The sequence below is a fragment of the Erythrolamprus reginae genome, chromosome Z, assembly GCF_031021105.1.
Source record: "Erythrolamprus reginae isolate rEryReg1 chromosome Z, rEryReg1.hap1, whole genome shotgun sequence".
In the NCBI taxonomy this organism is placed as follows: Eukaryota; Metazoa; Chordata; class Lepidosauria; order Squamata; family Dipsadidae; genus Erythrolamprus; species Erythrolamprus reginae.
The window spans coordinates 115,152,505-115,224,593 of NC_091963.1; the positions used below are offsets into that span (position 1 = coordinate 115,152,505).

At 39.3% G+C, this 72,089-nt stretch overlaps 1 protein-coding gene across 7 annotated transcripts; it reads left to right on the top strand.

Moving 5' to 3' along the window:
- Positions 1 to 1,435: 1,435 nt before the first annotated feature.
- KAT7 (lysine acetyltransferase 7) lies at positions 1,436 to 50,650 on the top strand. Of its 7 annotated transcripts, XR_011556958.1 has the most exons (16): positions 1,436 to 1,680; positions 5,056 to 5,203; positions 8,453 to 8,629; positions 9,102 to 9,341; positions 9,456 to 9,538; positions 10,079 to 10,168; positions 10,485 to 10,583; positions 11,250 to 11,360; positions 17,688 to 17,879; positions 21,141 to 21,230; positions 22,261 to 22,401; positions 25,529 to 25,622; positions 27,969 to 28,115; positions 29,316 to 29,422; positions 32,760 to 32,920; positions 49,592 to 50,650. XR_011556958.1 is itself a non-coding variant. In XM_070729557.1 (15 exons), exons 1-15 carry the CDS (start codon positions 1,666 to 1,668, stop codon positions 32,859 to 32,861), a joined length of 1,836 nt encoding a protein of 611 aa, XP_070585658.1. In that variant the 5' UTR covers positions 1,436 to 1,665; the 3' UTR covers positions 32,862 to 36,051. The 7 variants fall into 7 exon arrangements, 5 of the variants coding, with proteins under 5 accessions (XP_070585658.1, XP_070585660.1, XP_070585659.1 ...); XR_011556959.1 differs by lacking the exon at positions 11,250 to 11,360; XM_070729557.1 differs by lacking the exon at positions 49,592 to 50,650 and having other exon boundaries at positions 32,760 to 36,051.
- The last annotated feature ends 21,439 nt before the right edge of the window (positions 50,651 to 72,089 follow it).

Genomic DNA, 72,089 nt, shown 5'->3' on the forward strand with positions numbered 1-72,089 from the left:
CAGTGGGGGCCGGCGAAGGCGATTTTCAGTGTCGGGCGCGTGGCCCGGCGCGCGCTCTCCCCATCGCCCTGCCAGCTCACCAGGAACATTCAAAGTAAGAAAAACCTTCGCTCTTACTTTGAATGTTCTGGGCGGGCTGGCAGGGCGATGGGGAGAGCGCGCGCCGGCCCGCATGCCCGACATTGAAAATCACTTTCGCCAGCCTCCGGAGAACGAAAGAGAGTGAGAGCAACAGAGCAAGATAGAGAGAGTGAGAAAGAGAGAGGGGGGGAGAGAAAGAGATAGCAAGAGAGAGAGAATGAGAGAGAGTGAGAGAAAGAAAATGAGAGAAAGAGTGTGAGAGAAAGCAAGAGAGAGAAAGAAAACAAGAGAGGGAAAGTGAGAAAAAGAGAGGGAGAGCAAGAGGGGGAAAGATAGAGAGAGAAAGAAAGAAAGAGAGGAGAGAGGAAGGAAGAGAGTGAGAGAGATAGTAAGAAAGAAAGAGATGAAAGGAAGGGAGTGAGAGAGGAAGAAAGCAAGATAGAGAAAGAGAGAGGGAGAAAGAAAGAAAGAGATGAGAGAGGAAGGAAGAGAGTGAGAGAGAGGAAGAAAGCAAGAGAAAGAGAGAGAGATGAGAGAGGAAGGAAGAGAGTGTGAGAGAGGAAGGAAGCAAGATAGAGAAAGAGAGAGAGAGAAAGAAAGAAAGATGAGAGAGGAAGGAAGAGAGTGAGAGAGAGTGAGAGTGTTTTTTTTCTCAAGGTGACACACCACCCGAATTATGCTCGGTTTTTTGGCGAATTTTGACACACCAAGCTCAAAAGGTTGCCCATCACTGCTCTAGAATCTACCATAATAAATGATGGAAAAAGTTAAAAACAATGGTTTTGCACAGAAGGAAAAACCACTGGCAATTCTTTAAATGCTTATCTTTTTTTTTTTTAAACCACCACTAATATTATTCAGCTAGTCAAGGCTATTTTTCTAATAAAAAATAAGTTGTTCTTCATTGATTTGACTTTCATTACTTTTAATTTAGGTACATAAATAATTCTCGATTGTTCGCTAACGGAACTGTTTTTCGTATTGGATTATTAGAAGAAAATAAGATAGTCTTTCGATAAAAGTCGGTAAGATTGCGATATTCTCTCTCTCTCGCTCGCTCACTTACAGAACGCCTCTTTGATTACAAAAACCCGCCAAGTTCCAAAACAAAGATGGTGAATCAAGACGTCAATGAGAAACACCTTACGGCAGTAGCCACACTGCACCAGCGATTCCAATTGCGGACGATCAGTTGCCCAACCCCAAAATGGCCGCCTCCTCTATTCGGAGATAGGGCTGTAGCCCATAGTGAAAATGGCCAATACGCTTTATTGCCTGGAGATTCACGAGGCGCTCGACCCGATTCTAAGATGGCGGAAGGCCGTAGCCGTGAGGTGAGGGTTCCCTGCATCACGTGACAGGCAAGACGGGGGTGTGTGTATCCCCGTCGTGTGTCCCGGCGGAAGATTGAAGGGAGTCGTCTGATCGCCAACATCTTACAGCAAAGGGAAAATAAGACGGCGCGATTAGCGCTGGAGAACCGGAGACACGCCAGTCACCACGGATTCATCCGTAGCCAGCGCGGCGGCCGGTGCGCAGCCACCTTCGCTGCCGCCGCCGCCGCCTCCGCCGCCTCCGTTGAGGATGTCGCGCAGAAAGGTGAGCAAGTGCAGGCCGAACCGATCTCCTTTTTCTCCTTTTCCTTTTAATCTGCTTAAGATCGTTGGGCTCGAAAACCAGTTAAAAACGTAGGCCTTCAAGCCCCTGTTTCATCTCGCGATACGATTGGCTAGTCCTGCCTCTCGCCGTATCTTCAATGGCCACCTTCGCCATCAGTCAAGCGCAACATCTTCCCTCAACGGTTATTTGTTTCCCTCCACCCGTTCGACGACTGTTGTAGCCCACCTCCTTTCATTCCTAATTGGTTCGCGTCTGAACCATCATTGGTTGATCATTTTCTACTGGTGCGTTTCCCACCCCCCTCGTCCGGCTCTCCTGTATCTATTCTTGGCTTCGTGCTTCGGGAGTGGATGTTGAGGGGGGCATTGATTGGCTAGGATTCAGAATCGGCGTCCCTGAAATCCCACCCCTCTACCGTTTCTCAGTTTCTCATTGGGAAGGAGAGTGATACAAAAGTCCAACCCCCACACTGGTAGCGATAGCAGGCGAGGGAAATGAATCCAAGTATGGTAGACAGGATTAAATGGGCAGTAGATTTTTTTTTAGATCATAATTTTATTTCTTTATTTGCTAGAATTTAATTGACTCTGTCTGTAAGTTAAATCTGTTTATAATGGAACTGCATTTTTAACATGCCAAACATTTTAATGAGTTTTAAAACCAGTTTTTTTGTAACAAATTTATTTCTAGTTCTTTTCTACTGAAGAGCAGGGAAATTGAATAGGGGATTATTTTGGCAGTTAGTCCATCAATGGTACCGTAATTTAAGGCTATCAAATTTATCGTGCCTTTAAACGTTTTGAAAAATATTGCTAGCTTTGCCAGGTCTGTGAAAAGATAATTCATAGTTATAGAGATTGTGTGTGTGTGTGTGTGTGTGTGTATGTAATATATAATATACAGTAATACCTTCTACCTTTATGATGACCATGCAGTACCAAATAAGTGAAAAATAATGTACTCTCTGTAACTCACTTGAATTGTGTATATGTTAATTATGCCAAAACTAGATTTAGGAGATGGTAATTCCTTATAAAAATAATTCAAAAAGCTTATGTAGAAGAATTAATGGAAGTTTTTTAAAAAAACACAGACCCATTACACTTGACAAAGATGCATAAATGTAACCCTTTCATTCCTCTGATATATTGTGATCCTTTCAAAACTCAGCAGTAGATACAAATATTCAGCATGTTCTCCTATCATGTTCAAGTACTAGAATAAATGCACTGTATAAACATATTGGTAGTACCTGACTGTTAAATTAACACAGTGCACTGAACGTAATGAATATTATTTGTCTTTATGTGTAGTAACTCAGTCACTGGGTTGTAAGCTGTGCATAGTGCAGTGATTGCAAACTTTTTTCCTCCTCAAATGCCGAAAGAACGTGCATGCGTGAGTACCCACACCCATAATTCAATGCCTGGGGAAAGTGAAAACTGCTTCCCCTAACCTGTGGAGGCTCTCTGGATGCTGGAAATGGCCTGTTTCCCAGCTTCTGATGGACCCAGTAGGCTCGGATTTCACCCTCCCCAGGCTCCAAAAGCTTCCCTGAAGCTGGGGAAGGGTAAAAAACACTCTCCCCCATCTCTTGGAGGCTCTGTGGAAGCCAAAAATGCCCTCCCAGAACCTCTGTGCAAACCAAAAATCAGCTGGCTGGCACAAACATGCACATTGTAACTGAGCTTGGGCAATGGCTCGCATGTCACCTATGGCACCCTTGCCATAGATTCACCATCACTGGCATAGTGTAATATATGACATAGTATATTAAGACAGTTTGTGAATATAGGAAAGTGTGCTGTTGCATCACTGCTCTCATCAGTAAAATGCCTACGTAAACATATCCATCCTAAGATAAAATATAGGAAATAGTATAAGGGCAGACTAGATGGACCCTAAGGTCTTTTTCTGCTGTCAATCTTCTATATTTCTGTTTCTAAAATGCTTATTTATAGCAGGGATGTTTTGTATTACTGCAAAAAAAAAATTAAGCCTGGGCCTTTGGAAAAATTTATTATAACAATTTCCTCTAAATGCTACAGCTTGCTTAGAATGTAGTGGCATGGTACACCCATGTAGCATTTGTGCTGTGTGTGTTCCATTGTCTCCCATAAGTTTTCAAATACAATTCAGGGTGCTGATTGATAAAGCTCTTGATGGCATGGATCGGGTTATTTGAGGGTCTGTCTCCAGTGGTTTCTAGGTATCCCACCATATCTGACATAGTGGGTGTACTCCTGGTATCTTCAGAGTATCTTCCTGATGAATCACATGAAGAATGCCTGTCATGGTTCTGTTCCAAGTGGAACAGCTTCACATATACCTCTACTACCACAAGATTCGGATGGCCTCTATTAGTCTTCTGAAAGGCCGTGAAGATCTGCCCCCCCTCCCCCAAGACATTAGGGTCAGAATGGGAACTCTGACTTGGGTGTTTGTGATTGGTGATTACATTGAACCCTGATTTGCTTTATTTTCATTTAGGTTTTTTTTTAGTACATTATATAGTACTAGGCACCTGTCTCATAGAATTTATAATAAGTTACTTATAAAGTAATCAAGGCAAGAGAAACAAGTCTAACAAATAAACAAGTAAAATAAATAAAGTTTAGGGCCACCAGTTTTGATAGTTGTCCTTTTCCAATAAAAACATTAATTCCATGTTGTTACTGTTATTTCATTGTAAGAACCTGCTGATTAATTTTTTTAAAAAGTCATGGGCATCCAGAGAGCCTCTGGGAGGTGGGGGAAGCTGTACATTGATGTTTCTTTTAATAAGATGGTTTATATCACCTGCCAGTGTTTATTAGGAGGAACTAAATTTTATATATAATATCTATGACAAATTGACTTAGGACTTCCTTTATGATATATCATTGTAGTCTTCCATAATTAAATGGATGGTTGGATCCAAGAGGACGAAGAGGGAATTCTGAAATTTACTGAGGGTTTAGGCAGAACTAAATGTCTCTTAGGAACATGAGCAATATTTTAAATTTAACAGTGCGTACTAATTTCTGAAGAAGGCCCCATTTGTTTATTTAAGACTTCAGATTCCAAACCAGGAGACTGGGAGTTCTGATCCTACTTTAGGCGCAACATCAAGTGAATGACATTGTCTCTCCCTAGGAAGAAGCCAGTGGCAAACCATTTCTAAAAAAACTTGTCAAAAATACCGCAGAAATTGATTCGGGCAATTATAGGAGTCAAAAGCTGACTCAGAATTATCCTTCGCCTTCCAGAATTGACAAATTCTGGATTAAAATATTTGTCTTATGTGCTGTTTGTTTATTTAAAATATGTATATAAGCTATTCATCTTTCAATCAACTAAATATTGGCTTTTCAGAGAAATGCAGGAAGCAGTTCAGATGGAACAGAAGACTCAGATTTCTCTACAGACCCAGAGCATACAGACAGTTCAGAAAGCGATGGTACATTACGCCAGTCTGCCCGTGTGACACGATCTTCTGCTAGGCTCAGCCAGAGTTCTCAAGGTATATCTAGATCTTTTAAAATTCTTTATTTTGGGTCTTGAAAGTTCTGCTTTGGAAGGAAGGATGCTTGCAATGATTAAATGTTGTCTCCTAAACTTTGTATAAATGTGAGGAACTGTATGTTATATCAATGAACCTTTACTTACTCTTCATGAACATAAAGGTGAAATTATCATGAACCATCTTCAAGTTTTGTTCTCACTCATCCTGTGACAAATTGTTTCAAACTCTGTTCTTTGGGGGAGAGGGGTAGTGTATAACAGAACATCCTCTGAATTATACCATCTCTGCACCATGTTTGATCATTATTTAAACCTAATGTTGTATGTCAACATTTCAGAAAACGAAAATTCAGGTTATCAAAACAATGAACATATATGTATTTTGGAGTGGATATAGCTTTAGATACAAAATCATTTAGGCAATACTAATACAGTAGTCCCTCACCTATCGCTGGTGTTACGTTCCAGACCTGGCCGCAATAGGTGAAATCCGCGATGGGGAATTTATCGACTGATAGTACTTATTTAAGTATTTATATTGTAATTGTTTGGTAGTTTTCATTGTTTTAAGTGTTTATAAACCCTTCCCACACAGTATTTATTTTAGATACAGTATTTAAATAAAGTATTTACACTTTTAGATATATATATATATTTTTAAACCTGCCGATCGAGTTCGGCGGGATGTTTAAATCTGCCGATCGGCTTCCTCAGAAACCCGCGATGAAGTGAAGCCGCAGTAGGTGAAGCGCGGTATAGCGAGGGACTACTGTACAGCACAATAAGGAACTGTATTCAATCTATACTCTATATTCCAGGCACTTGTATCCCAGTACCATTATGAACGGAAAATTTACATCATGAACTGTTTGTGATTTTCAGTTTCCTTTACATTTAATTTACCGTATTTTTCGGAGTATAAGATACACCTTCCCTCCCCCTCCAAAAGAGGGAGAAAATCTGGGTGTGACTTATACTTCGAACATAGCCCCACCCACGTGCTTGCATGTTGCATTTTTGGATGGTTCCAGCCAGTGGGGACCCTCACTTCCACATAGAGCCCTGGGAACTGCGTTGAGAACGTCTTTAACTTGAAGGAAAAGGGGTGAAAGTTCGGGAGGAAGAAAAAGGACCCGCCACACTGGGTTTGTCCCAGCTGCCAAAACACAGAACCCGATTGCTAACAAAGCAAAGAGGAGGGAGGGAGAAGCGGGAGGAGGCAGCAGCAGCCGGGAATTGGAAGTGGGATGCAGACGTTGGGGGTAACTTGGGTCCCTGGGAGAACTGCAAGGGGGCTCATTTCCCTTGTAACTGTGACAGGTCTGGATCTGAGAGACAGAGGAGTTCTCAAAGGTGAAGAGCATTCCAATAAGATCGTTTTAAACAAGAGGCAAAAAACACTGCCACCTTGTACAGGCCGCTTACCTGAACGCCTAACTAAGCAAGCGCTTGGGATCTCCAGCCTTGGTTTTGATCCCAAGTAACCCGCAGAAAGAGAGCAAAGGATTGAATATGAAGTTTTCAGGTGGCAGATCCCCTTCCATTTGGGGGGAGGGGAAGCCTCACTTGGTTTCTCTTTCATTCAGATCTTCATGTTTCAGGCCCCCTTTTTGCAATCGGGGAGGGGGGATCTGCCACTTGAAAACTTCATATTAAATCCTTTGATCTCAAGTCGCCCGCAGAGAGCAAAGGATGAAACGTGAAGTTTTCAAGTGGCAAATCTCCCTCCCTGATTGCAAAAAGGGTGCCTGAAATGTGAAGATCTGGAGGAAAGAGATACCAAGTGGCAGGTTCCCCCTCCCCAAAAATGGAGCGGGATCTGCAACATGAAAACTTCATATTCAATCCTTTGCTCTCTTTCTGTGGGCGACTTGGGATCAAAACCAAGGCTGGAGATCCCAAACGCTTACTTAGTTAGGCATTCGAATTAGCGGTCTGTCCCAGGCGGCGGTGTTTTTTGCCTCTTGTTTAAAATAATCTTATTGGAAAGCTCTTCATCTTTGAGAACTCCCACGTCTCTCAAATCCAGACCTGCCACAGTTACAAGGAAAACTAGCCCCCTTGCAGTTCTCTCAGGGACCCGAGTTACCCCCAACTTCTGCATCCCACTTCCAATCCCGGACACTGCTGCCTCCTCCCGCCTCTCCCTCCCTCCTCCCTCTTCACTTTTGTTAGGAATCGGGCTCTGTGTTTTGGCAGTTGGGACGATCCCAATGCGGCGTCTCCTTTTTCCTCCTCCCGAACTTTCACCCCTTTTCCTCCGAGTTAGGAATGCTCTCAACGCAGTTCCCTGGGCTACTTCAGGAATCCAACCGAGACAGCAAAGGCACAGGGGTTGCTGGGAAGCCTGGTAACACGTTTACGAAATGGCAGGTCCAGGAGGAACGATGTGCTACGTCTCTATTGGGCTTTGCTGAGTGAAAACCGGCTTTCAATGTCTATGTCTATAGGGCATTTTGGGAATGGAGCCAAGTCTGTCTTCTGCCCCCATGAAAATCATACCCCACCCCACCCACTCCAGTTAAATTTCTTCCCAATTTCTGCAGAAAAATTGTCAAGACATGCATAATAAAACAGAAAGTCTTATTAAAGATTTGAAGAATACATGCTTTAAAGAAATCTCCCTAGTCTTCTTTCTTAGTATCACCTGAGGAGGCTTTTCTTGGATAATTTATACAAGTAAACTGACTACTTCCATAGCAAAAATTTGAGATTTACCGCATGCAGCAAAAGTAGATTCTGAAAAATCCAGGAACATCTGCTACTAATATGTTTTATTAATAACACAAAAATACAGAAGATCATACAATCATATATGACTACTTGTCATTTCTTATTCACTTCACATTTTTGCAATATTAGAAAGAAAAATTCATTTTTTATTGTTAGAACAGATAAAAAGATCTGTGCTGCTTGTTATCAAAATCCCAGTGGAAGTGAGGACCCCACTAATCCTGATGTTAATAGGCAGAGGCAGAATTCTTTTTTCTTGCCCCCCCCCCCAAAAAATAATTAAGGTGCTCCCCCCCTCGGAAAATTACCGAAAAATACAGTACATATGCAGTAATACGAAGAGGTAGATATCATTACCTGGAAATTGTATAAAACTTGCCTATTTTATAGTTCGTAAAAGAATAACCATTTTGGTCTACTAGAGTAAGAACCACAATGAATATAGTTAACATGTAATGTAGACTCTGCAAGATACTACATTTCTCCTTTAACAATCCCTTTCGATCCTTCATAGATTCCAGTCCAGTTCGCAATCCACCATCATTTGCAGTGGAAGAGCCTGTTTATTCTACTCGAAGAATAACCCGCAGTCAGCAACAGCCTACTCCTGTAACTCCAAAGAAATATCCTCTGCGACAAACACGTTCATCTGGTTCCGAAACAGAACAAGTGGTTGATTTTTCTGATAGAGGTTTGTATATGGGAATGGTTATAGAGGACGTACCTAATAAATGTTACCATATGGGAAAATGGAGAATTTATTCTTAAACTAGTATTTGCTCAATTTCCTTTGTAGATTTTTTCAGTAGTAACATACTAGATTAAAAAGTAATATCTTTGCTAAGACTGCTTAATATCCTAGGTATTGCTTGATTTCATATTATGCATTAAAGGGATAGAGACCACCCTCTCCGCCCCCCCATCCCCAGTGTGAGGGTGTCTGTTACTTTTGATTACCACAATTTTGGTTTACTGATTTTCTTGTTTATCCCCAGATTATTCTCAGTCATTGGCTAGAAAGGAAACAAGATTTTTCTGGCACTGTGATCCATTTTTTTATGTAGTGCTGACACAGAAATGACCCAGGAAGCATTTTTTCTTTGTATATTTTCTAATTTGGCAACATCTTGGTATGCTGTCCTAATTTTCTCTCTTCTCAACAGACACAAAAAATGCAGCTGACCATGATGAGTCCCCACCCCGCACTCCAACTGGGAATGCTCCTTCTTCAGAATCTGATATTGATATCTCTAGTCCCAACATGTCACATGATGAAAGTATTGCCAAGGATATGTCCATGAAAGATTCAGGGAGTGATTTATCCCATCGTCCCAAAAGACGACGTTTCCACGAAAGCTATAATTTTAACATGAAATGTCCCACCCCTGGCTGCAATTCCTTAGGTACAGTGGAATGTTTTCTGATCTGAGTTTTAATTATTAGGATTTCCCATTGCCCAAGCTTTCTATGTGTTCTTTTTAGTAAGCCGTAAACTATACTTCTTTGGTTTTCAACAGGACACCTGACTGGAAAACATGAGCGACATTTTTCTATATCTGGATGCCCTCTGTATCATAATCTTTCAGCAGATGAATGCAAGGTAACTTATTCTCAGGACATATGTAATAAAGAAAATCAGGTGGAAAGTAATGATTGTAGCAGGAACATAGCAAGAATTCATATGCTTTAACATATCTTTGCAATTTGCAGTTTCTGGAAGATAATTTGTTTATAATTTGTACCAAGATACTGGCTATTTTAGCCATAACTTGGGGTTTGGTGGTCCCATGAAATCAATTCCAGCAATTTCTAGGTTCAATGTCCATTTTGTGACAGATTCATATTATGTCTTTAAATTATATGATGTAGAAAGGAGATTTATATACACTGCTCAAAAAAATAAAGGGAACACTCAAAGAAAACATCCCAGATCTGAATGAATGAAATATTCTCATTGAATACTTTGTTCTGTACAAAGTTGAATGTGCTGACAACATGTGAAATTTATTGTCAATCAGTGTTGCTTCCTAAGTGGACAGTTTGATTTCACAGAAGTTTGATTTACTTGGAGTTATATTGTGTTCTTTAAGTGTTCCCTTTATTTTTTTGAGTAGTATATAATATTTCTTTCGATTTCAAGGTCAGAGCTCAAAGCCGAGACAAACAAGTGGAAGACCGGATGCTTTCTCATCGACAGGATGACAACAATAGACATGCTACTAGGCATCAGGTAATTTCTACTAATTTTATATATTATTCAAGTCTGTCCTGGCTTAAAGAACCTCACCGGGGACTTATTCAAGTTATTTTTTTTTAAGAATTGCCACACTGCACATACAATAGTTATGCTCATATGAATAATCAGCTCATAATTAGATGCAGTCATGCATTATCAAAAGCTATCCGATTCTAAACACAGGGGGGATGCATAAAACAAATTCATGAAATACTGGAGAACCCATGGAATATTACCGAAGCCAGATACTCATCTGTCTGTCTGTCTGTCTGTCTCCCAATCAAATATTTTATTTCCTACTCCCTACAAGGCACCAACTGAAAGACAATTGAGATATAAGGAGAAAGTTGCAGAGATGAGAAAGAAGAGGAATGCAAGCTTAACTAAGGAACAAAAGGAAAAATACATGGTATAGAAAACTCATTTATTTTCCTTAGAGAATAAGCCATGTTTTAACACATCCTTTTTAGTTTGGTCTCTCCAAATGTGTTTTTACTGTGCTTAACTAGTGTATATTAAGTCAGGAAAGTGATAATTAAAATATAAGGCATCTGAATCAATACTTTTCATGCCATGGATTTGCAAAGAAGAATTATTTTGTTTGAAACAAGTTATGACATGGATAATAGTAGCTGAAATGGATTAGTGCTCTATGGAACATTAAGTTGTGTTAATCCTATTGTTTGGAATCCATATGTGAATTCTAGCTTTACAATTATAGCTCATCTTTCCATAGCACAGGAAAAGGAATGAGTAGGGTTGTAATAGTCTTTTTTTCAACTAACCATGTCAGTATTCCTATTTTTTCCCATTATCCAAGCAGCTGAATTTTCTCTTGAGCACATTTTAATTAATTTACATTTTTTGACATGAATGTCTTTCATAAAAGTCTTTCAATTCTTTCAGGGAATATAGTGATACCACTGAAAGGAAATTTTAGATCTTTTCTTCAACTGTTTATCCATCCATGCCCATCCTCTAAACAAATAGGAGGTGGCTATCAGGAGTTGCTTCCCCAAATGCAGGAGACATTTTTATTTGTGTTTATGAGATATTTCTTCTGTTGTTGCTTCAGGAGCATAGACAAATCTATGGCAACACAAGAGAGCCCCTTTTAGAGAATCTGACCAGTGAGTATGACCTAGAACTATTCCGACGAGCGCAAGCAAGAGCTTCTGAAGATCTAGTAAGTAGGGCTGAGCTCATTCCATTTCATGTCCCAGCTGTGAATAAGCCAGTTATACTTAGTTCACTGCGATGCATGCAAATTTGCTGTAAATGGATAGAACCAAACCAAGCTAATGAAAGGAAACAAAACTAAAAGGTTGATTGCACACTTCGTAGCAGAGCTCAATATTTTGAAAGTTAAAAATTGGTCTTGGCCCATTACATATTGGGGGTACACACCAAAAGTTGACAAGTCTAAATAATTTAGAACGTGTTTTAAATTTTATTACATTCAATTCAATTCAATAACTTCATATTACTTTCAGGGTATTTCACTACTTAACTCTTTGGTTATTTAAAATATATGCAACACTCTTAATTTATAGGCTTATCGCTAATTCAAATTAAAAATGCAATAGAAAAACCATTAAGAGCAGATGAGTGAATCAGTGAATCACTTCATAAAACAGTGAATGTTTTTGACTTTATGGCTATAATAAATGGTAATCCTATCTAGACAACATTTTCACTAGTCAGACTACATTTTCTGGTGCTTGACATTTTTGGATTAATATGGAGACACATTAACTGAAAGCATAAACTAAATGTCTTAAAAGTGTAGTCAGTAAATAAAGCGAACAAAAGAGTACATAGCAATAAATGAGGTAAAATAAGATGTGGGGACAGTTACCTTAGCAAAATAGAACAGCCATTCATCTCTGTATTGTTTATTCTTCAGTGAGGGTATTTTATAATTTGCTCCATATCTAAAACACAGATCAAATTCACTGATCTGGAAAAAAGTGCATTTGATATGATCGGTTCAAAGTGGCTCTCCTTGATGATCACAAATTACATTTACTACTGATTTTGTTTTTCAAAAAACCCTCTAACTTTCTGAAATATAAATTGATTCAATTTTTCTTGCATAGATGAAGGAGCCATCTGGGAAACACAGCTCTGAACTGAAATAAACCCATCAATTCTGGTTTATTTTCAGACATGGCATTATTTTCAGATGAGGCATTTCTTTCTTTGAGGATTGAAAGGTCCCCCCCCCCTGCTGTTTACACCTATGTAATTATAAAGGGCAAAGAAATACCTTTTTAAAAAATGTGCCCTGGTTCCAGAAAAAGAATCTCTGATGCACAGTTTTCTTAAGAAAATCTCCAAAATCAGAGTACTAAATTTGACATTTGACCCTAAATTGGACCCTGATAGAAGGATTGAACCCAATCCATTTGGAAACAAAGGCTTTGTGTTGAGAAATCTGCAAAGTATCTTCATACCACTGTTAATCAGAAAAATGGAATCCTTACCCATCTTCTTTGGTTAGGCTTTGAGTAAGGTTTTTGACCTTCTAGATTTCCTATCTCCAATGGCTAATTGTAAACAGAGCTACACAGTTGTTCAGGTTAATTATTGTTATACTAGAAAACTAAAACTGTAATTGTTTTGTTTCCTACTTTCGGAGAAAAAGGAGAAAGAGTAGCTATTATGCCACTTTGCCAACCAGAGGCACTCTCTTCCTATTTTTTCAATATTATCTGGAAGTATATTGGGAACATATTTTTTTTCATAAGGAAAGAGAAATTGTGACAGCTTTGAAATGAAAAGCAGTTGTGCAATATCTCGTATTTGTTTGACAGTTTTACAATGCTTGCATACGATAAACCTGCAACTACTGAGTGGCAGGACCTGGATATCTCCTAAAACTAATAGATTTTTTTATATAGCCTTCTAAAGTGCAAAGATCCATGAGAGGGTTTGAACTCCACAGAACAGCATCAGGCAACCGATTTCTAATGAGTCCCCAATAGGGCAAAACCATTCACATAGTATCTGCTTCTTATATTTAACTGCATATAATCAGTGAAGCCTAGGAATATTAGCATAATATACTGCTTTAATTGTGTATTAATTGTATATATGCCAGAACTTGGACCAATTAAAGTTTTTTTTCAAATACAGAAATCATTTTCAAATTTTGCTGCTCTGTTTTTTAATTACTGTTGCTGTTTTTGCAATTAAATATTATTTTCTTCTGTGCTTAATATGACAAGTGGGCTTATCTGCAAACTTGCATACCACATTTAACTTAAAGGAGTATGTTAACCTATTAATCATGTAACTTTAAGCCAAAATATAGGTTTTTTGGTTTTTGCAAATTTTGTGAATCTAGATATAGTTTAAGGCTTAATATGTTGTGTAAAACCAATGAGTTATGATTAATTCAGTCATTTATGCCAGGTGTTTCAGGAACAAAGTTTCCCATAGGATAGGGAAGGAAAATAATTCTGTCAGCAGACATTTTGGATATAAATTTTTCATTTTTCTCCACCATAAAATAAAATAATATATAATTACAAACACTAAAGCAATACTTATAATCAAACATATATAAAACTTTTCTTTTCCATGTTAAACCTTCAATGGAGGCTCCTATCTCTCATTACTTTTCTAGACAAAACATCTGTAAAATTAGTACATTATCAATTATTAAACCTTTAATTAAAAATCTTTTACTCCACCTTACAATAAAAACGTACATTGCATCAATATGAACATTAACAAAATCTCTTCTAACTAAATCTTAATAAAATATCTTAACATATAAATAATAGAGATTCTATATATGTGTAAAATGAAAACCTCTCTTAATACATCATTTACTCCATTATATAAAGTTCCATATATTTAAACCAAAAACATTACCTAAGAATTGTGTTAAATCATTATTTAGTGCTACCACCATTTCTTATCTTTGCCTTCTGGTTAACAATATTTAAATTAATTATCTTGTTTCAATTTTTCAGCATTAGCTAATTAAAATGCATACATATCTCTTAACTCTCTATCTAATCATAATATCCCCCAAATATTATAATAATCAGAATCTTGCTTATCTTTAAATTTCAACTTGAATTTACTCATCTCTGCACAGTCCACAATTTTTCTCAAAACTTCCCTTTCAGTTGGTACCTTACTTAATTCCCAGTTCTGAGCATAAACAATCCTAGCTGCTGTAACTATGTGTATGATTAAATATGTTTCATCCTTATCGAAGTATCTGGTAAAATATCCAGAAGGTATATTTCCAGTTTAAGTTCGATAGTCTTTCTTAAAATCTTCTGAATATAGTATTGAATTTGTATCCAATATTTATGTGCTTCTGTACAAGTCCACCACATATGATAAAAGGAGCCAGGCATTTGATTACATTTCCAACAGTTTATCGGCAAATTCTTATACATTTTTGCTAACTTCTCAGGTGATATGTGCCATCTATAAAACATCTTATACATATTTTCCTAAAAAGCAGTTGACATTGTCATTTTATAATTTCTCTCCCATAATTGCTGCCATATATCAATATCTATTGTATAACCTATATTTCTCATCCATTTTATCATTGTGTCTTTCACCTGCTCAAATTCTAATTCAATAGATAAATGTATTTGTAAATTTTTTAAATCAAGTTCTCATCTTGACCCAGTAAAATTTGATCTAGTTCTCTTTTTTGCAAATCAATACCTTCTGTTTTAACATCTTTCTCCAAACTTGATTGTAACTGTAAGTACATAAACCAATCCAATGTTATTCTTTTCCCCCCTAGTTCCTGAAGTGATTTTAACTTCATTGACTGTGAGATTATATCCTAATATCTTGGAATATTAGTCCAATCTACTCTATGGGGGTGCATAAATACTTCTATTGTTAAGATCCAGAATGGTACTTTTATGTAGAGTTTAGTTTCATCTTGTCCCACATCGCCAATAACGAACTCCTTATAATATGTTTCTGAAAGTAATTGTGTATTTTCTTCTTCTCATACCACATAAATGCCTGCCAACCTGTAAATCATGTAAATCATGTCCTTCTAATACCAATAGTCTTTTATTTCTAAGTAAAATCCATTCGTTTATCCATGTCATTGCCGCTTCTTGATAGTAGAGCTTCCAATGTGGAACCCCAAAACCACTTCTTTCTCTAGCATCCTGTAAATTTTTAAAACTAATCCTCGGTCTTTTCCCTTGCTATATAAATTTCATAGTCATTTTATTTAGTTCATTTAAAAAAGTCTTATCAATCTTAATTGGAATAGTAGAAAATAGAAACAGTAGTCTTGGTAGTATGTTCATCTTAATTAAAGCTATTCTGCCCATCAGTGATAACTGAAGAGTCTTCCATTTTTTCTAAGTCCTCAATCTGATTTTGTCTTCTTTAGGAGATGAACATCTAGCTGTTAGGAAAATTCCCAAATACTTTACTTCTTTTACTATTTGAACATCCAACTATTTAATTGTAATTTCTGCTTTCCAGTCATATTCTTTGTAATCAATTTGGTTTTATCTTTATTAATCATTAATCCTGCTACTTCTCTATGTCTTACAATCTGTGATAAAAGTTTCGAGCTTGAAATTAATGGATTTTCAAGTATAAAAACCAAATCATCAGCAAAAGCTTGTAGCTTATGTTCTTGATCTCTTATTTTAAATCCTGAAATCTGAGGATCAAATCTAATATTTCTGATTAAAACTTCAATGACAAAATAAATAGCAGTGGTGGCAAAGGACATCCTTGCCTCGCACCTTTATAATTTCAACATTTTGTGTCATATCTTCATCAACCAATATCCTGGCCGATTGTTTCTTGTATATTGCCTCAATAACATGAAGAAATCTTGTGCCAAAGTGACATACTGTAATTGTCTATTCAAAAATTGCCAATTCAGATTATCAAATGCTTTTTGGGCATTTAAAAACATCAACGCCATCTGTTTCGCTGGATGTTGTTAATAATATTCAATAGTATTTAAAATTATGCGCATATTGTCTTTTATTTGTCTTTTAGGAAGAAATCCATTTTGATCTGTATGAATAAATTCAGACAGAAATCTTTTAAGTCTATTCACTATTATAGATATATTTTATAATCCACATTTAAAAGTGATATTGGTCTATAATTTTTTACGTTCAAGGTATCCATCCCTTCTTTTGGTTTCAATGAAATAAAGGTGTCTGTCCAAGAGTCAGGTATTTTAGCATCAAGCATAACGTCATTAAATATTTCCAACATTAAAAGCCTGAAGTCTTCCTCAAAAGTTTTATGAACTTCAGCTGGTAATCCATCTGGTTCCGGAGCCTTTTGATTCTTTTATTTCTTTATGGCTTCCATTAAATCCATCATTGTTATTCTAGCATCAAGACTTTCCCTATAAGTTTCTGGCATTTAAATAAATTTGCTTCTTCTAAATATTGACAATTTTTTCTATTATCTGTTATCTCTTGTTTGTATTGGTCTCTGTAATATCTCCAAACAATTGTTTTTTCTCTTCCTCTTAATATTACATTTCACCCTAAAGACCTCTAAAGTAAGCTTTGGATGTATCCCAAAGTATTTGCAAAAGATATATGTTCTCTTTTATTTTATTGAAAAAGAAGGCCATTTCTTTTTTAATGAATAATTAGAACCTTATTCTTGTAGTATTTCTCGCCTCATTGTCCATCTAAATGTTTTACTTTTTCCTTTCCATTTCATAACAATAGGATTATGATCTGCCCAAACGTTAGAATCAATATAAACTTTTGAACATAGTTAAGCAAGTCCAGTGTATTCCATATCATATAAATTCTTGACCAGGAACCGTGTCTCGCAGAGTAGAAAGTATATTGCTTTTCTTTCAAATGCCTACCTCTCCAAACATCCGCCATACTCCATTCATCTACCATATTAAAAAAAGATTTAGGCAAAGTAATCTTTTTAGATCTATTCCCCGCATTTGTTTTATAATCCAAGTCTGGTTTTACTATCGCATTAAAATCTTCCAATAAGCAAATATTCTGGTAATTTAGTTCGTTAATTTTCTTATGTAGCTTTGATGTCAGCAGACATTTTAATACAAATTTTGCAAATGTTGATTTTGGAGGCAGTCTTATTATAGTCTTATTCCTATTTTCTTGGAAATAATCAGTGAATTTGATGGGACTTGAAGAACAATTTTGTTTTTGTTTGATAGGAATGTATGTTAATATTGTATTACTTCAATCCTGTTAATTTAACTTAGAAAATTTTTGGAGCAAGTTCAGCAATGATGAAAGACAAACTTTACCAGATGGAGAATTCTGTTGAGTTCACTTTTCTGTTGATTAGTAAATAGGAAGTTTGTATACCTATTGGCAATGTAAAATAAGATGTGATTTATTTTACTACAGATTTTCTGAGGTTGGATTCAATGTGAACTGCAAAAAATTTTTTTTTTAAATCTATTATAAAATTTTATAGTGCCTTAAATAATTTTCTCCATTTTCCTCTTCAATAAATGAGTCATTATTTCTGTGAATAGGAAAAGCTGCGACTTCAGGGCCAAATCACTGAAGGTAGTAACATGATCAAAACCATTGCTTTTGGTCGCTATGAACTGGACACGTGGTACCATTCTCCCTACCCAGAGGAGTATGCCCGGCTTGGGCGACTCTATATGTGTGAATTCTGCCTCAAGTATATGAAGAGTCAGACAATACTTCGCAGACACATGGTAAGTTTTTCATTTAAGGGTATGCAGTGGAAAATTATTCAAATTTGTTATAGGCAGCCAAACACTAATACAGTCTGGACAGTATACAAAATGAAATTTAAAAAATCTAAAAACAGGTAAAATAGAAAAGCACACGGACAGCCCAGATTAAGACAATGTTAAAAAACCACATTTTTAAAAATCATTAATACTTTTGGTATTGTTTTATTTGTATTAGTGTAACTATGTATGTTAACGTACTTTAAATCATCTTAAGCATAAAACAAACAACAACTCTGATCATTGATGAGCCTGATTTATGCAGCCCAAATCTGATAACTTTAACCGTAGCTCCTCTTGCATTTATAATTTCTTTTTGCTTTGGTGACATGTTCTAATTTCAGGAAGGTGTTTTAATCATGTTTTATTGCAGTGATTTTCAACCTTTTTTGAGCTGCGGCACATTTTTTACATTTATGAAACCCTGGGGCACATTGAGGGGGGGGGGAAGAGGGCTAAAAAAAGTTTGGATAAAATAATTCTCTCTCTTCCTCCCCTTCGCTCTATTTCTTTCTCCTTCCCTCTTTCTCTCCCTTCCTTCCTTCTTCTTTCTCTCTTTCTCTCTCCATCCCTCTTTCTCTTTTTTGCTCTCTTTCTCCCTCCCTATGTCCCTCTATATCTTTCTCTCTCTCTCCTTCCCTCCCTCCCTCTCTTTCTCTCTCTCTCTCTTGCTTTCTTTCTCTCTCTTGCTCTCTCTCTCTCTCTTTCTCTTGTTCTCTTTCCCTCTCTCTTGCTTTCTCTCTCTCTCTCTTGCTTTCTTTCTCTCTGAGCTTCGCGGCACACCTGACCATGTCTCACGGCACACTAGTGTGCCACGGCACACTGGTTGAAAAACACTGTTTTATTGTATATTTATTCTAAATCTTTCGTTTTCTCTGTTTAAACATATGATAAAGAATATGCTATTGCCTTCTACAGCTTTAGAAATTTAATCTTGTAAAAAATGCAGTTTGTGCCTCCCTGTGAATTTTCTGAGAAAAGATGGGAAATGCTGTAGTGAAATCAGTTCTGAAGAATGCCACCATGAATAATCATCCCCAGCAGCAGAGAATCTAGTTTCTGCCTTCAATCTCTTTTTTTCCAATGCTTATTTGTGACTACCTTATTGTTTTAGAAGAGAACACTTTTCTCCTTCTAAACAGCTTCACATTCGACTTCCAATATGGATGACAATGGTTCCTTTAGCTATCAGTCATAGGTGGGGTAGAACATGTACAGTAGAACCCCGACTTACGAGACTAATTGGTTCCGGAAGGAGGCTCGTAAGTCGGAACGCTCGTATGACGAAACATTGTTTCCCATAGGAAACAATGTAAAGTCAATTAATCCGTGCAACAACAAAAAAACCCGCTGCCGCCGAACGCGGAAGTTAGCGTTCGGCTTCAGGAGACAGCTGCGAAGCGGTGCGGGTGTTTTAAAACGTCGCTGCCGGCCTGGGGGGTTCGGGGGCTTCCCCCGAGCCCCCCAGGCCGGCTGCCACGTTTTAAAACACCCGCGCCGCTTCGCAGCTGTCTCCTGAAGCCGAACGCTAACTTCCGCGTTCGGCTTCAGGAGACAGCTGCGAAGCGGCGCGGGTGTTTTAAAACGTGGCAGCCGGCCTGGGGGGTTTGGGGGCTTCCCCCCGAGCCCCCCAGGCCGGCTGCCACGTTTTAAAACACCCGCGCCGCTTCGCAGCTGTCTCCTGAAGCCGAATGCGGAAGTTAGCGTTCGGCTTCAGGAGACACCTGCGAAGCGGCGCACGTGTTTTAAAAGGTTGCAGCCGGCCTCGGGGGCTTGCCAGCACCCCCCCGAGCCCCCTAGGCCGGCTGCAACCTTTTAAAACACGCGGGATACGAGCGCCAAGGAGCTGTCTCCTGAAGCCGAACGCGGAAGACAGCTCCTTGGCGCTCGTATCCCGAATGTGAGCTCGGGAGGCGAACAAAAATGTCGCTCCCCTCTCAGCTCTTATCTCGAGTAGCTCGTAAGTAGAGCTGCTCGTATGTCGAGGTTCCACTGTAATGTTTATGAAAAAGGAGAAGGAGGCCAAATCACTTGTTATACAAGCTTAGAAGCACTATCTATTTACCATCACCTTAAAGTCAGGTGCAGTCATTGATTGATTATGTGTATGAAGTTGGTGTTGACACATAGTTTTTCTCCATGACAATTAGTTTCTAACTTGGTCTTTCAAAATCAGTTATTATAATCCAAATATTAGAGACCTCTGTAATTTTCTTTTTCCAATTCTGCCCATTCTGAGTTAGGCATAGTATTTTTTTTTACTTATAAGTCATATAAGTTATTTCTTGTTGAGCATAAAGAATATTCTCTTCCTGTAAATGTATATATGAACATTGTTAGAATGTTCTGCTCATATTAAAATGAGTTTTATTGTGGAGATTTTTAGCAGACCTGTTTTGTCTGATTAAAAGTAAGGGAGGAAACATTTTTCAAAGGGCCTATGTAATATAAATTAAAAGCCTTTTGTAGAATGAACAGAACCTTAAAAAGCCAGGATTATTATCTAGTGAAAGATTTGAATTTACAATGTACTATTGTTATGAGAGATATGTAAATACTGTATACCTTTTATGTTTGTTTGTTTGTTTGTTTATTGATTGATTGATTGATTGATTGGATTTGTATGCCGTCCCTCTCTGTGGACTCGGAGCGGCTCACAACAAACAAAGAATACATAATAAAATAATTTGATCCAATTAATAGTAGTTAAAAGACTTTTAAAAAATCCTAAAAATTAAAACATTCCATTATCATTCACTCAATCAATAATTTATTCTAAACATATTTGTTGGTCGGGGGGAGGGGAGAATATCTAATGACCCCGGGCCTGGCGGCAAAGATGAGTCTTCAAACTTTTTCAGAAAGCAAGGAGGGTGGGGGGAGTGCGAATCTCTGGGGGAAGCTGGTTCCAGTGGGCCGGGCCCCCCACAGAGAAGGCTCTTCCCCTAGTTTTATTACATGTAATATAATATTGTTTACATAGTTGTAGCTATGCATCCATTCTTTTAACTCATTTCATATGATGAAATACTCTTAAACAGTTTAAACACCTATTCTTAATCAGAGCTCATTGATCAGTAGCTATACCAAATATTAGGTTCATTTTGTTTTCTGAATAGAATATGCCTCATTGCTTCTGAATTCAAAACAATTATTTTTCCTTTTCAGTGGTATATTTAAAAACCAATTATGACAGTAATGCTTGTTTATCACTCTCTATAGGCAAAATGTGTCTGGAAGCATCCTCCAGGTGATGAAATTTACCGCAAAGGTTCAATCTCAGTATTTGAAGTAGATGGGAAAAAGAACAAGGTAACTCTGTTAATGGAATGAATTTCGGGAAGGAAGAGAGTTTTTGCACAGAATATATTTGTATGCCATACGGGTGGCTTTGCTAGAAATTTTTCATCACTGTTGCTAATCACTCTGAAACATCTCACTTCATGCTGATCCCAAAAGTGCCTTTTTGAGAGATAATTGGACTTGGTTGTTTTTCTTAGAAGTTATTTCGTTTTTCTTCCAAGAAGATTCTTCAGCTCTGACTAGATGGTGAGGAATGGAAAATTATATTTCTTGCACACATCTATGTTGTAGACTGGAGATTGATGATGTTGTATCCCTCCCCCTCTGTTGAGAGAGGGCTGTTCAGTTTTGACATAGAAGGTTTCTGATCCTTCTTCCAAATGACCAGTTGTCTCTAGGGAATATAAATTCTTCCATTCAGAGCGGAATAAGTTTCTTGAATGAGAACCGAAACATCTTCAATAAAAAGCCAGAAAGTTGCCTTTTGAAAAAGTATTTTTGTGACAACCAGGACCCAGATGACTGAGAATCTCCATAGTCACTCCATGGTGCTTCTTATAAAGATTTGGAGCAGAATTAGATATGGAGATAAGGTGATGGCAATCCTGGATTATACCAATTCATTGCAGATATGGGTTCATGTCTTTGTTTATTGTTTCAAAGCTAAAAAGGAACTTCTGTACCTTTGGGAACATTCACACAACACCTGAGCAAATCCTTAAACCACCTACATCTTTTTTCAGGGTACTCTCTACTGTTAACAGCACAATCCTGGGATAATTACTGCCTGAGCGCTTTCTATTGCTGCTTTTTTTATTTCTCTAAATTCTCCCATCGCATTACTTTTTACTAGTACTGCCATTTCCTTAGTGATTGTCCATTGTATATTTAACATTCTATTGATATCCTCTTTCACTTTTTGCCAAAATTCCTGCACTACTATAGACTATATTGTTATAAGATACTGGGAGGGTAGATCACTTCCTGCCAGTCAATTTTGTATTAATATCTTTATTCTCTTTTTGATTGTTTTTCTCAGATATATTGCCAAAATTTGTGCCTCCTGGCAAAACTCTTCTTGGACCATAAGACTTTGTATTATGATGTCGAACCATTTCTTTTCTATGTCATGACAGAAGCTGATAACACAGGATGCCACCTAATAGGCTATTTTTCCAAGGTCAGTATTACTGCACATGGGATCTAATCCACCAGCAGGGCTTTTGTGCATCAAAACAGTGTGATGATGCCTACATTGCCCTAGCTCCACATTTGGAAACAAGGACGTTTAGGGGTAGAGGGGTCTGTAATATGGTAAATGATTTAGCTTTACTAGATAAATGGTCAAAGCAATGGAAACTGCAGTTTAATGTTTCCAAATGTAAAATAATGCACTTGGGGAAAAGGAATCCTCAATCTGAATATTGCATAGGCAGTTCTGTGTTAGCAAAAAGAGGAGAAGGATTTAGGGGTAGTGATTTCTGACAGTCTCAAAATGGGTGAGCAGTGTGGTCAGGCGGTAGGAAAGGCAAGTAGGATGCTTGGCTGCATAGCTAGAGGTGTAACAAGCAGGAAGAGGGAGATTGTGATCCCCTTATACAGAGCGCTGGTGAGACCACATTTGGAGTACTGTGTTCAGTTCTGGAGACCTCACCTACAAAAAGATATTGACAAAATTGAACGGGTCCAAAGACGGGCTATAAGAATGGTGGAAGGTCTTAAGTATAAAACGTATCAGGAAAGACTGAATGAACTCAATCTGTATAGTCTGGAAGACAGAAGGAAAAGTGGGGACATGATCGAAACATTTAAATATGTTAAAGGGTTAAATAGGGTTCAGGAGGGAAGTGTTTTTAATAGGAAAGTGAGCACAAGAACAAGCGGACATAATCTGAAGTTAGTTGGGGGAAAGATCAAAGGCAACATGAGAAAATATTATTTTACTGAAAGAGTAGTAGATCCTTGGAACAAACTTCCAGCAGACGTGGTTGGTAAATCCACAGTAACTGAATTTAAACATGCCTGGGATAAACATATATCCATTGTAAGATAAAATACAGGAAATAGTATAAGGGCAGACTAGATGGACCATGGGGTCTTTTTCTGCCGTCAGTTTTCTATGTTTCTATGTTTCTAGAATACTTGCTAAAGGAAAAATTGGCTCAAGCTAGGACTGGCATTTCCAGGCTATTAAGGAGAAGGGAGGTGTATAATTTTTCAAATGTAGAATCCCTTTTATTACATCATTATTACAAGTAGTCCTTGATTTATAACTACAGTTGGGGCCAGAATTTAAATTGCTCAGGATATGGCCATTGAGTAATGTCATTGGACCTGATTTTATGACCATTTCACATTTTACCAATTCACTCTACTTCTCAGAATCTGGCTGGGAAAGTTGAAAAACCATGATCATATTGTTGTAAATGTGAGTCAGTTGCCAAATACCCAAATTGCTGTCACAAAACTGGGGAGGGGGGGATGGGATCATGTGACAGCTGTAATTTTGAAGAAGGGTCATAAATCAATTTTTCTGACTTAGCTTTGTAGCTTTGAACTTACAACTCTAGTTAAACAGTGTATGTATATGCAACTTGGTTTGAAAAGTAATTTATTTAGACAATGATAAATATGTTGATTAAAATATGTTCTTGAAAATATTTTTAACGTTTATTACAAATGGGATGAAAAGCTGCTGAATTATAAAAGATGTAGTTTCATTAATTTGTATCTTTTTATTGTTTTGCCTACTACTTATAATCCTGAAAACAGAAAGTAACAAAAATAACGTGAAAGAAAACAAAATCATCCAGTCTCAAATAGAAAATATGGAGCAAAACCTAAATCTTAATATACATATTTTTACAACATGAAATGTTATCCATTCAATATTATGAATAGTTTCTTCTTCATTAGACCCTTTGATTATTTTTGAAAATTAATCAAACTTCTCTGTCCCTTTACATGGTAATTGCTTGAGTTTTGCCTCTTTTTAAATTGACTAGTTTGTTCTGTGTCTGACCTTTTTAATGTATCAACAAAAATCTACAGCCATTAGGTAATACTTCAGAAATTCCAAATTTGGAAACAAACTAATAGCCTAGTTATAACAATTAAGAAAAAAACCTTGCTAAGTTTTTACAGTGTAGTTTAGCCATCATGATATACAAAGAAAAATCCAGGGAAAAATAGTTTTGGGGTCTATGTAATTTAGACTCATGTGCAATTTTATTTTCAATGCACGTTAAAGTTTATATATGTGCTTGTATATGGAATTGAAAGCAACGTTTGTATTATTTTTTAAAAGTCTGTTACTACATTATATACCGTATTTTATAATTATAAATTGCATACACTTTAATTGCAGACTCAAGTCACATACTTTAATTGCAGGCTCAAGTCACAAAACTTAAATTGCAAAATTAAATCTGCAATTTTATATATTAGATATAGATATACATACATACATACATGGCTTCCAAATATATACTGGCCCAGTGATAAAATGGAGAAAAGGTATTGCCATCAAGTCCATTAATGAATATACTGGTGCTAAATAGATGGGGTCAAAGGATCACTGTTAAAGAGTAGTGTAGCAAGGGCAGTGTCAACTCTGAACCCTGACTGAACCCAGTTTGAGACTTCAGTACTGACACACTGGACCTGAGGGATGGAGTGGGGTGGGAATAGATAGTTGGGGTAGTATAGTCAAAACATTATTTTGGGAATGAAGGACATTTCTGCAAGTGTTCAGAAGGGGATTGATGTCACCTAGCAACTGGACTGTATCCTGATTGGGCCATGTGACTGGTTGTTTTGGGAAAGGGACAAAGTTTTACATTTAATGAAGTGAAACTGCAGAAATATTCAGTTGGTTTTCACCAGCCTTTGCCAATATGACATATCCAATAAACTTATTCTTTGAGGAATCTACTTGCCTCAGAGTTTTGTTTGCTATGGGTTTGTTACTTGGAACCCTGGCAGGCAGAATAATAAATTGAGAAAGTAGATTCTACTGAAAATAAGGATATTTTTGGGAATGGTTATTCAAACAAAACCAAAACCAAACCAAAAAAAAGTTTGATTTGTCTCACTATACGCTGAGATTCCAGAAAACCTTTGGCATACCAAGACAGAATGCAAATGAAGACTTAATCACTCTTGGATAGACAGAACAAATTTGCTTCAATGGAAAAATATTTGTTTATTTATTATTTTTTTCAACTTTGAACCAGTCTGTTATTAACTATACGCTTATGTAATTCTTATGAAAAGCTAGCCTAAAATACTACTTTGTTCAATTTTAGGAGAAGAACTCATTTCTCAACTATAATGTTTCTTGCATTTTGACAATGCCTCAGTACATGAGGCAGGGGTATGGCAAAATGCTTATTGATTTCAGTAAGTATATTTACTTATATATGTGTGACAGTACTGTATTAGCCATTGACAGCTAATAATAAACATATCCTCTATGCAGTATAAAGTTATGATTGGTCCTTGGAATTCCAGCCATCCCAGCAGTCACATGATAATAATCTGAACCCTTTCAGTCCATTCATGCTTAAGTTTGCAACCTTCCCAGCTGGCATTCCAGAAAGTCAACAGGGAAAGCCGCAGGTTGCTGCCTGCCCCCCGTCCACTTCTCCATCTCCTCTGCACTCACATCGTCCACTTGTGCACCTATCCCAAAGAGCATCTTTCCTAACCCACCTAGTCCTGCTCATACACTTCAGCGCATTCTCTCTTTTTGTTTCAAACTCCAAATAAAAGTGCTGCACTTGGATAATGAGGAAGTTGGGAAGGAACTTAGGCCGGTTCTGGAGTCTGGGGAAGATGCTGATGGATGCTCTGTGTCAGATGTAGAGATAGAGCCAGGACCGTCCAACATTTCCCAGCCACTGGAGAGACCAGTTGCCTTTGGAGGTTGAGATAAGTGAGGAGGAATAACAGCTGGGGCCTGTTCTAGATGCACGTAATGTGTAGAGTAGTTAGGAGAGGTGAACCACAGAGGACAAGGATTCGACTCGGGAAGCAAAGCACACATGGATGCTGACGGCAGAGGTGGGTTTTAAGGAGTTTACGAAAGGCAAGGAGGGTGGGGGCAATTCTAATCTCCGGGGGGAGCTGGTTCCAGAGTCATGCTAGCTCAGAAATGGGAGTTGAAGTCCGCAAGCCTTAAACTTGCCAGGTTTGAAGATCCTTTTATAATCAAAATAAACCAATATGCATAATTTTGTTCAGTTCAGTTATCATTCTGTGCAGAAATGTTCAGACTATTTTCCAAGTGAAAAAAGTTTTCAAATTGACCAAACATAAGCATTTGAAATGAAGAATTTTCGGTCCGGGTCAGGGTGACCCGGGAACAGACCTCTAGGGACTATTTTTTTTTCAGCAAGAAAGAAATCCCCCACCCCACAAAAAAAATTCTCATAGAGAGAACCCCTGAAATGATGTAAAGTCATGAAATTTCAAGTTTCAGATATGCAGAGAAATTTTTTTACAGGGTCTCAAACTTTGATTCGGGTCTCACAGGCCCGAACAGAACAGCAGGGTTAAATGACAGCTCTGAGTTACTGAGCCAAAATAGAAGATACAGGTATCTAGTTGCTTACATTAGACATTGAAGGAAGCTGTTGCATTACTCTCTAGTAGCTAAAAATTAGGAGTATCAGTTTTTCTAATGAACAAATATTCATTGAAAGCTCTTAAGCTTTTAAGAACTATTGCTTTGTTGGTTGCATACTTATTCCTGTTAGTGCAATTTGTTGATCTGAAAGGTACTATCAGGTTCCCCCAATTTTTATTGTTCACACTTTTTTACCCATTTACACCTATGGGATTTAATAGATTCTTAATACTTTGTCCTACCATTTTCAACTCAGAACTCAAATATTTTGCACATCCCTGGTAAGTACCAGAAAATATGAGTAATTGCTGGACTAGACTATTATTTGCTGTAACAACAAACCAAGACAGCACTCAGTTTTTAAAGGTCATATCTTTTGTATCCTGAAGAATTTCCTAGAACTATCTAAACTTTCTAAAGCAATAAATAAATAAGCCAGAAATAATTTAGCTAATAGAATCTTATACAATGCTACCTGTAATGGAGGTCTAAAGCTACTGTTTAGAAATTTTAGCAACAATATATTAATGCAGAAAAGTATGGTTTAAAGAAATCTAGTCAGGCAGGTTGCATCAATTCCTAATCATATCAGAGATTCAGAGCTGTTTTGAGGTATAACAATTAGATTTGTCAAAAGATTTACAAAGAATTCTTACCTCTTTTTAGAGTATACTACCATATTTGTGTTGCCGATTCTGCATTAGAGTTCTAATTTGCTGCTAAGCATTTATAGCAGTAATAATATGATGAATATTCTAGTGCAGTCTTCAATATTTACTCCCATCTTGTTAGGTTGGATAGCAATTTCTGTACAGTCTGGGATCGTGGGCAGGTGGTTTGGCTCAATGGGGGAATTTTAGATAAGAGGTTGCTAACTTGTCTCAGACAATCTTACGTTTTGAACCAGTTTAAAATTTGCCTTGTTCAGTTGCCTTTGATTTCATTTGTGCACTAAATTCAAGAAATTTGAGTTTTGGATAAGTTTGTCCACCACAAAGTATTTGAGCTCTCCAATAATTGGTTTAGAAATCCATGTATAGAACTGTGGTGGAAATAGTCTAAAAATAGTCTATCTTTTAAGAATAATTTGCAAAAGTGTACGTGTGTTCTCTAAACAGGCTATTTACTTTCCAAAGTGGAAGAGAAAGTTGGCTCTCCAGAAAGGCCCCTGTCAGACTTGGGACTTATCAGCTACCGTAGTTACTGGAAAGAGGTTCTTCTCCGTTATCTGCATAATTTCCAAGGCAAAGAAATCTCCATCAAAGGTAGGTTTTACTTTTCTCCACTCTCTTTCCTTACATTCTAACTCTTACTTCACTGTGGCCACATGGAACAGTTTTTCTCAATTTACTTTTACTGTGAATGTCTTTCTTGCTATGTGGCAAAAAAGGGGGTACAGTGGTACCTCAAGATACGAACCTAATTGGTTCCAGGGGGAGGTTCATAAGACGAAAGGTTCGTAAGATGAAACATTGGTTCCCATAGGAAACAATGTAAAGTCAATTAATCCGTGCAACAACAAAAAACCCCCCGCAAAAAACCCGCTGTCGCCCGGCTGTCACCTTTTAAAACAGCCGGGGGGGGGGGGGCTTCCCAGCGGCCTCCCGAACCCGAACTTTTGCCGAACTTCCGGGTTCGGCGTTTGGGAGGCCGCTGGGAAGCCGCCCCGCCCGGCTGTCACCTTTTAAAACAACCGGAGGGCTTCCTAGCAGCCTCCCGAACGCCGAACCCGGAAGTTCGGGTTTGGCATTCGTAACACGAAAAAAGTTCGTAAGAAGAGGCAAAAATTTTAAGAACCCCGGGTTCGTATCTCGGGTTGTTCGTAAGACGAGGGGTTCGTATCTTGAGGTACCACTGTATTTTTAAATGAATAAAATTAAAGAACCTATTGAGGAATAGGTCAGGGTTCCAGATATTTAAAAGTCTGATAACCTCTTATCTTTCACTGCTGCTTTACCTTAGATGCTTGCTCTCCTATTCCCTATTTTTTATGAATTCCAAAATAATCTGGAATTTAAACGGAAAATAAATAAATTCATGCTTCAAAACACAAATGTTTTCCTGTAGGAAGAAAAGAATGTGAGATGCCTGCAAACTATAGAAGCTTAAAATTCTTCTCTATTCTGCTTCTAGTCCTAGAGAAGATATAGTATCTCATAACTGCTAAATTTGTTTCATTTTGCTTTTGTGGTTCATCTGGATGAGCAAAGGGTTATGGAAAGCAGTTAATCATTGACTGGAGAAAATCACATCCAGTCTTTCCCCCCTCTCTTCTGAAGGACATGCTTTCAGTCTACCTTTATAAATTCTGAGAATGATATGATGATGTTCTTTTACAAAGACACAGGAACTTGTCTTCTGGCTTCCAGTCTTTGTGTGACAGGGCAGGAAACAGCATTTTTTAAAGTAGAACTTCCCATGTATTTGTTTCATTAATAATAGACTCGTGTATCTCTTTATTCCAGAGATCAGCCAAGAGACAGCTGTCAATCCTGTTGACATTGTTAGCACTCTGCAAGCCCTTCAGATGCTCAAGTACTGGAAAGGCAAACACCTGGTCCTAAAAAGACAAGTAAGAGTTTGCCTTGCAGTTTTGCATCTTTGTTTGGGAAGTTTATGGGTACTGACTGTAAGTTCTAAAAAATTATTTGCAGGGAGTGTGTGGGATTGCTCTCCTGCCCTAGATATGCTGCATAGGAAAACAGGAGTCTGTATGCATTAATTGAACCCAGAAATCTCTTGCACAACTCTTCAGTTTTCCTGAGAACCATAGCTGTCTGAATATTGTTGGGAGTTCAGTACCTGGAGATTTAAAGAGCTTTCCATTCCATCCACACTGTAAACATTCTATAAAGCAACACCAATTGCTTATATAATTTTTGGATGGCTGAACAAAGCAATATTTACATAAGTGTCCCTGTTTCTCTTTTGATACCTTAAATTTTTCACTACCTATAGTTGTGATAGGTAGTGATTTCATTTATTGTGTTTGTTAAAAAAACAAGACAGATACATATTAGGAAATAATATTATAAAACAATGAATAGGAGAGGCATGACACTACAAATGGAGAAAAGGAAATATAGATGGTAAGGACTAAAGCTGGGATGCTTCATTTAGGACAGGGCACATATTCTTTCTTAAGCTGAGAATTGTCCTTGAGCTTTGATTGGCATGTTTGGGGACCAAATTCCAAGATAAATTAGAACTTATCTAAAAAGGAATTATCTCCTGTTAATAGCTTTACCGGTAGAGAGCAATCCTAAAAGAAAGTCTCATTGTGTTTGTTAATATTAATTTATTCAATACTTTTTGTTTATATTTATGACCACAATATTAATTGGTCAGCACAGGCTCAACCAAGAGTGAACAGAAGATAAATCTTGTTTTATTTTTGTAACTAGCTCTGGGTGATTTGGAAGAATTGCTCAGATTTCTGAGTCACACAGTCTAATAATAGCAAGCAAAAAGTACCGTCTCTTCCCCTATCATACAGATGAACTTAAAAAAAATTAAATATACCATAAATGAAGTGGTATATAGAACAAGCTGGGAGATCTGTTCAGTTCTGGAGTTTAGAACAAATTCTTGAGTTATAAAATCTTGAAAAATATATAATGTTTTACGTTTTGATTAAATAAAACAAAGTTGTTGTCATTCTAGTCTAAGGCACTCTGACCTACGAACAAAATGGTCATTTCACCAAATCTGTGGTGACTATGGGAAGCGAAAAAATGAATTATGACAAAATCAATACAAGTGAACACATTATTTTGGAAAGCTTTCCTTAAGTACATTTTCTTCTATTAATGCAACTAAGTTATTATAGCTTCACCCTTTATTGGCCAAGTGTGATTGGACACAAAAGGAATTTGTCCTTGGTCATATGTACATAAAGGAAAATATGCATTTGTCAAGAATCATGAGGTACTACACTTAATGATTGTCATAAACAATCAGGAAATATTTATTTATTTATTTGATTTTTATGCCGCCCTTCTCCTTAGACTCAGGGCGGCTTACAACATGTTAGCAATAGCACTTTTTAACAGAGCTAGGCTATTGCCCCCACATTCCGGGTCCTCATTTTACCCACCTCGGAAGGATGGAAGGCTGAGTCAACCTTGAGCCGGTGATGAGATTTGAACCGCTGACCATAATCAATATTAATAGAAATCTTAAGGATACTAGTTACAGTCATACCATCATAAGTGGGAGAAGATGGGTGATAGGAATGATAAGAAAAAACTAGTATTTATTTGTTTGTTTGTTTGTTTGTTTGTTTGTTTGTTTGTTTGTTTATTTATTTATTTATTTATTTATTTATTTATTTATTTATTTATTTATTTATTTATTTATTTATTTATTTATTTATTTATTAGATTTGTATGCCACCCCTCTCCGTAGACTAGTATAGTAATAGTATTGCAGATTTAGTAAATAGTTTGACAGTGTTGTGGGGATTATTTGTTTAGCAGAGTGATGGTGTTCGGGAAAAAACTGCTCTTGTGTCTAGTTGTCTTGGTATGCAGTGCTCTATAGTGTTGTTTGAGAGTAGGAGTTGAAACAGTTTATTTCCAGTTTTGACTCATGCAGTATACAGGTCCTCAATGGAATGCAGGTTGGCAGCAATTCTGATCATCCTCTGAAGTCTGTGTCGTTCTTGAACCAAATCAGACAATGCATGTGTTTGTATATACAGTGATCCCCCGATCATTGCGAGGGTTCCGTTCCAGGACCCCTAGCAATGATCGGGTTTTAGCGAAGTAGCGCTGCGGAAGTAAAAACACCATCTGCGCATGCGCAGATGGTGTTTTTACTTCCGCAGCGCTAGCGAGGAGCCGAAGATTGGGGGCCGCGCGGCTGTTTTAAAACGTCGCCGCCGGCATGGGGGGCTTGCCAGCACCCCCCGGACCCCCAACCCGGGTTTGGGGGGCTGCTAGGAAGCCCCCCATGCCGGCGGCGGCGTTTTAAAACAGCCGCGCGGCTTCCCAACTGAGTCCCGAAGACAAACGTCAAAGGCGAACTTCTGCGTTTGTCTTCGGGACTCATTGGGAAGCCGCGCGGCTGTTTTAAAACGTCGCCGCCGGCATGGGGGGCTTACCAGCACCCCCCCCCCCCCCGAACCCGGGTGGCCGGGCCAGCAGCGAGCGAATGGCGGGTGGCCGGGCGAAGGGCGGGCGAGCGGTGAACGGCGGGCGAGCGGTTGCTGGGGGGGGGTTTCTCGCCCTCCCGCCAGCAAGAGGGGGAGCGAACGGCGTGGGCGGGCGAAGGGCGGGCGCGCGGGCAGGCAGGCGGCGGACAAGCCGTTTGCTGGTGCCGCTCGCTCTTCCCAGCTGAGTCCTGAAGCCAATTCGCTTCAGGACTCAGCTGGGAAGCGGCGAGAATGAACGGCGTGGGCGGGCGAAGGGCGGGCAAGCGGCAGCGAGGAGTTTGCGTGGGCGGTGGGGAAACTCCTCGCTGATGCCCGCCGCTCGCCCTCCCGCCAGCAAGAGGGGGAAGACCTAGGGAAGCCGCCCAGCAGCTGATCTGCCCGGCACCATCTACGCATGCGTGCCCATAGAAAAAAGGGCGCGCATGCGCAGATGGTGTTTTCACTTCCGGGTTGCAAAATCGCCATATAGCCATTTCGCAATGATCGGGATCGCAATACCCGGGGGATCACTGTATAGGCAACTTTGATTACAGATGACTCGAAGCAACGTTTACTTCTCCAAAGCTTTCTTAAACACTGCAGGATTGATGCTGAACTGACTTCAGGTGGAGCATTGTGCTAAAGGACAGGGGCAAAAACAAAACCATTTTAGCTCTCTTAGCTTGAAAATTCTGCCTTAATCATTGTATTGCAATAGATATGTCTTCTGTAGATAAATTTCCTCAAACCTTTCTTTTTCTCTTATTCTTCTCAGGATCTTATTGATGAATGGATAGCCAAAGAGGCCAAAAGGTGCAACAGCAATAAAATCATGGATCCTGGCTGTTTGAAATGGACCCCTCCCAAAGGCACTTAATTAACCAATCTTTCCAAGAAGTGTGAACATCCCATTCATGTGCTGCCATCATCACCACTGTGGGTACTTTTTCTTTTCCCAGCATTAGAAACATCCTTCCAGATCTTGGACATGTGATTGTTCTTGGTACCAGCTCTTCCCTTTCAGATATTTCTGCAGTGTTTTACTTTTTATAGAACAATTTTAACCAGACACCTTGTCCACGAGGCAAGATTGAAAAGATGAGAATTCTGGACAATATTAATATGGCCTCCAGAAAGTGCAGTAGGATTTGGCTGCTCTTCCATCAGTTACTTGCTCCTAGCACAAAAACTAGGATTGCTTCTCACATTTTTAGTTTTATAATTCTGTTTAGCCCTCTGAGATGTAGTCCACCTATGCAATATAGTGGAATTGCAAATGTGATAGAAAATATTATATTGCTTCACTTTACGAATGGGGGCAGAGAAAAATCAATTTCTCGGTTAAAAACAAAGTAAAGCTAGTGGGGCTAAGGACAGACATTCCCATTAGTCCCATTTCTATACTAGCTTTCATCCACATATTTTTAATAGATAATAGATTTTAAAAAACCCAGCAATCCTGTGCCTGTGTTCTGAAATGCTCCAACCTATCTTATTTGCCCTACATTTCCTTGCCATTCTGCTGCATGTGTATATACAGTCTAAATGTATGTCAGTGAGACTATTTCCTAACCACATGTTGACAAGGTACAAGTAAGAAATGATCCAGCGCTTCCTGGAATCCTGAATTGCTTCTGGATGTGCAAATTTCTCACATTTATTTGCAGAACCTAAAACTTTCTTGATCTTGACACCTATGTATTCCAACACTGTCAGTAAAATACTTTTCCACTTCAGTCCACCAAAAGAGTTGATGGGCAAGGATGCTCCAAACTGGCTTTGGTTTCTGAGAATAGTAATGATTTTATAATTTTGGATACAGGGTATCAGAAGCAATGAGTCAGCCCTCTGTGAATTGGATTTTGTAACCAGGATAGTCAGATCCCCAATAGGGATTTATCAAGCAGGAAAGATCCCATATTATCTGGTCTTGATTGCATGCCTGAATGAAAAGACAAGTTGCCATTATTCAATCTGCTGTAATTTTGGACAAGTGACCCTGATGGCAGTTTTTGAATAGACTCTAACTGCCAATATACGTATTTCAAGAGTCAATTAAATTAACTTTGTAGAGAAAAAAATTGCAAGATCAACATTTGAGCCTTGGCATAGCATCATCTCTAATTTGGCATGCCTCATTATTTTGGATTAGCTGCTTCAAGTCTCCTATGTTTGAAGCCCAAGGAATATGCATAGAAACACATTTCATCAGCTGGTAGGGGAGCACTACTCTTTTTGCCAAATTATTCCTTTGCAGTACATCGCTGTATACATTTGGCAGTTTTGTGATTTATTATTCAATTTGTGAAGCTGCTGGATATGCTGATGCCAGGCCTCAGGGCAATTCGCTGCAGCTGACTGAATGTAGTCTTCACGATGGCTTGTATTTTTTGGGCCTGCATTGTCAATTTGCAGATTTTCCCTGCCAATGAGACTGCCTTGGTCTGATAATTTTCTTATTCTTTTTTCAAGTAGTCTCTAAGGAAATTGACAGCTTCAGCTATGTTGCTCCAAAATGAATGTTGAAAGTTGGCTCAAAAGCCACTGAGGGGAGGTAGGTAGTTATGAGTATTTTAGAAATAATTTTATTGTTTTAAAAATAAAAATAAAGTCTTTTATACAAGGATACCCAAAGATAAATTTTAATCTCATTTTAAGGTTTGATACCTGGAGGTTTATTATGACTCCATATTATTATGACAAATTTAAAATGTCATAATTTTAATTGTGACAAATTAAAAATAAAAGTTCAAAAAAAACTATAATACGCCCCAGCACCAGTTCTCTAGTAAGCAAGCCCATTTTAAATGAGAATATATTCATATTTTGAATAAAGTTTTTAGAGAATACTTTCTTATAATGGCTGGGACTGATGAAAGAGAGGAGTCAGAGCATTTTGTCCAGTAGAAATTTATAAATTGTTAAGAGTAAAACTCTTGACCATTTTAAGTCAGGTGCTACAAGTATTTTAACCTGCCCATATTTAAACCCCTGAACTTCCTATATTACAAAAGGAAAAAAAAGGAAAACAGTGGCTACTCTGCTATGCTATTATCTGCCGAGTTCAGATATGTATAGGTGGCAATGTATACATAAAGAATTGGCTTACCAATAGTCTTTATAAGGCTTTTTCCCCCTTTTTGTCTGTATTACTGGTGTGAAGTTATGTCTCAACTGCTGAGCTGTGTCTCTGTCCTATATTGGGTAGCTCTACTGGCTGATCCATGGATGTACATGATATGCAGTAATATCCCAATATTTGAGATGGGAATCTTTTCCCAAATGAGACACAGAGTAACTTTGCACTGGGAATACACTTACATGCAGAGATCAAATTAGCTAGTGGAGATTAACGGCATATAAATCCAATAAATAAAAATAAATTATTGTGCTCAGCCAGCTTGAAGTATGAACATTTACACTCTGGGTTTCAACTTGAGAATGCTTCCTCTATTGAGGCAGTGATTTATTTTTCTTCCTGGCATGGTGGATTCTGCAAAAAAACCCAGTATGTTTTATTTGTTTGGGGCCTGCAGAAAAATGGGCTTGTGTATTCTGCATTCTAATTGCAGTTTCCACAAAAGTAGGAGTGTGGCTTTTAATGTTAAGTTAGGTGACATATGAAAAATCCTGAAGATAGTGTTATCCCTACAGCTATGCCTTTCACTCCTGCCTAGCATGCAATTTTAATAGTAGACACCTGCATGACATAACAATGTTTTTAACTGAATATTTTTTTAAGAATTGTCCTTTCGCCTCCCATCATGATAAAAATAAATAGACTTGTTCAATTACCATGAAGGATTTTTAGATAAAAATTCCTACCTGTTGGTTCTTGTGTTTGGTTCTGCCTTTTTATTGCCATCCTCAGTCTGCAGGATTTCTATATCTGAACATTGTCTGGCAATTGTTCTCAGCTTCTAGGTTATTGCAAAAAATGGGTGTAATGCTCTTTTTTGTGACAAAAGAGAAGCTGGTCTTGTATAGAAGCAAAACTGTTTTCCTGGATATTTTAGAATATGCTATCGGTGTATCAACTTCTCAATAAAGCATGTTCTCTGCTCTCATTTTCTTCTCAAGTATTATTCTGAAAGGATTACTTTGGGGAAATTGACCTCTAAGCAACATTTTCTAGACCACTACTTGCCCTTTGAACCAAGGTGGATTAGGTTACCTCTTTAATTGTTCTGTTTCCTTTGAATATTCTACATTGCACTCAAGGGGCCAATGATGGTGTTAAAGACCAGTGTTAAAGACCAGTCATTGCAGGATGCCAACATGTCTGACTGTTTTTGCAGCGTTTATTGCTTTTGTATAGTTTTCCAAGCAGCAAAAGGTAACAAAGAGCAATCACATTTTTGCTGGTGAATTCTTCTTCTTAAGGACATCCTGTTGATGAGATCACGTACAAGCCAGGGATAGTGTTCTACATCATCCTGGTGATGTGAACTGAGTTGAGATTATGTTAAGTATGCGAGGCCTGCTAGAGGTAGGCAGTTTGCTGCACACAACTTCTACATGATCTCTATCTCTACATCTCACTCTTTTGTTTTGTTAAACAATGCATCGTCATAAGAGGAGTTACTAAAAGTGTCATAATCAGTAGAATATCCCTGCAATTGCTTATAGAGGGCATCAACCTGATCTTGAGGCAATTTGGGATGAGGTTTGGGTGAAAAGCTATGATACATATGTTGAAAAAGGAGGAAAAACATTGAACCAAGCATCTATGGACAATCAAACACAAATGATGCCTAAGGAATTTGTTAAAACTGCAAAAATGGCAGCTTAAACTGGTAAATATGGTACCACACACTTATTGACTTTGGCAACATCCTAAAAAGGATGGAAGAGACCTTGGTAAGATTAGTGTAGGATTTATGTTACTTTAATTTTGTTACTTTAACTTGTCATTGTATGCTTTGGCGGTCAAGTTCTTCACATCTCCCCATGCCACTGAATGACTGGCACAATGGGATCAGATTGGTCGCTGTGCCATCTGGAGAGTCACCTTGCCGATTTTTGAAACTGGATCCAGGGACTGATGCCATGACTCCTTGGCTGGGGGGAGGAAACACGCTGGAATCCACAAAGGTCCTGTAGGAGCAAGCACAGCAGCATATCCTTATTCACACGTGAACAAAGGGATGTGCTCCAACCCATGTCTTATCTGGCAATACCTGATAATATACTAAAGGGGGAGGCAAGCTTGCTTTCTGTTGAAAGTGTCTCTGATATATGGTCAAATTTTGAATAGAAACATTCAAATACAGTGGTACCTCTACTTAAGAACTTAATACGTACCGTGGCCAGGTTCTTAAGTAGAAGCAATTTTTCCCATAGGAATCAATGTAAAAGTTAATAATGCATACAAACCCATTAGGAAAGAAATAAAAGCTCGGAATTTGGGTGGGATGAAGAGGAGGAAGAAGAGGAGGACAGTCCTTGCCGAAGGAAGAAGGTGAGGTGAGTGTCCCCCTTTGCCTTTCTGTGCCCAGGCGCTCCAGGAGGCAATCTCATGCCAGGTGTAAGGGAGGCAGTGTGAGGGAGTCACCACAGTGAAGTGATTTATTCCCTCCAAGCTCCCAGAGAAAAAATCCCGCTCCGTTCGCCAAAGCCTCCTTAAGCGCTACTGAAAGGCTCCTCTGGCAGCCCAGAAAAACCCAAGATGGCCGGGATTAAAGGGGGAATGGCAGGAAACTGGCCGGGCCTTCGTGCCGCTCTCAAATTTCTGGGAAATGAAAGTAGAAAATGGTTCTTAAGTAGAGGCAAAAAAAAATCTTGAGCACCCAGTTCTTATCTAGAAAAGTTCTTAAGTAGAAGCGTTCTTAAGTAGAGGTACCACTGTAATAGTAAATACTTTTTTAAACTGTTGTGTTGCCCACGATAAATTATGTACTTGAGAACCCTCTTTTTTGTTCATTTGGAGCCATTCCTTAAAGAATGCTCCACTGTTGAATTATAGGTGAGACCATGAGTAAGAACAATATTCCAGGTTGTACAAAATTGGAGACAGACCAGTGACGTATAGGCTGGTCCGTTATCAGTTTTTAAAGAAGCAGGCTTGCCCATGGCTGTGATAGTCGAAAAAAGATGAGAAATAACATGATTAACTGTTCCCTTGTTGAGGCATGGCCCAAAGTGCTCCTGAATAAGTATTGAAAGATAAACGAATATACTTTCAGGGAGCCAAAGGGGGAACGTGAGTAACATCCATTTGCCATAGTTGATTAGAGCTGAATGGGGATTAGCTCCCGTGTCCCCCGAGGGGGATGCCCCAGAACATTGGGGACAGTATGAAACAATCTGCTTGGCTTGGTCAAGTAGGATATGGCAAACTTGTGCCAACCCACTAGCACTTTGATGAAAAAAAAGTGACTAAAAAGGGTCTGAAAATAAAGTGGATAAAACATGAATAGAAACATCAGCATGACTATTGCATTGGCTGCCGATCAGTTTCTGGTCACAATTCAAAGTGTTGGTTATGACCTATAAAGCCCTACATGGCATTGGACCAGAATATCTCCGAGACCGCCTTCTGCCGCATGAATCCCAGCGACTGGTTAGGTCCCACAGAGTTGGCCTTCTCTGGGTCCCATCGACTAAACAATGTTGGTTGGCGGGACCCAGGGGTAGAGCCTTCTCTGTGACGGCCCCGGCCCTCTGGAATCAACTCCCTCCAGAGATTCGAATAGCCCCCACCCTCCTCGCCTTCCGTAAAATGCTGAAGACCCACCTTTGTCGCCAGGCGTGGGGATAATTATCATCTTCTCCCCCCTTTTTTATTATGTTTTCGGCCTCACTGTATGATGGATTAGGTTGAATGTGTATGATTGTATAGTTAGGGATTTTAATATGTATTAATGTTTTTAAACTGATTTAACTTTTACTATTAGATTTGTAATGTACTGTATCACTATTATGTTGTGAGCCGCCCCGAGTCTTCGGAGAGGGGCGGCATACAAATCTAATAAACTATAACTATAACTACAACTATTGTCTTCAGACAGGGGGCCAGGAAGGGATGAGTGACTGCTTATGTAAGAAACAAAGTATAAATATTTCTGATCTTGTAGCAGCTGCTGTAAAGTTAAAGCTTTATTTATTTATTTATTTATTTTTATTTATTTATTTATTATTTATTTATTTTTATTCATTTATTATTTATTTTTATTCATTTATTCATTTATTATTTAATTATTTTTATTCATTTATTCATTTATTATTTATTTATTTTTATTCATTTATTTATTGATTTATTGATTGATTGGATTTGTATGCCGCCCCTCTCTGTGGACTCGGGGCGGCTAACAACAGTGATAAAAACAGAATGTAAAAATCCAATACTAAAACAGCTAGAAATCCTTGTTATAAAACCAATCATACATACAAACATACCATGCATAAATTGTAGAAGCCTAGGGGGAAAGATTATCTTAGTTCCCCCATGCCTGACGGCAGAGGTGGGTTTTGAGGAGCTTACGAAAGGCAATGAGGGTGGGGGCTATTCTAATCTCTGGAGGGAGTTGGTTCCAGAGGGCCGGGGCCGCCACAGAGAACGCTCTTCCCCTGGGCCCCGCAAACCGACACTGTTTAGTTGACGGGACCCGGAGAAGGCCCACTCTGTGGGACCTAACTGGTCGCTGGGATTCGTGCATCAGAAGGCGGTCCCTTAGATAATCTGGCCCGGTGCCATGAAGGACTTTATAGGTCATAACCAACACTTTGAATTGTGACCGGAAACTGATTGGTAACCAATGCAGACTGTGGAGTGTTGGTGTGACATGGGCATATTTAGGGAAGCCCATGATTGCTCTCACAGCAGCATTCTGCACGATCTGAAGTTTCCGAACACTTTTCAAAGGTAGCCCCATGTAGAGAGCATTACAGTAGTCGAGCCTCGAGGTGATGAGGGCATGAGTGTCTGTGAGCAGTGACTCCCGGTCCAAATAGGGCCGCAACTGGTGCACCAGGCGAACCTGGGCAAACACCCCCCTCGCCAGAGCTGCAAGATGTTTCTCTAATGTGAGCTGTGGATCGAGGAGGACACCCAAGTTGCGCACCCTCTCTGAGGGGGTCAATGACTCCCCCCCAGGGTAATGGATGGACAGATGGAATTGTCCTTGGGAGGCAAAACCCACAGCCACTCCGTCTTATCAGGGTTGAGTTTGAGTCTGTTGACACCCAGCCAGACCCCAATAGCCTCCAGGCACCGGCACATCACTTCCACTGCTTCACTGACTGGACAAGTGGTGGAGATGTAAAGCTGGGTATCATCTGCATATTGATGATAGTTCACCCCATGCCCTTGGATGATTTCACCCAGCGGTTTCATGTAGATATTAAATAGTAGGGGGGAGAGGACCAACCCCTGAGGCACCCCACAAGGGAGTAACCTAGAGGTCGACCTCTAGCCCCCCACTAACACCGACTGACTGACCGGAGAGGTAGGAGGGGAACCACTGAAGAACAGTGCCTCCCACTCCCAACCCCTCCAGCTGGCGCAGAAGGATACCATGGTCGATGGTATTGAAAGCCGCTGAGGTCAAGGAGCATCAGGACAGAGGATAAACCCCTGTCCTGGGCCCGCCAGAGATAATCCATCAGAGCGACCAAAGCAGTTTCCGTGCTGTAGCCGGGCCTGAATCCTGACTGCTGAGGACCTAGATAATCGGCTTCTTCCAAGGACCGCTGGAGCTGGAGCGCCACCACCTTCTCAACAACTTTCCCCATGAAGGGAAGGTTGGAGACTGGGCGATAGTTGTTAAGAATGGCTGGGTCCAGGGAAGGCTTCTTGAGGAGGGGGCACACAAGTGCCTCCTTGTAGGGAGCCGGGAAGGACCCCCTCCCCAGAGAAGCATTGACAATCTCCTGCACCCAGCTCCATGTCACCTCCCTGCTGGCCGAAACCAGCCAAGAGGGACACAGATCCAGCAAACAGGTGGCGGAACTCACAGCTCCAATGGCCTTGTCCACTTCATCAGGTGTCACCAGATCAAACTCTTCCCAGACAGATGGACAAGTACGGGCCCCAGTCACCTCAAATGACTCATTGTCAGTCGACTCTGTTTCCCAATTGGAGTCGAGGTCCGCCCGGATCCGAGCAATTTTATCAGCGAAAAACATGTTAAAATCCTCGGCACTACTCTGCAAGGGCTCCCCAACTCCCCTCTGGTTAAGAAGGGAGTGGGTCACCCTAAACAGAGCGGCCGGGCAGGATTCCACTGATGCAATCAAGGCGGCATGATACGCGCATCTTGCCGCCTTCAGTGACACTTTGTAAGTCTTAATATGAGCTCTTACAAGTGTTCGATCGGATTCCTCCATCGCTTCTCTAGACGTCTCTTCTGGCGTTTCAACTCCCAGAGCTCCTCGTTGAACCATGGAGCTCTACAGGGTCTAGTGCCCCGGAGAGGTCGCAACGGCGCAATTCGATCAAGAGCCTCTACAGCAGCCTTGTTCCAGGCCTCAGCCAGAGACTCTGCCGAAATGTGGACGAGTGTATCTGGAATAACCCCAAGCGCCTTCTGAAAACCCTCTGGATCCATCAGGCATCTGGGGCGGAACAACCTAATCGATTCCGCCTCCCTGCAGGGAAGGATTGGAGCCAGGAAGTCAAGCCGCAGTAGGAAATGGTCTGACCATGACAAAGGCAACACTTTTAAGCCCCTTAGTCTCAGACCATTACTCAATTGCCCAGAGAGGAATACCATGTCGGGTGCATGCCCCCCCCTCATGAGTCGGACACTGTATTACTTGAGTCAGGTCCATGGCTGTCATGGTGGCCATGAACTCCTGTGCCTGCCCAGAGGTTTCACTGAGTGACGGCAGGTTAAAGTCCCCCAGGACAATGAGTGTGGGGAACCCTACCGCCAACCCAGCTACCTCCTCGAGCAGCACAGGCAGGGCTGTTGACACGCAGCTGGGAGGCAGGTACGTGAGTAACAAGCCCACCTGAAACCCTAAGTCCAACTTCACTAGGAGGGACTCACAACCCGCAATCTCTGGAGCAACGAGTCTACGCAAGCCAAGGCTCTCCCTGGCTATAATAGCCACTCCTCCCCCACTTCCCTGGGGTCGAGGCGGATGCAATACCTGGAACCCGGCTGGGCAAATTTCAGAGAGAGGAACTTCATCCTCTGGGCCCAGCCAGGTTTCAGTCACACATGCCAGGTCGGCCTCCTCTTCCAGGATCAAATCCCGGATGAGGAGAGATTTATTTACCACCGACCTGGCATTGAGTAGCAGCAGCCTGAGCCCAGGGCCAGAGTTACATTCTTTGCCAGTATACTGAGTTGAGCTTGCGGAACCGGAACAAGGGATCCCCTGGAACGGCTAGTTCTGTGGCTCCCGCCATATCTGCCTCTCCCCAGCAGCACCGGGATATTCTGACCCTCTGCTACCCCAGAGATAAGTGTCCCCTCTCCTCCTGTCTCTCCAACGCCATGTGGGCCAAGTGTATCATACATACCATTCCCATTCACCCAATCTATATCATAGTCCCACCCATCCCATCCATACCAATCATTCATTCCATACATTATTTCACCCCCCCAATTATCTGTCACTTAAACCCCCCCCAATAATTCAATTAAAATTTAGATTAAATTACTAGTAGATAAGACAGTAAAGCTAAAAATATTTTAAATTCTAAAAACATTAATAATAACCCCTTAATAATTAATACTAGCAATGTTAAATTTACTCTAAATTACTCTAAAAATTAATATTAAATTAATATAAAATATATGTATTAATTATTAAAATATTTAAAAAGTTAAAATATGTAAGAATACAGTATAGGAAATGGTCCAGTTCATTAATCAATCAGTCAAGTAGCACTTAAGTTCTAAAAAGGTCAGTTCTGAAGTTGTTCAAATTCAGTGGGAAATGTCTGAGTCCTGGGTGTACTAGTTCTATTTCCCAGGTTCTTTTGTGCCGACCGCTGCCACCGGCCGGCCCTCCCGATCTTTTCCTCTGTCTTCAGCTCCTCCATTTCTACGAAACCCCCCAATTTACGCTGGTCTTCCTGGTTGCCTTCCAATGCCTCTGTAGTTGTTGGGGGGAACTTCCAATTCACAAGCCCCTCCACAATGTCACGCAGTCTGCATACAGACTCCATGAGGCTTTATCAGAGTCCTCCAGCTTCATCGGCGTTTTCCCCAGTCTCCGCTTTACTCTCTCGGCCTTCTCCCACACAACAGCAGCCGGTCCGGGTAGGCCCTCCACCTGATAGACTTTCCGATAGACATTCCTGCCAGGATATCCCATTTGTGTTCATCAAAACAGGCCCAGGTTTCACCCTGAGTCTAAATAAATTTAGAAACTATTTATTTATTTATTTATTCATTCATTCATTCATTCATTCATTCATTCATTCATTCATTCATTCATTCGATTTTTATGCCGCCCTTCTCCTTAGACTCAGGGTGGCTTACAACGTGTTAGCAATAGCACTTTTTAACAAAGCTAAGCTATTGCCCCCACAATCCAGGTCCTCATTTTACCCACCTCGGAAGGATGGAAGGCTCAGTCAACCTTGAGCCGGTGATGAGATTTCAACCACTGACCTACAGATCTATAGTCAGTTTCAGTGGCCTGCAGTACAGCACTCTACCTGCTGCGCCACCCCAGCTCATTTGGTCATATTATTTGGTAATATTATTAACTATTTGTATAATATGTACTGTGTTAGAGTATCATTTTGTGTCATTTTGGTTGGTGGTGTGTCCCAGGATTTTGTAAACGTAAAAAATGTGCCGCGGCTCAAAAAAGGTTGAAAATCACTGATGTAAGGTATGCCCTATCTTTATCTAATCCTGTACGTAGAGCATCCCATGCTCTGGATACTAAGGACAGTGTTTCCCTACCTTCTCAACCAGCTTCCTTATATCTGCCTCAAGTGCTGCCATACCTGACTTATATAACAAGAATCAGAGTTCCTGTACATTCTTACATTGGTGTTGAGACAGATTGCAACCCATACTTACCAGTGAAGGGTCCGAAAGCTGAAGGACAAAGGTGCACCTAGGGGGTTTGTTCCAGATGATGATAACTATGTTGGCTGTTGCTCCCCTTGGGGGCAGTGGGTGAGAGTGACCCACTATGAGGACCAGATGATGGAGTTAGAGACCAGTCACTGCAGGATGCTAAGATGTCTGACTGTCTTTGCAATGTTTATTGCTTTTATACAGTTTTCCAAGCAGCAAAAAAGCAACAGCATTTTTATTGGTAAATTCTCCTCGCCAATGTTTAAGAACATCCTGTTGATACAGTCTAGATGATTCTATCATCTATATACACGTACCAGCAATGGGTAATGTCCTACATCATCCTGGCGATGTGAACTGGGTGAGATCATGTATGTGAGGCCTGCTTGAAGTAGACAGTATGCTGCACACAACCTGACCTCTATCTCTACACAACAGGAACACCATTTGGGAAGATTCATTGCTGGTTTTCAAGCACAGAGTTGCATTTGAAGTCTTGGCATGCAAGCTCCTTAAAACCTCAGTTGGAAAATTGAAGAAATAAATCAGAAAATCCTTACCAGTAAATGGATCAGTTGTTAACTACTAGACAATGCAGTTTGCATTGCATATCTTCTCTTCTGAGGCCACTGATGGCCAAGAATAACTCTGTAGAGAGATTGATGGAAGATGTCACCTCACCTCAAGTGACTTCTGGTCACCTCACCTCAAGAAGGATATAATGGAACTGGAAAAGGTGCAAAAAAGGGCAACAAGTATGATCAAGGAAATGGAGCACCTCCCTTATGAAACCAGGTTGCAACATTTTGGTCTCATCAGCCTTGAAAGACGGCGTTTAAGGGGTGACTTGATTGAAGTGTGTAAAATCATGCATGGGATAGAAAAGGTGGATAGAGAAAAATTCTCTATCACACAGACGAGGGGCACTCCCTAAAGCTCATAGGTAAGAAAGCAAGGACAAATAAAGGGAAATATTTCTTCACCCAGAGGGTCGTTGGTGTATGGAATTCACTTCCAGAAGAGGTAGTGACAGCTGCCAGTCTTGATACCTTCAAGGCAGGATTAGACAGATTCATGGATGCCAAGTATATCGGTGGTTATTGAAATGAATGTCCATGTGCCACCTCTGTAGGTTGAGGCAGGCAGGATTCCCTTGAGTACCATTTGTTGGTGGTCAGGGGAAAGAGAGGGTCTTGCCTTCCCTTTCTGCTCAAGATCCCCATGTACAAAACAGACAGCAAGCAGAACCTAACAGACAGGAAGCAGCAGGTGAAGCTAGGCAAAATCACATTAGATACCTGTACAGTTAGCACAGGCACCCCCCCAAGGCTGTGTACTCTTACCACTTCTCTCTCTAAACCAATGACTGCATCTCAAACGATTCATCTGTTAAACTACTGAAGTTTGCAGCTGATACAACGGTGATTGGTCTCACGCGAGACAATGATGAAACCGCATACAGAGGAGAGGTTGAACAACTAGCCTCGTGGTGTGACTGGAACAATCTGGAACTGAACACACTCAAAACAGTAGAAATAGAGGTAGACTTAGGAGAAAACCTCCCATTCTTCCACCTCTTACAATATTAGACAACACAGTGTCAACAGTAGAGACCTTCAAATTTCTAGATTCATATCTCAAGACTTAAAATGGTCACCTAACATCAAAAACGTCATCAAAAAAGCACAACAAAGAATGTTCTTTCTGCACCAACTCAGGAAGCTCAAACTGCCCAAGGAACTACTGATACAATTCTACAGAAGAATCATTGAATCTGTCATCTGCACCTCTATAATTGTCTGGTTTGGTTCAAAAACGACACAGACTTCAGAGGATGATCAGAACTGTAGGGGGGAAAAAATTGCTGCCAACCTGCCTTCCATTGAGAACCTGTATACTGCATGAGTCAAAACTGGAAATAAACTGTTTCAACTCCTCTCAAACAACACTATAGAGTATTGCACACCAAGACAACTAGACACAAGGGCAGTTTTTTCTCAAACACCATCAATCTGCTTAACAAATAATTCCCACAACACTGTCAAACTATTTACTAAGTCTGCACTATTATTTCCAGTAGATTTTCTCACCATGCCTATTACCATCTCCTCCCACTTCTGACTGTATGACTGTAGCTTGTTGCTTGTATCCTTAAGATTTTTATTAATATTGATTATTTGACCACTATGACAGTCATTAAATGTTGTACCTCATGATTTTTGACAAAAGTATCTTTTCTTTTATGTGCACTGAGAACACATGAACCAAAGACAAATTCCTTGTGTGTCCAATATCACACTTGGCCAATAAAGAATTCTGTTCAGTTCTGTTCTGTTCTATTCTAAAAATATGGCAAATATGTTTTATCCTAAGTTATTGCTTTACAAAGGAAGGGGGTGAATACTTAACTGTAGGGCATCCAATACACAATATAGCAAATAGTCAATAAGCAAAAACAGGCCACGGAATATATATTAAGAATGTGAGGGTGAGAACATGATATATAAAACAGAGGATTCCTCTTTACAAAGAAGCTCATAACAGAAGTAGCTAGTTGCTGGGCTTGGGCTTGGGAGGAGAAGGGAGGAGAAGAGTAAAACCAGAGGTCAGAATTAACTTAGTGTTGGCTGAACGATTTCTTGCACAAATAAAAAGAAAGAAAACCAACTTCAACTTCATGCAGTAATTACAAAAATGGTTATAACACAATGTCCAATGAATGAGTGGTCTATAATTGGCTATAATTGATACATATCAATTATATTTGTAATAGACAGACATGCAAATGATATACAGTATAAGCAAACAGCACGGAGAGGGGCGGCATACAAATCCAATAAATAAATAAATTTACATATGAAAATGATGAATGTAAACCATATTTTTATGACTAAAACATTACACAAACACAACCTACAAATTAAAAGCTAATAAAATGAAATCAAAGATTTATTACAGATCAGAGGCCTAAATAAAAAAAACCCATAGCCATTCTCTTAAGGGGAATACCTTCAGAACCAATGAAAAGGTGTGTGCTTTACAGAGGCCACACTTGGAATACTGCATTCAGTTTTGGTCGCCCTGATGCAAAAAGGATGTTGAGACTCTAGAAAAAGTGCAGAGAAGAGCAACAAAGATGATTTGGGGACTGGAGGCTAAAACATGTGAAGAACGATTGCAGGAACTGGGCAGTGAATGAAAAGAAGGACTAGGGGAGACATGATAGCAGTGTTCCAGTATCTCAGGGGTTGCCACAAAGAAGAAGTCAACCTATTCTCCAAAGCACCTGAGGGTAGAACAAGAGGCAATGGATGAAAGCTGAATAATGAGTGAAGTAACTTGGAACTAAGGAAAAATTTCCTGACAGTTAGAACAATTAAGCTGTTGGAGCATGTTGTGAATGCTCCAACACTGGAAGTTTTTAAGAAGATGTTGGATAACCATCTGTCTGAAATAGTGTAGGGTCTCCTGCCTAAGCAGGGAGTTGGACTAGAACAGTGTTTCCCAACCTTGGCAACTTGAAGATATCTAGACTTCAACTTCCAGAAATCCCCAGCCAGCATTTGCTGGCTGGGGAATTCTGGGAGTTGAAGTCCAAATATCTTCAAGTTGCCAAGGTTGGGAAACACTGGACTAGAAGACCTCCAGGGTCCCTACCAACTCTGTTGCTGTTGTTGTTGTTTGCCATTGAAACAGTCAGTCAGACATAATAGGATTCTTCCACATCGTATTCACATAAACTACAGCAGTGATGGTGAATCTTTTTTTGCTTAGGTGCCAAAAGTGTGTGTGTGTGTGTCTGCCCACACCAATAATGCAATATTCTCCCCCCTCGTGCATGCATGGACAACCCCCCCCCCCCCGGCACATGTGCACAGGTCTCACTGAAGCATATTGACTTTCAGTAGGTCAGTTGGGCCATTTTTTGCAATCCACAGGCTTTGCAGATTTTCCTAAAGCCTAGAGAGGGCAAAAACAGCACCCTTGCCCTCCAGAAAGCCAAAAATAAGCTGGACAGCGTGCACATGCATGCTGAAACTGATAATACCTCACATGCCCTCAGATAGAGTTCCTTGTGCCACCTGTGGCATATGTGCCATAGGTTTTCCATCATGGGACTACAGGCTTGGAAAAAAACATAGCCATTCAGATTGTGGGGAGTTTTATTTCTGCAACATCTGGTTTGCAGGGAAAATCACCATTTTCAATGAACACATAGGCAGCTTGCAGTTTGAGACCACATATAGATTCTAAGTCCTTTTCTTCATCCCTGGAGCCAGCATATCTACAGGTTACTGTCAAAGCAAGACAATGGGATTGAGGCATGGCCTTTTATATTTTTTACCTGCCACCCACATGATGTTGCCTATTCCTGCTTGAAGTGCTATATATCCATAGTTGCTGAAAATTGACTACATAGTTCCTGCCATATTGAGGAATGATGCCCATGAAAATTGAACAATAAAGTCTGAAATAAGCATCAGAGTGGTGCAGATTTATATGGTATAAGAATATGCTTTCAAGCCTACAGAAATGCTCAAGTAACATCTATCAACTCCTTAAAGCAAACAAGCTAGGTTGCTTAAGCAACCTGTATAGACAACTACTCCACAAATATTCATTTAATTTTTATCTTGCCTTTATTATTTTTACAAATAACTCAAGGCAGTGAACATGTTCAACACACATTCCTCCTGTTTTAGGGGGCAAGCAAACTCAGGTAATATGGTGATTGTGAATAATTTGAAAAGGAATATATATTTGCTCCATGTGTTTTTCTATAATATAATTTGATTTGTTTAGTTTTGGCTTCTATGTAAATTCAACCAAGGTATTTGGTAAAGCAAGATTTAATGTTGCATCACAGAATGCATCTATCATAACTCATGGTTTATTTATGATTTATTGAAGTTAGTCTACAATATACTAAAACATAACCATATTTACAAGCTATATGTTTCATATCACATCACACAATATATTAAAAATTAAAAATAACATTGATTTGTCTAATGTGTTCATTCGATCATGTTTTTTTTTCATAGCAAACCATCTTAGTTTATCATAATAAGTGAACTCATCTATTGGTTTTTGTTTTTTGTTTTGCTTTCCTCAGTGTGTATGTAATATCTTTGTGTAGGAGGTAAAAAACAGGAGATTTGAGCAGCTTTTGGTTTGGGAAGTTGCCTCCAAGAAAGTAAAAAATAGCTCCTGCAGGAAGCAGTTATTCTGGAAGGACATTTTGTTCTTTATTACTTTTTTAAATGTTAGGGTTTTTTTCCCCCTTCCTGTTTTCTTAACCTCTTGCTTTTTCAATCTGCCTCGTTGGCATTGCTCAAAATTAACAACGCATCGATCTATTTGCATTGCTGCAGCTAAATCTGGTACATTAGACGTTTGCCAGGATGCACCTGGTTTTAAAATATTTGTTCACAAATAAACATTTTCTTTAAGTAAGGATTTCCATTAAACAAAAGTTTATTGCAACAATGCCATCTTATGTTTCCTAGTGGCACTGGTTGATAATGGAGAGAAAAAAATTAATTTGAATATTTTTTTTTAAAAAAAACACTTTCAAATGTCCCGGAGTCTGATCTTTCTTTTTTATTCTATCTAGGAACTTTGGAGAGCTGCAAAATAATGGGATGCATTACCTTTCTTCTGCAGCTGACTGGATTCTCTTCCTTTTACATATTGCAGTGACATGATTCAATATGTGATTCTGTTAGAAAATGCTGGATACAACTGGTCAATCCCATGCATTCTGCATTGATTCTCCCATATGAAACATAAAATCCCAGTAAAACCCACTCCATTCTCCTTTTACCAAAAGTCTCCATAACTATCTGGTGTAGAGGTTAAGGTACCAGATTCTGAATTCTAGTCCTGCCTGAGTCATAAAGCCAGCTGGATGACTTGGGGCCAGTTCCCCTCTCTTAGCCCCAGGAAGAAGACAATGGCAAACGACTCAGCAAAATCTGGCCAAGAAAACTGCAGGGGCTAATTTAGGTAATTGACATGAGTCAACATTGACTTAAAGACAGAATATATATGATTGCATTATTTGGCCATTTAAGAAGAATGGGTTTGTTCTCAATGTATCAAGATAGGATGTTTCTGACAAGTTATTTCAATGATACCTGTTTGATACAGGATTGAATAATAGAAAAGTCACCTTGGGACATGGATGGGGTTTGGTAATGCTTAGGCAGATTCTTTGTTTAAAGAAATGGAACATTAAGAAGAAGGAGTTGCTGGATCTGGGGCAGTCTTCCTATTTTTAGGACTGATTTTCTCTTGGAAGTAGCCATAAGAAAGGGCAGAAACAGTGGAAAGTGGATTCAAAGGTTGGCTCAGGTACTATTACTGCAGATTTATATTGGGTGAAGGCGAACACACACATGTATATAATAGAGTCTGTATAGAGATTAATATTTCATCCTGCTTATTATAGTTAAAGACCCATAAATAAACTCTTCCATAGTACAGGGGGTGGACAAAAACATGGAAACACCTTGAAAAATCATCAAAATATCTTTTAATATGGTGTTGGTCCACCTTTTGCGGCAAATACAGCCTCAATTCTCTGATGTATTGATTCATACAAATTATGAATTGTTTCCAAAAGAATTTTAGCCCATTCTTTAATTAAAACACCCTCCAGTTCTTTTAGAGACGATGGTGGTGGAAATCGACTTCTTATTTGAATCTCTAAAATCGACCAAAAATGCTCAATAATGTTGAGGTCTTGTGATTGTGGTGGCCAGATGAGATGCTGAACTTCATTAGAATGTTCCTTGTGCCATTCTTTAACAATTCTTACTCTATGGATTGGTGAATGATCACCTTGAAAGATGGCATCCCCCTCTGGAAACAGTTCTTGAACCATAGGATGAATTTGGTCGGCCAAAAGTCCTAAATATTGATGGCTGTTAATTCTTCCATGAAGGGAAATCATTGGCCCGGCAGATTTCCAAGAAATAGTACCCCAGATCATCACTGAACCCCCACTATGTTTGACAGTTAGGAGAAGGCAGTCCGAATGAAATGATTCTTTTGGCTGTCTCCAAATGTAAACATGGCGGGAGGTCGGAAAAATGGTAAACAATGATTCGTCAGAGAAAATCACATTTTGCCACTGCTTGAGGGACCATTTCTGGTGGTTTCTAAACCACTCTAAATGCTTTGAAACATTTGTCTTTGAGAGAGAGGTTTTCTAATTGCAACTCTTCTGTGGAATCCAGATTTGTAAGCTCCCTTCGAACAGTTTTTTTTGAAAACTGGGTTCTGTACGTGTCTATTGAGCTCTGCAGTGATTTTAGGAGCTGTGGTCTTGCGATCCATTATGTATGGTTTGTATGAGATGTATGATTGTTTTTTATATTAAGGGTTTAAAATTGTTTTAACCATTGGATTTGTACTGTTTTGTTGTTGTGAGCTGCTCTGAGTCTCCGGAGAGGGGCGGTATACAAATCTAATAAATAATAATAAAATAATAACAATTATTAGAGTCCGACAAGTCTCTCTCAGACAACTTTGACTTTCGACCAGGCCTGTGCTTGGCTGAGGACGTTTTCCCTTCTCTTTCAAAAGCAGTCATTACTTTTGAGACATAACCTCTTGAAATGCCAAACATTTGGGCACTTTCTGTTACACTAGTGCCTGCCATTTGAGCACCAACAATTTGGCCTCTTTGAAAGTCTGAGAGGTTTGCCATTTCTAGAAGGTTATAACCAATTTCCTTAAATTTCTATTTTAAAAAAGGTAGTTTAAAAAAGCATATCAAATAACAGATTTTTTAAAAAGCATTAAAATATGTCATGTTTTGATTGATTTGAACATGTTCAAACATTATGATGCCAAAAAGTCAAGTGCTTCTATTTTTTTGTCCACCCCCTTGTAGGCTTCCTTCATTTCCATGGACCTCAGTCCTCAGAACTTTCCAAATAGCATGGTTATTGCACTTCTGGAAATACAGTGAACCCTCGATCATCGCGAGGGTTCCGTTCCAGGACCCCACGCGATGATCGATTTTTAGCGAAGTAGCGGTGCGGAAGTAAAAACACCATCTGCGCGTGCGCAGATGGTGTTTTTGCTTCCACTGCCGCCCGCCCTTCGCCCGCCCACCCCGTTGCTCGCGCCTGGGGTGCGCGCGCGCTTGGGGACTCCCTAGCTCCGCTTCCCAGCTGGGGAGCGGAGCTGGGATGTCCCCAAGCGCGCGCGCTTTCCCCAGCAACGCGCGCGCGGTGGGGACTCCCTAGATCCGCTTCCCAGCTGGGGAGCAGAGCTGGGATGTCCCCAAGCGCGCGCGCTTTCCCCAGCAACGCGCGCGCGGTGGGGACTCCCTAGATCCGCTTCCCAGCTGGGGAGCGGAGCTGGGATGTCCCCAAGCGCGCGCGCTTTCCCCAGCAACGCGCGCGCGGTGGGGACTCCCTAGATCCGCTTCCCAGCTGGGGAGCGGAGCTGGGATGTCCCCAAGCGAGCGGGCACCCAGGGAAGCCTCTGGGGGAAGGGGGAAGACCCAAGGAAGCCTCTGCCCGGCGGGGAAACTCCACCATCTACGCATGCGTGGAAGGGCACGCATGCGCAGATGGTGGAGTTTACTTCCGGGTTGAAAACTCGCGAAATAGCCCTTTCGCTATACTTGAGGACGCGAAACTCGAGGGTTCACTGTATTGCAAAATCAAAAACTTATAAATAAAGACTTGCAGAATTTGGATGAAACAATAAATCATGCTCCTGATTCTTTTGGGAAGAGGATGCAGAGATGTAAGCAGAGTTCTTTGGACTCCGAAATAAATTACTCAGAGGAGACATACTATTCTAATAATAGTAATTAGTTAAAGACCTAATGATTATATACAAGGGAGCAGGCCTATTTTAGTCTCCTAGTTTGAAAACACAAGCAACTCTTAGCAAGAAAGGGCAGGAAAAGGGACTTGGGACTCTATTTATGGCTGACGTGAGCATCAATAAGAAACATGGCTTAGTATTCTGGACTGCAAAAATCTCGATGACCACCAGATAGAAGCAGAGGGTTGGAGGGTTGTTCTAGTCATTATAACCTGAGGGTTTCTACTGCACTAATCTGCAGCCCCATTTCTACCAACGGTTCAGCCCCTTTGTGCTGCCCCAGGCAAATGCCTAGATTGCTTCAATGGGCATATAATTGGTTCTGCAGAAGACCATTAATTAATTTGAATTTCTTAAAAGATTAAAGATCAACTGATGTGCTACATGTGAAGGATTCTGGCAAATTTCCATCAGTGATTTACAATGTACTGCAATTTTATCTAACCAAGCTAAAAGTGTGTTTTATCAGTAAGGAAGAAATTCCAAGCACTTATGTTCTTTCTCATTCATAGGAGGATTGTGTCAGATGTTGTTTACGACTTATTATTCTATTAGCAGGTGGACCTGAAGAAAATTGGTTGCACACCAGCTTGTGCTTGAGGAGGATGAAATTCCAGCTTCGATTTGGAAAATATCTCTTTCATTAAATATAGTATATCTTATTGGGGGAAAGGACGTGAAAAATCAGCCAAGGCAACAGAAAACCTCCAAAATAATTAAGGAAATGAGATTTTGAAAAACACCATCTGAATAAGAATTATCTATCAATCTATCTATCTATCTATCTATCTATCTATCTATCTATCTATCTATCTATCTATCTATCTATCATCTCTATCTATCTATCTATCTATCTATCTATCTATCTATCTATCTATCTATCTATCTATCTATCTATCTATCTATCTATCTATCTATCTACCTATCATCTCTATCTATCTATCTATCTATCTATCTATCTATCTATCTATCTATCTACCTATCATCTCTATCTATCTATCTATCTATCTATCTATCTATCTATCTATCTATCTATCTATCTATCTATCTATCTATCTATCTATCTATCTATCTATCTATCTATCTATCTATCATCTCTATCTATCTATCTATCTATCTATCTATCTATCTATCTATCTATCTATCTATCTATCTATCTATCTATCTATCTATCTACCTATCATCTCTATCTATCTATCTATCTATCTATCTATCTATCTATCTATCTATCTATCTATCTATCTATCTATCTATCTATCTACCTACCTATCTATCATCTCTATCTATCTATCTATCTATCTATCTATCTATCTATCTATCTATCTATCTATCTACCTACCTACCTACCTACCTACCTACCTACCTATCATCTCTATCTATCTATCTATCTATCTATCTATCTATCTATCTATCTATCTATCTATCTATCTATCTATCTATCTATCTATCTATCTATCTATCTATCATCTCGATCTATCTATCTTTCTATCTATCTATCTATCTATCTATCTATCTATCTATCTATCTATCTATCATCTCTATCTATCTCTATCTATCTATCTATCTATCTATCTATCTATCATCTCTATCTATCTATCTATCTATCTATCTATCTTTCTATCTATCTATCATCTCTATCTATCTCTATCTATCTATCTATCTATCTATCATCTCTATCTATCTCTATCTATCTATCTATTTATCTATCTCTCTCTCTCTCTCTATCTATCTATCTATCTATCATCTCTATCTATCTATCTCTATCTATCTATCTATCTATCTATCTATCTATCTATCTATCTATCTATCATCTAGACTCGGAGCGGCTCACAACAAGAAAAACAGTACAAATCCATGAATTAAAACAATTTAAAACCCTCAATACAAAAACAATCATACATCTCATACAAACTATACATAAAACAAAACCGGTTCTGGGGAATCAATTTCCCCATGCCTGACGACAGAGGTGGGTTTTAAGGAGTTTGCGAAAGGCAAAGAGGGTGGAGGCAATCCTAATCTTTGGGGGGAGTTGATTCCAGAGGGTCGGGGCCGCCACAGAGAAGGCTCTTCTCCTGGGTCCTGCCAGACATTGTTTCGTCGACAGGACCCAGAGAAGGCCAACTCTGTGGGACCAAACCGGTCACTGGGATTCGTGCGGCAGAAGGCGGTCTTGGAGATATTCTGGTCCGATGCCATGAAGGGCTTTATAGGTCATAACCAACACTTTGAATTGTGCCCAGAAACTGATCGGCAACCAATGCAGACTGTGGAGTGTTGGTGTGACATGGGCATACCTAGGGAAGCCCATGATTGCTCTCGCAGCTGCATTCTGCACAATCTGAAGTTTCCGAACACTCTTCAGAGGTAGCTCCATGTAGAGAGCATTACAGTAGTTGAACCTCAAGGTGATGAGGGCATGAGTGACTGTGAGCAGTGACTCCCGGTCCAGGTAGGGCCGCAACTGGTGCACCAGGCGAACCTGGGCAAATGTCCCCCTCGACACAGCTGAAAGATGGTTCTCTAATGTGAGCTGTGGATCGAGGAGGATGCCCAAGTTGCGGACCCTCTGTGAGGGGGGTCAGTAATTCCCCCTCCAGGGTAATGGACGGACAGATGGAATTGTCCTTGGGAGGCAAAACCCACACCCACTCTGTCTTATAATTTAAAATAATATTTAAAATATTTTATATTTTATAATAAATACAAAACTTGTAATTTAAGTATACCTTAGTACCATGACTGTTTTATTGTTGCTGTTAGCCGCCCTGAGTCTCCGGAGAGGGGCGGCATACAAATCCAATGAATAAATAAATAAATAAATAAATAAATGATGGCGAACCTTTTTTCCCTCGGGTGCCAAAAGAGTGTATGTGCGCGCTATCACACATGCGCGAGTACCCACACCCATAATTCAATACCTGGGGTGGGTGAAAACAGCTTTCCCCACCCACTTTGGAAGCTGGAAATGGCCTGCTTCCCAACTTCTGGTGAGCCCAGTAGGCTCGTGTTTCTCCCTCCCCAGGCTCCAAAGACTTCCCTGGAACTGGAGGAGAGTAAAAAGGCCCTCCCCCATCCCACTCAGAGGCTCTCTGGAAGCCTAAAACACCCTCCCAGGGCCTCTGTGTGAGTCAAAAATCATTTGGCTGGCTCACACATGCACCTTGGAGCTGAGCTAGGGCAATGGCTCGCATGCCAGCAGATATGGTTCACATGGCACCTGTGGCACCCGTGCCATAGGTTCACCATCACTGCCTTAGTATGTGCAGCGTGCAACGAATCAGAAGATTTAAAGAGACAGCTGCCTTCGCTGTCTACCTATCCAGAAAAATGCCTTTGGATGGAGATCTGGATAGTCTGATGATCCCCCCCCCCCCGTGGGAATATTGGGCGCCAAGAAGATGCTGAGTTTTCAAGCAAGATATCCTCTGAGATACCTTGTTGGAGAATCTCCTTCAAGGGATAGAATCAAGATCATATGAAGTGTTACTACTGCTTTATAAGGCGTTAATAAGACCAAACTTGGAATACTGCATCCATTATGGTCACCACAATAGAAAAAAGATGAAGAGAGTCAGGAGTCTAAAGAAGATCAGCAAAGATGATAAGGGGCTGAAGGCTACAACATGTAAAGAATTGCAGGAATTGGGTATGCTTAGTCTAGTGAAAAGAAGGACTAGAAGTAACATAATAAATCTTTGAAGGGCTGCTACAAAGAGGAGGGAGTCAACTCATTTTACAAAGCATCATAAAACAAGACAAGAGGCAATGGATGAAAACTAATCAAGTAGGGAAGCAACTTAGAATGAAGGAAAAAAATTCCTGATAGAAAAATCAACTAGTGGAGTTGATTGCCTTGTCTTCAGAGAGTTTGGGTGCTCCATCACTGGAGGTGTTTTGAAAAGAAGGACCAGGGGAGACAGGATAGCAGTGTTCCAATATCTCAGGGGTTGCCACAAAGAAGAAGGAGTCAAATTTCCTGACAGTTAGAACAACTAATCAGTGGAACAGCTTGCCTCCAGAAGTTGTGAATGCTCCAACACTGGAGATTTTTAAGAAGATGTTGGATAATCTGTCTGAAGTAGTGTAGGGTTTTCTGCCTAAGCAGGGGGTTGGACTAGAGCAGTGTTTCTCAACCTTTTTTGAGCCGCGGCACCTTATTCACATTTTCAAAATCCTGGGGAACATTGAGGAGGGTGGTGGGGGGGGGCTAAAGAAAAGTTTGGACAAAAAAAATATCTCTCTTCCTCCCTTTTGCTCTATTTCTCTCTCCCTCCCTCTTTCTCTCTCTTCCTTCCTCCCTCTTTCTCTCTCTCTCCATCCCTCTTTCTTTCTCTCTTCCTTCCTTCCTCTCTTTTTTGCTCTCTTTCTCTCTCCCTCCTTCCCTCCCTCTATGTCTTTCTCCCTCCTTCCCCCCTCTCTTGCTCTCTCACTTGCTTTCTCTCTGTCTCTCTTGCTTTCTTTCTCTCTTTCTCTGTCTCTCTTACTATCACTTTCTTTCTCTCTCTCTCTGTCTCTCTTGCTATCTCTCTCTTTCAGAGGACATTTGTCGCCGCCCCTGCCAGGGAAGCTCCAGCTGGGTGGTGCGGTGCCAGTGCCTTCGACCTGGAGCTCCCGCTCGCAGCCGCCGCCCCCGGCTACTGTCTGAAGCCACTGCTGCCGGCACTCTCCCGCTGGGCCCCAAAGCTCATCTGCCACGAAGAAGGAAGGCGTGAAAAAGAATGAAGGCGTAAAGAATGAAGCTCAGCTTCCGGTCTCAGAAGCTGAGCTTCGCAGCATACCTGACCATGTCTTGCGGCACACTAGTGTGCCGCGGCACACTGGTTGAAAAACACTGGACTAGAGGACCTCCAAGAGGTTCCTTCCAACTCTGTTGTTGTTGTTGTTGTTGTTGTTGTTGTTGTTGTCATCGTTATTATTATTATTATTATTATTATTATTATTATTATTATTATTATTATAAGAGAATGTCTGAAATGGTGTAATCTCCTGCTTGAGCAGAGTTTGACTAACTCTTAAGTCAACTTAAAGGTCGCTCTTGTGATTGTTTAATGAATTTCTGTGATGTCACCCAAAGAAAATCTACTTTTACTCAATTTACCCAGGTTTGGGAATCACTCGCTTAGTTGAACTGAAGCAAGGAAAAGCTTATGTAAAGAGCCATTAACTTGGTATAATGCCCTCATACCATTCCACTGCAGTGTGTCATGTATAAGCAGTGATGGGCTACCAAAAATTTTACTAACACATTGTGAGCATGTCTTATGCATTTTCTTTCAACATCTTTCAGTGCCAATTGGGTGCTCTGGGGTTGAGCTCCATTTTCGCTAACCTACTTGGTCCCCCCCACACCGTCCGGTCAGTAGCCCACCCCTGTGTATAGGTTATTCTTAAAAAACTGATTGGAAAATTCATTAAGTACAAAATACTAAATCATTGCTGGATCATTGAGACGATCATTTGCTGTAAGTTTTCTCAACATTAATATTACGCTAATAGGATTTTTCCCAGTGCCCCAAGCCTACTATGTTCTGATATGAAGTTATTTTAAGGATATCTTAGGAAAATATGTCTTGAATTACCTCTTAAAACTCTGTCAATGTCCAAAAAAAGGATTTTATTTGCTTGCCTTTTCATTCTAGATTTTCTAAATATATATATATGTTTAAAAAATCCTAAAGTGTTCTCTTTTTTTCATTTTGAAGTTACTTTTCAACTGCTGCTCTTATTTTATTTAAAGAATTATTTATTTTTGGTTTTAATCTGCAACCATCTTTCAAAATCATATTACAAAAAAAATAAAATGGTACTACATATTTGATCATGAACTTTGAGTACTCAGGTTATGGGCTCCAATGGAATTATACAGTAGTAAAAATGTTGTTATTGAGGGATGAGAGGAAACTGGTATTTGAAATTTTCAAAAAAAAATATTTTTTTAAAAAAAGAAGTATGTTTGAACAAAATTGACTAAAAAATATGACTTCAGTAACCGAGTTGTCGAAGCGTGGAACTCATTACCGGACTCCATAGTGTCATCCCCAAACTCCCAACACTTTACCCTTAGATTATCTACAGTTGACCTATCCAGATTCCTAAGAGGTCAGTAAGGGGCGAGTACAAGTGCACTAGAGTGCCTTCCGTCCCCTGTCCTTTTGCTCTCCTATATCTCCTATACCTCTCTTCTATTCCTATATCTCTTCTTCTATTCTTTCATTGATATGTTTTATTACTATATCTTCTCTTCTATTATTTCTTAGATATATTTTACTATGAGTATCTCCTCTATAACCTTCATCATGTATTTTACTATGTAGATATATACCCACTAAAACCCTCATTGTGTATTGGACAAAATAAATAAATAAATAAATAAATAAATACATAAATACATAAATAAATAAATAAATAAATAAATAAATAAATTGAAGCAGCTGAGCAATAGTAGAAGGCACTATTAATGTGATTCTTAGACGACCTAACTGATAATAGATAAGAGGCTATTACACTTTGGTAATCAAACAAAGGAAGGCAAGATAGAAATTGTATACATGTATAAATAATACAGTACACTTACTAATGAATAGTGAACACACCTTGAGAGAGGACTTTGTGACACAGTACATATTCTGTGTGCACAATTATTAGGCAAGTTGTATTTTGAAGAATTAATTTTATTATTGAACAACCTCAGTGCTTTCTGTCAATCCAAAATGTTAATTAATTAATTAATTAATTGGATTTCTATGCCGCCCCTCTCCGAGGACTCGGAGAGGCTCCCAACATATAATAAACAATATACAATATCTTGAATCCAATTAATTAATTAAAAATCTGAAACTCCAAAAGAGCATAAAAAATAAATAAACCTCAAAGCTAAATATTTAAGAAAGTAAAAGTGAGGTTTTGGCTTTCTTTGGAGAATATCTATGTGTGCAACTATCAGTGTGCATAATTATTATGAAACTAAATGAAAATTTGCCCATCACACTCGTTTATTCACATTGGGATCACACACCCTAATACCTTAGCAATTTCAAGAGTGCTATATCCATCTGAAATACTTTTTAATTTTTTTTTTACTTTTTAGTGTTTGTTGGTTTTGGGAGTGGGTGGGCTCATTTTGCCTAATAATTATGGACACCTTAATATGGGATGTTGATTCCTTAGGCCACACCCTAATTATAGAAATACATATAATCTGATATGTTTATATCCACTAAGCATTCAAGTTTATACAGCTTGAATAAAATATACATAAATACGGAAAATAAGCGTGATGTTCAAAATACTTCCCTAATTATTATGCACCCAGTTTATAGGATTTTGTTAATATCACAACTGCTGCTGCTAACAACACAAAGCAGTTCTCAGTAGAACAGTGTTTTTAACCAGTGTGCCATGGCACACTAGTGTGCCGCGAGACATGGTCAGGTGTGCCGCGAAGCTCAGAGAGAAAGAAAGCAAGAGAGAGAGGGAAAGAAAGAAAGAGAGAAAGAAAGCAAGAGAGAGAGAGAAAGCAAGAGAGAGAGAAAACAAAAGAAAGAGAGAGAAAGAGATAGAGAGAAAGAGAGAGAAAGAAAGCAAGAGGTGGAGAGAGAAAGAGAGGGAGGTAGGGAGGGAGCGAGAAAGAGAGCAAAAAAGAGAGGAAGGAAGGAAGAGAATGAAAGAGGGATGGGGAGAGAGAGAAAGAAAGAGGAAGGAAGGGAGAGAAAGAGGGAGGGAGAAAGAAATAGAGTGAAGAGGAGGAAGAGAGAGAGAGAGAATTTTTTTGCCCAAACTTTTTTTAGCCCCCCCCCCTCAAATGTGCCCCAGGGTTTCGTAAATGTTAAACATGTGCCGCGGCTCAAAAAAGGTTGAAAATCACTGCACTAGAAGAACTGAAGAAATCCTACCCAGCAATGTTTCTCATCTTCGGCAACATTAAAAGGGGAGGAGCTCAATTCTCAGAATTCCTCAGCCAGCTACTCCCATGCTTGCATCCTATCTGCAACAGCATTGACCATTGTGGCAAAAGCCCCTTAAGACAAATGCTCTCATGTAGTCCAATGAACTTTTTATTTGAGGAAATTGTTTTGATTCTTCAAGTTGAAAGCTACATTAAACAATCAGGATTTATTTATTTATTTATTTTGTCCAATACACAATACACATTGAAGAGAAAGATATGTAATAACATAAGTAAAGAAAAGAATAGAAGAAAAGATATAAAAGTATAGGTGAACATATTGGAAAGGAAAAAAAGGTAAATGAGATAAGGAGAGACAATTGGACAGGGAACGGAAGGCACACTGGTGCACTTATGCACGCCCCTTACTGACCTCTAAGGAACCTGGAGAGGTCAATCGTGGAGAGTCTAAGGGAAAAATGTTTGGGGTTAGAGGTTGACACTACTGAGTCAGGTTATGAGTTCCACGCTTCGACAACTTGGTTGCTGAAGTCATATTTTTTACAGTCAAGTTTGGAGCGGTTAATATTAAGTTTGAATCTGTTGCGTGCTCTTGTGTTGTTGCGATTGAAGCTGAAATAGTCATTGACAGGTAGAACGTTGCAGCATATGATCTTGTGGGCAATACTTAGATCGTGTTTTAGACGATGTAGTTCTAAGCTTTCTAGACCTAGGATTGATAGTCTGCTTTCGTAGGGTATTCTGTTTCGAGTGGAGGAGTGAAGGGCTCTTCTGGTGAAGTATCTTTGGACATTTTTAAGGGTGTTGATGTCCGAGATGTGGTATGGGTTCCAGACAGATGAACTGTATTCAAGGATGGGTCTGGCAAAGGTTTTGTAGGCTCTGGTGAGTAGCGTGAGATTGCCAGAGCAGAAGCTGCGTAGGATCAGGTTAACAACTCTAGAAGCCTTTTTGGTGATATTATTGCAGTGGGCTTTGGCACTTAGATCACTTAGGGTTAGAGATGCCAACTGATATCACAGTTTTGTACCCTTAAGTTTCTCCTCCCAAGAGATTCCAATTCTACCCCAGCTCTAGTCAAAAAGGGTGCCAAATCTAAATGTGTACATATTTTAGAAAAAAAACAACCCATATGTTCAGTGGAAGAATTTTTCAGGCAAGCCTCTGGTAAAAATTTATGGCAGGAAGTAACTGTAGGTGGCAGTAGAAGCCCACTTTTGAGAATCTCTCCCCTGCCCCCACTTTTAAAAAAGGAATCTGAGGCATAGGTTCATCACCTATGTCAACTTTCCTAACTTGATAACTTCGTTTTCGCACAGCTGGAAGAGTTTATTGGAGATAGTTCTGTTCAATTTGTTTTTACTACCCTTCCATTCCTTTTAAAAGGGAAATGAATCATGGCATTCAGATTTAATTGCTATTATTGTTCAGAAAGTGAAAGAATGATAAAAGAGACTTGGAAGATACAAGCTAGAAATGGAAAGATTTGTGTGCGGAAGGGGGGAGACTAATAGAAATAGGGCTCACATCTTTGATCCTCCGTTCCCGTTTGGCTCATGCTCTATGTTTGTTTTTGTTTTCTAGTACAACTCTGAGTAGCACCGGGCAGAAAAAATTGGTCAGTTTCATAGAGGGCATTACATGAAGGAATGAAATGGGGTATTGTAGAAAATAAAAATAATGGTTAATCCCAGAATGCCAAAGCTCATTTCCACTATCATCGGACATTAAAAGATAACTGTAGTTTCAACCCTAACTTGTTACCCTAACAAGCACGAACTAGAGTCCATCAGGTTCTCCTCAAATAGTCACCATGGTTTTTCAATAGGTTTGCTGTACTTTTGAGACTTTTTAAACCAACCTAGAACAATTGAAACTATTTTATTTGGCATTTTTCAAAATAAAAATAATAATCAAAATTTAGCCAGTTTTAATCCTTAGGCAAGTCCTTATGGACTTGAAGACAGGTGGTACTGTCAAGTCATTTTAAATGATGGCTTTGGGGGTTTTATGGAAGGGTGAAGTGTTGCTTTTTTTAAAAAAAAGGGTTATATATTGCTTTGAAAACAAGTTATGCTAGCCTTGAGGCATTTGGTGCCCTCCTGCTAACTGAAATTATACTGGCCCCTGTGGTTCACTGGTTCAAAAGATGCCACTTTAGTAGAAAGAATACTTCTCCAAGGCTTGAATGGGAGAAGATCTGTTCTTGAAAGTTTTCCTAGCAGAAATATGGAAACTGCAAAAGACTTCATTTCGTGAGCATTAGAACCCTAACCATGTAGGATACAAATGTTATAATTTACAAAGGTTGGTTGAAAAAGTTCCCATTCTACAATCCTTTCTCCCAATGTAATTCCACTTCATAGTGAAATCCATCCATCCATCCATCCATCCATCCATCCATCCATCCATCCATCCATCCATCTATCTATCTATCTAGTCAAGTACATATTGGTTGTGTACAAAGATACAACACTGTTTTTATACTTGAAACTAGTAAGAGAAGAAATGGAAAAGCATTTGAATGGATAAGGACATGGGCCCCAATAGCCTATTTACATTTCATATTTTATTGTTCTTAACTGCAAAATTGTGTCCGAACCATAGTGACCCTTTGGACAACGTTCCTCCAGACCTTCCGGTTCTCTACCATCCTCTGGAGTCCATTTAAGCTCATGCCTACTGCTTCCCTGACTCCATCCAGCCACCTCATTCTCTGCCATCCCGTTCTTCCTTTGCCCTCACTTTTTCCCAGCATTAGGCTCTTCTCCAGTGAGTCCTTCCTTCTCATTTGGTGGCCAAAGTGTTTGAGTTTCACCTTCAGGATCTGACCTTCTAAAGAGCAAAGCCCTCAATACTTTGGCATTCAGCTTTTCTTATGGTCCAACTTTCACAGCCATATATTGCAACTGGGAAAACCAGTCTTATACGCACTTTTGTTGACAGGGTGATGTCTCTGCCTTTTAGTATGCTTTATTCATTACTGCACCACGTTGCGCAACAGCCTGTCATTGTTATTTACATGTCATATAGCGGCACCCAATAAGCATGGAAAGATCAGCCCTACTGTTGATAGCATAATTGCCATCTGTATTCCCCAGCACTTAGTATTTAAGGTATCTTGCCTGTCATTTAAGAATCAAGAATAATTGCCATTAACCAGCTTGAGTCTCTCTCCTTGAAGTGCTATAATTTGTTACCTGTCCATTAGAGGCCATGGAAAATAGAAGGGACAAGATGGGGAATCCTAAAGAAAGAGGAAAATAAGAGGTGTTTATGGGTCTAGCCAAAAAGCCATGATGGTGGTTCCAACAATGTGGTCAAATAATTGCTTCCAAATGACTCCACAGCTAGTATGGCTTTTACTGAGCATTTTGGGTACAAGACCTGAGCATTTTGGGTACAAGCTCAACGTCCAGGTTGAGCAAAGCAGATTGATTAGTTTGGCCCAGATTCATTAAAAACTAACTGCACCACTTTGCACAACAACCTGTCTTTGTTATTTACTTCCACCCTCACACTATTTGCTATAGTATGGATTTTAGTGAACTGCATTCCTTAAGTGCATATTGTAGATTGCTGCTAACATGCTAGAAATTCTTCCATATGTTTGATGTCATCTCAAAACAATCTTCCCTAACCAGAACCTTCCATATTTTTTTGGGATGATCACTCTCATAATTTCCAGTTACAATTGCTTAAGCTGGAATGGAAACTTTCGGTGATACTAGAGAAGAACTTTAAATTCCAGTAGCCTCAGCTGAGAGATTTTGGAAACTGTGGTTCAGCAACACTAGGAGAGGAACAGACAATTCCTGGTCTATATATTCATTCGTTTTAGTAACAGGATATACAAAAATGCATCCCGATGGTCCAAAGAATTATCAAAACACAGCTTTCATTTAGCCTGTATTTTGTCTACCCAGAGCAATTTAAAGGATAACAAAAAGCAGAAATATTACAACATAACTAACAACCAACATAACTAACAGCCATTGGACCCAAGGGGTCAGTTTTAAAGGTGCTAGATAGAAAATCATCTCTGATGAAAAACTAGGCTGCTGCAAGGTGTTTTGAAGATGGGTAAAAATATGAATGAAAAGAAGCTAACCAATTAAGAGTAGTAGTCTAGGCTAAGCACTAGTTTCCATGAGTTTAAAGTGAGGTTTTGAATCCTCACAGTTCAAAAAAGTAAACATGATTGTTTCCTCACCCCAAAAATAATTTATAAACTTGAAAAAGTGCATTCATTCAAAGCTCTTCAAAATACAGCGGTACCTCTACTTACGAACTTAATTTGTTCCATGACCAGGTTCTTAAGTAGAAAAGTTTATAAGAAGATGCAATTCTTCCCATAGGAATCAATGTAAAAGCAAATAATGCATGTGATTGGGTAAACGCCAGGGAGGGTGGAGGCCCTATTTCCTCCCAGGAGATTCCTAGAGAGGCCCCATGGAGGCTTCTCCCTGCTTTTTCCAGCTCTGTTTCCTTCCAGGAGATTCCTAGAGAGGCCCCACAGAGGCTTCTCCCCACCTTTCCAGCCCTATTTCCTCCCAGGAGATTCCTAGAGAGGCCCCACAGAAGCTTCTCCCTGCCTTTTCCAGTTGCTGTTTCGGAGGCTCAGGTTTGTAAGTAGAAAATGGTTCTTGAGAAGAGGCAAAAAAATCTTAAACATCTGGTTCTTATCTAGAAAAGTTTGTAAGTAAAGGCATTCTTAGGTAGAGGTACCACTGTACAGTACTCTGATTCCATCTTATTGTTCCACTCATTAGTAACTGATGATTGGAATTTAAAACAATTGCAACCCCACTTATGCAGGTCCAACTGTTGGACTAGAGAGGGAGACAGCAAACCAACTTCCACATTGTTGAGCTTGTTAATAGATGACACCTCCTATATTTTTTCTTTGCTCTTCAAATCAGTGGGGCAACACATCCTCTGTCTCCCACCTTGAAAAGTGTTAAACATCCTGGCTGGAGATAATGAGGGTTGTAGTTTGACGTGTCTGGAGAGTGCCAGATTGCAGGAAGTTGCTCTAAACATTAATTTAATTTAATCTCTCTTCTATGAAACAAAAACACTTTGGGAAAACAAGCCACCTTCTTGTATAATAGGGTTGATTATTCCAGAGGAAACTTTTTATATATGAAGATAAAAACCTAAGAAATAGCTTCAGGTCACTCAACATCTTTGTTTGGTTCGGTAAAACCAATTAATTGTTATTGATTCAAGAAATTATGATTAATAAACCATAATTTGACATGATGAACAAAGACGATCAGTTAACTGTAATCAATTAACAATAAATTGGTCCCACAGAGTCAACCTTCTCCAAGTCCCGTCAGCCAGACAATGTTGACTGGCAGGGCCTAGGGGAAGAGCCTTCTTTGTGGTGGCCCCAGCCCTCTGAAATGATCTCCCTCTGGAGATACGTACTGCCCCCTCCCTCCTGGTCTTTAATAAAGCCTTAAAAACTTACCTCTGTTGGCAGATAATTAGTAAATTCTCATAATTTTTTGTTATTTATATTTCTTATATATTGCTATATTTAATGTTGTACGGCGTCCTGAGTCGCCTTGAGAAGGGTGGCATAGAAATTTAATAAATAGATAGATAGATAGATAGATAGATAGATAGATAGATAGATAGATAGATAGATAGATAGGGTTAAACTGCATTGATAACCTGTACATTGAGATTGAAAGTGCTGGTTATCACCTATAAAGCCTTTTGCTAGGGCCTGTTTATTTGAAAGGCTGCCTGTCACCAGTTATTTTTGTTCATCTGATGAGATTAGGTGGGCAGGGGAATTCAGTGGTCCCTTCAATTAAAGGGTATCATGTAATGGGGATCCAGAAGTGGACTTTTTCTTTCATGGTGCATACAGGCTCCACTTTACTGACATTCAGAAAGCTATTGCAGAATTATTTCCCAGACTTTGTTTATATATTGTTGGATGGGACTTTTGGTTAAATGATGCCTTTCTGTCCACTTGTGATTTTTTGTGTGTGTCTTTTGTCAATTTTTTTTAACTTATTAATAGTGATTAGCCCAGAAAAATTGGGACTTATGCAGCATATAAATTGTATATATACACACAATTTATATGCTGCATAAGTCCCAATTTCTCTGGGCTACTCACTATTAATAAGTAAAAAAAATTGACAAAAGACACAGCATATAAATTGTATATATATAGATCTATCCTAGTCTAACTTATTTCAATTCAGCAAAAAAACATGTGACATATATATATATATATATGTCATATATATATATATGTAGATTGTTCTGAGTTCGGGTTTTGCCCTGTGTAATGTTTTGCATGTCTATGCGACGTTTCGGTGAAATCACATTCACCATCATCAGGCTGGAGTTTTTGTTTAAATAAAAGGGATGATACCTCGCGCCTGCCAGAGATTTGGAAACCAGCCTTAAACAAAATAAACACTTCATTATAATCAATATGTCAATCCTTTAATTATTATGATTTTAGAATTTTATATTTGGAAATCAGACTTAAACAAAACACTTCATAATCTTCATGCCATTCCTTCTATAACCATGATTACACCAACCAATCAGATCACGGAAGCATAGTCACCCAATCTATTTGCTACATTCAAAGCAAATCTCCACCCCCACACTACATGCTAAGAAGAAATGTCAGTTGCTAATATTCATTTGCAAAAACACAAAGATTGGAACTCCAGCCTGATGATGGTGAATGTGATTTCACCGAAACGTCGCATAGACATGCAAAACATTACACAGGGCAAAACCCGAACTCAGAACAATCTACATACATATACCCGTGAAAATTTACGAAAACAAATATCTTGCCTCTACGGGGAGGACACTTTCCTACTGACTAGGACCTATGAAAAACTTGAAGTCAGAAAAGCCTCCATCTTATGTGATCTCACATTCCTACGCAACTGCAGGGACAAAAAAATAATTCCCAAATACTTCCAACTAAAATTCCACCCAAAAACCCCAACCATAGAGAGGATCCTAAAAAGAACTGAATTAGCCCTAATCAGAAATGAACTCCACAAAAAAAGATTCATACTTGATGAAATCAACAAAAGTCTACTCTCTCTTCACCTTAAAATCAGTAACCAAATACACCCTTTACTCTGGGATAAATTCAAACAAATATCAATCTGGAGGGCAGAAACAGAAACCCAATACAAAACAGACACACATAATAAGAAACTCCAAATACTAGAGGTACAGCAAAAACCCAGCCCTCCACAACAACTTATGACCAAAACAGTACATAACATATCAGACAAGATACTCACCACTACAGAAACCAATATTCTTTCAAAAGGATTTAATTTTGCAATAACTCCAAGACGAATACCAACTGAAAATATCATATGTGGAATTGAAACAACCTTACATAAAATCAACCCAGATACTGCTAACAAAATCAGACTCCAAGTCACTAATATTCTGTGCTCTAGTAAACCTCCAAAAAGCAACATACAGCAGGAAGAAAGAGAGGCACTTATCAATCTAAAGAAAAACCAGGATATAATAATTCTCCCAGCTGATAAAGGAAACTCCACTATAGTAATGAACACAGCAGAATACAAGGAAAAAATGACAAATCTACTAAAAAACCCGGCCTACAAACTCCTAAGCACAGATCCTACCACCTACCTAGAAAAAACCACCAAATCTAAAATCAAGGCCTCTCCCATCAGCGAAGAAATCCAGCAAAAAATCATCCCCAGAGAAAAATCTTCCATATGTCCAAAACTCTATGGCCTTCCAAAAATACACAAAGAAGGAATACCTCTCAGGCCAATAGTCAGTTCTATAGGCTCCCCTCTACAAAACCTTGCCAAATTTTTAGCCAAATACCTTCAACCATATACAGAAACTATTACCTCATATGTTCAAAATTCATCCCACTTTATACAAATAATTAAAAAACAAAACCTACAACCCGATGACCTACTTGTAAGTTTCGATGTCGTGTCCCTGTTCACACAAATACCTATTACAGAAGCCTTGACAGCTATCCAAGACAAACACAAACCCCCAAAATATATCCTAGACCTTACCAACCACTGCCTGACCAATACATACTTCATCTATAATGAACAAAGATATAAACAAATAGAGGGAGCCCCCATGGGATCACCTCTATCACCTGTCATAGCCAACCTCTATATGGAATATTTCGAAAATAATGCTTTAGAGCAAGCCAAATACAAACCCAAACTTTGGCTGAGATATGTTGATGATACCTTTGTAATTTGGCCACATGGTAAAGAAAAACTAGACAATTTCCTCACTCATCTCAACAGCCTACACCCCAAAATACAGTTTACTATGGAAACAGAAATCAATGATCAACTTCCCTTTCTAGATGTACTGGTCTATAAAAAACCCAATGGCAGCCTAGGACATACTATCTACCAAAAGAAAACCCATACCAACCGTTATCTAAATGCACACTCACACCACCACCCCGCACAAATCACCTCAGTGGCCAAAACTCTCATCACCAGAACCAAACGCTTAGCTGACCATGAGCACTTAAAAACTGAATTGAACAAACTCAAAGATGTACTAATTTCTAATGGATTCAAAGAGAAAACAATAACAAACCTAATCAATAAAGAGACACCCCCCAAAAAACAAGATCAAGAACAGGACAATGGCACCACCATCCTTCCTTACATCAAAGGCACCACGGATAAAATTAGTAAAATTCTACAAAAACATAACATCAAAACCTCATTTTGCACTAACCAAAAAATATCTAATATCCTAAGGAGCCCCAAAGATAAAATCCAATTAGAATACCAAGGTATCTATGAAATCCCTTGCAAAACATGTGCAGCCACATACATTGGACAAACTAACCGAAGAGTGAGCCAGCGCATGGCAGAACATATGAATGCAGTCAAGAAACAGGAGAAGACCTCCTCCCTGGTCCAGCACATTAAAAAAACAGGGCACGAAATTGACTTTGAAAAAACTAAATTACTCCACAAAACAGAGAATTTATATAAAAGAATCTCTCTAGAAGCTATAGAAATTGAAAAGAGGTCCTTTTGTTTAAATAAAAGGGATGATACCTCGCGCCTGCCAGAGATTTGGAAACCAGCCTTAAACAAAATAAACACTTCATTATAATCAATATGTCAATCCTTTAATTATTATGATTTTAGAATTTTATATTTGGAAATCAGACTTAAACAAAACACTTCATAATCTTCATGCCATTCCTTCTATAACCATGATTACACCAACCAATCAGATCACGGAAGCATAGTCACCCAATCTATTTGCTACATTCAAAGCAAATCTCCACCCCCACACTACATGCTAAGAAGAAATGTCAGTTGCTAATATTCATTTGCAAAAACACAAAGATTGGAACTCCAGCCTGATGATGGTGAATGTGATTTCACCGAAACGTCGCATAGACATGCAAAACATTACACAGGGCAAAACCCGAACTCAGAACAATCTACATACATATACCCGTGAAAATTTACGAAAACAAATATCTTGCCTCTACGGGGAGGACACTTTCCTACTGACTAGGACCTATGAAAAACTTGAAGTCAGAAAAGCCTCCATCTTATGTGATCTCACATTCCTACGCAACTGCAGGGACAAAAAAATAATTCCCAAATACTTCCAACTAAAATTCCACCCAAAAACCCCAACCATAGAGAGGATCCTAAAAAGAACTGAATTAGCCCTAATCAGAAATGAACTCCACAAAAAAAGATTCATACTTGATGAAATCAACAAAAGTCTACTCTCTCTTCACCTTAAAATCAGTAACCAAATACACCCTTTACTCTGGGATAAATTCAAACAAATATCAATCTGGAGGGCAGAAACAGAAACCCAATACAAAACAGACACACATAATAAGAAACTCCAAATACTAGAGGTACAGCAAAAACCCAGCCCTCCACAACAACTTATGACCAAAACAGTACATAACATATCAGACAAGATACTCACCACTACAGAAACCAATATTCTTTCAAAAGGATTTAATTTTGCAATAACTCCAAGACGAATACCAACTGAAAATATCATATGTGGAATTGAAACAACCTTACATAAAATCAACCCAGATACTGCTAACAAAATCAGACTCCAAGTCACTAATATTCTGTGCTCTAGTAAACCTCCAAAAAGCAACATACAGCAGGAAGAAAGAGAGGCACTTATCAATCTAAAGAAAAACCAGGATATAATAATTCTCCCAGCTGATAAAGGAAACTCCACTATAGTAATGAACACAGCAGAATACAAGGAAAAAATGACAAATCTACTAAAAAACCCGGCCTACAAACTCCTAAGCACAGATCCTACCACCTACCTAGAAAAAACCACCAAATCTAAAATCAAGGCCTCTCCCATCAGCGAAGAAATCCAGCAAAAAATCATCCCCAGAGAAAAATCTTCCATATGTCCAAAACTCTATGGCCTTCCAAAAATACACAAAGAAGGAATACCTCTCAGGCCAATAGTCAGTTCTATAGGCTCCCCTCTACAAAACCTTGCCAAATTTTTAGCCAAATACCTTCAACCATATACAGAAACTATTACCTCATATGTTCAAAATTCATCCCACTTTATACAAATAATTAAAAAACAAAACCTACAACCCGATGACCTACTTGTAAGTTTCGATGTCGTGTCCCTGTTCACACAAATACCTATTACAGAAGCCTTGACAGCTATCCAAGACAAACACAAACCCCCAAAATATATCCTAGACCTTACCAACCACTGCCTGACCAATACATACTTCATCTATAATGAACAAAGATATAAACAAATAGAGGGAGCCCCCATGGGATCACCTCTATCACCTGTCATAGCCAACCTCTATATGGAATATTTCGAAAATAATGCTTTAGAGCAAGCCAAATACAAACCCAAACTTTGGCTGAGATATGTTGATGATACCTTTGTAATTTGGCCACATGGTAAAGAAAAACTAGACAATTTCCTCACTCATCTCAACAGCCTACACCCCAAAATACAGTTTACTATGGAAACAGAAATCAATGATCAACTTCCCTTTCTAGATGTACTGGTCTATAAAAAACCCAATGGCAGCCTAGGACATACTATCTACCAAAAGAAAACCCATACCAACCGTTATCTAAATGCACACTCACACCACCACCCCGCACAAATCACCTCAGTGGCCAAAACTCTCATCACCAGAACCAAACGCTTAGCTGACCATGAGCACTTAAAAACTGAATTGAACAAACTCAAAGATGTACTAATTTCTAATGGATTCAAAGAGAAAACAATAACAAACCTAATCAATAAAGAGACACCCCCCAAA

Coding starts and splice junctions, on each gene's coding strand:
- KAT7 (XM_070729557.1), top strand. Junction 10,584..11,249: donor AACAAAAGGAAAAATACATG/GTATAGAAAACT, acceptor TTGTTGCTTCAG/GAGCATAGACAAATCTATGG. Junction 25,623..27,968: donor CAAAATGCTTATTGATTTCA/GTAAGTATATTT, acceptor TTCTCTAAACAG/GCTATTTACTTTCCAAAGTG.